This window comes from Microtus pennsylvanicus, chromosome 2 (genome assembly GCF_037038515.1).
Source record: "Microtus pennsylvanicus isolate mMicPen1 chromosome 2, mMicPen1.hap1, whole genome shotgun sequence".
NCBI classification, from domain to species: Eukaryota; Metazoa; Chordata; class Mammalia; order Rodentia; family Cricetidae; genus Microtus; species Microtus pennsylvanicus.
In genome coordinates, this window is record NC_134580.1 from 3,589,272 (window position 1) to 3,655,514 (window position 66,243).

At 53.6% G+C, this 66,243-nt stretch overlaps 9 protein-coding genes across 12 annotated transcripts in view; 2 read left to right on the forward strand and 7 right to left on the reverse strand.

The window, feature by feature from the left end:
- The window catches only part of Jrk (Jrk helix-turn-helix protein), a 7,059-nt gene extending 2,572 nt beyond the window's left edge, over nucleotides 1-4,487 (reverse strand). Inside the window, exons 1-2 of the mRNA XM_075959515.1 lie at nucleotides 4,249-4,487; nucleotides 1-2,841 (exon numbers count right to left, since the gene is read on the reverse strand). The exon at nucleotides 1-2,841 is cut by the window's left edge and continues 2,572 nt beyond it. Of these exons, the coding sequence (XP_075815630.1) occupies nucleotides 774-2,426 (1,653 nt within the window). The 5' untranslated portion in view covers nucleotides 2,427-2,841; nucleotides 4,249-4,487 and the 3' untranslated portion in view covers nucleotides 1-773. The remainder of the gene's footprint in view (nucleotides 2,842-4,248) is intronic.
- A 5,802-nt stretch (nucleotides 4,488-10,289) lies between these two features.
- On the forward strand, nucleotides 10,290-12,661 carry Psca (prostate stem cell antigen). The gene is made up of 3 exons (XM_075963484.1): nucleotides 10,290-10,463; nucleotides 11,614-11,721; nucleotides 12,058-12,661. The coding sequence occupies exons 1-3, from the start codon at nucleotides 10,412-10,414 to the stop codon at nucleotides 12,270-12,272; spliced, it is 375 nt and encodes a 124-aa protein (XP_075819599.1). The 5' UTR covers nucleotides 10,290-10,411; the 3' UTR covers nucleotides 12,273-12,661.
- Nucleotides 12,662-16,611: 3,950 nt separating this feature from the next.
- Them6 (thioesterase superfamily member 6) lies at nucleotides 16,612-19,743 on the forward strand. Its single transcript, XM_075959516.1, has 2 exons — nucleotides 16,612-17,234; nucleotides 18,838-19,743. The coding sequence occupies exons 1-2, from the start codon at nucleotides 16,722-16,724 to the stop codon at nucleotides 18,949-18,951; spliced, it is 627 nt and encodes a 208-aa protein (XP_075815631.1). The 5' UTR covers nucleotides 16,612-16,721; the 3' UTR covers nucleotides 18,952-19,743.
- A 2,377-nt stretch (nucleotides 19,744-22,120) lies between these two features.
- Nucleotides 22,121-23,219, reverse strand: Slurp1 (secreted LY6/PLAUR domain containing 1). Its single transcript, XM_075963485.1, has 3 exons — nucleotides 23,162-23,219; nucleotides 22,697-22,816; nucleotides 22,121-22,275 (listed from the first exon to the last, which is right to left on the reverse strand). The coding sequence occupies exons 1-3, from the start codon at nucleotides 23,217-23,219 to the stop codon at nucleotides 22,121-22,123; spliced, it is 333 nt and encodes a 110-aa protein (XP_075819600.1).
- Nucleotides 23,220-28,974: 5,755 nt separating this feature from the next.
- On the reverse strand, nucleotides 28,975-31,002 carry Lypd2 (LY6/PLAUR domain containing 2). Its single transcript, XM_075963486.1, has 3 exons — nucleotides 30,945-31,002; nucleotides 29,610-29,729; nucleotides 28,975-29,180 (listed from the first exon to the last, which is right to left on the reverse strand). Exons 1-3 carry the CDS (start codon nucleotides 31,000-31,002, stop codon nucleotides 28,975-28,977), a joined length of 384 nt encoding a protein of 127 aa, XP_075819601.1.
- A 7,354-nt stretch (nucleotides 31,003-38,356) lies between these two features.
- On the reverse strand, nucleotides 38,357-42,366 carry Slurp2 (secreted LY6/PLAUR domain containing 2). Its single transcript, XM_075959519.1, has 3 exons — nucleotides 42,315-42,366; nucleotides 38,943-39,047; nucleotides 38,357-38,670 (listed from the first exon to the last, which is right to left on the reverse strand). The coding sequence occupies exons 1-3, from the start codon at nucleotides 42,364-42,366 to the stop codon at nucleotides 38,534-38,536; spliced, it is 294 nt and encodes a 97-aa protein (XP_075815634.1). The 3' UTR covers nucleotides 38,357-38,533.
- A 1,189-nt stretch (nucleotides 42,367-43,555) lies between these two features.
- Nucleotides 43,556-48,854, reverse strand: Lynx1 (Ly6/neurotoxin 1). Of its 4 annotated transcripts, XR_012909543.1 has the most exons (6): nucleotides 48,578-48,716; nucleotides 48,193-48,271; nucleotides 47,525-47,713; nucleotides 47,224-47,325; nucleotides 45,330-47,106; nucleotides 43,556-45,244 (listed from the first exon to the last, which is right to left on the reverse strand). XR_012909543.1 is itself a non-coding variant. In XM_075959517.1 (5 exons), the coding sequence occupies exons 3-5, from the start codon at nucleotides 47,574-47,576 to the stop codon at nucleotides 46,910-46,912; spliced, it is 351 nt and encodes a 116-aa protein (XP_075815632.1). In that variant the 5' UTR covers nucleotides 47,577-47,713; nucleotides 48,193-48,271; nucleotides 48,578-48,716; the 3' UTR covers nucleotides 43,556-46,909. The 4 variants fall into 4 exon arrangements, 2 of the variants coding, with proteins under 2 accessions (XP_075815632.1, XP_075815633.1); XR_012909544.1 differs by lacking the exon at nucleotides 48,193-48,271 and having other exon boundaries at nucleotides 48,578-48,854; XM_075959517.1 differs by having other exon boundaries at nucleotides 43,556-47,106.
- A 6,299-nt stretch (nucleotides 48,855-55,153) lies between these two features.
- Nucleotides 55,154-56,650, reverse strand: Ly6d (lymphocyte antigen 6 family member D). The gene is made up of 3 exons (XM_075963487.1): nucleotides 56,590-56,650; nucleotides 55,872-55,970; nucleotides 55,154-55,687 (listed from the first exon to the last, which is right to left on the reverse strand). The coding sequence occupies exons 1-3, from the start codon at nucleotides 56,648-56,650 to the stop codon at nucleotides 55,455-55,457; spliced, it is 393 nt and encodes a 130-aa protein (XP_075819602.1). The 3' UTR covers nucleotides 55,154-55,454.
- Nucleotides 56,651-64,867: 8,217 nt separating this feature from the next.
- LOC142845241 (secreted Ly-6/uPAR domain-containing protein 2-like) overlaps nucleotides 64,868-66,243 on the reverse strand; it is a 7,053-nt gene continuing 5,677 nt past the window's right edge. The window contains exons 3-4 of the mRNA XM_075963982.1: nucleotides 65,279-65,486; nucleotides 64,868-64,889 (exon numbers count right to left, since the gene is read on the reverse strand). Of these exons, the coding sequence (XP_075820097.1) occupies nucleotides 64,868-64,889; nucleotides 65,279-65,486 (230 nt within the window). The remainder of the gene's footprint in view (nucleotides 64,890-65,278; nucleotides 65,487-66,243) is intronic.

A 66,243-nucleotide genomic window follows, 5' to 3' on the forward strand; every position in this document is an offset into this window, starting at 1 on the left:
AGCCACAGCTAGAGCTGTCTGCAACAGCCATCCTCAGTGTTTGAACAGACACAAAAACACAAACCAACGTTCCCCAAGGCCCTGGCTCTCATAGGTTCCTCAAAGGTCTCTTGATGAGTGCTGCTCTGTGACTTCATGCAAGCTGTTCACATAAAAGGCTATTACTTCCAAGCTTGGGGGAGCATGGACTTCTGGACATACGTTGGCCTCTGAGCGATGCTAAAACTAGTATGCAGTGTCTCCATGGAACCTGGCCCTAGAGAAAAGCCTGCTGCTGACAGGGACACTAGAGTCTCACCACTGAGTTTGTCTGTCCATGGCTGAGGTGGGTTCAGACTAAGAGGGTGGCATGGTGCCGATGCTACTAGTGGGGGACGTGAGCACTGAGGTTAGGAGCTGAGCCAGTGCCCTCAGGACTGGGCTTGGGGTCCACCAGTTGGACCTCAAGTGAGCCTCCTGAGGGCTGGAGGGACACCCCTCAAGGCACTTCAACCTGATAACGTGGCTCAGTCTTCCAACACCAGAGGCAGATCTGGCCCGTTTGACCCAGCTGCAGCTAGAGGCTCCCAAGTGCCGAGGGAGAGGGCACATGTCTCCTGCCATTCAAATGACACCCATCTGTGTTAAGAGCTACATTAAAACCACTAGCCGGAACATACGGAACCCTCTGTGTAAACAAGGAGCCATGCTCTCGGCTGAGTATGCTCTCTGACTAGCAGGCTGAGAGTTACAGAGCGGAGCTGCTGGGGGCCAGCAGGGGCAGCCAAGGTTCTTCAGTTGTCACCTGCTGTGGATGAGCAGGGCAAGGAAGAGCGGGCTGTGGCTACACACACACCAGGGTGCTCCTGAAGGGCTTCAAGCTTGATCACAGCCCTGAGTGCCACACGCGGCTGCCTCAGCTGCTGCTGTCTCCTGAACACTGTGTGCAGTGCCTGCAGCTGCCCCAGCTCCTGCACGGTGAAACACGGCTGCTGCTCCGCAAAGCGCACAAGCGCCTCAAATGAGGCAGCTGCCTGCTCCCAGGCTGCCTCGTCATCCTCAACAGCGTCCTTCTCTGCCTGCCCAGTGGCCTGGGACGGGGCCTCACCCATGTCCCTCCCCGCCACCCTCTGCTCTTCAGCCCTGCTGTTCTGAAGCCTGGGGCCAGAACAGGAGGGCCCATCTTTGACGAGCTCAAGGATGTGTGCGAACGCCTTATTGTGAGGCTTGATGCTGCAGCACTCGGCATCCTCCTCAGAGGAGGAACCGTCAGTGAACGTGACCGTGGGCCACAGCTTCCTCCAGGCCCGCCGGAAGACCTGGCTAGGCACAGCATTCCAGGCACAGGCCACATTGACTATGGCATCGTTCATGCTGTGGCGGGTGGGGAAGCCCTGTAAGGCCACAGGAGGGTTAATAAAGAGCCTCATGAAGGCTCGGCGAATGCCCTGCTCTGTGGGCTGCAGTAAGGAGGTCACACTGGCAGGCAGGAAGATAGTGAAGACATTCTCCGACACGAGCTCGGACTCCTGTGGGTGGGCCCGTGAATGATCCAGCAAGAGAATTGCCTTGCTGTCTTCAGGCAAGCCTATGGTTCTGAAGTGCTCTCTCACTGAGGGGACAAAAATATGATGGAACCAGTCTGAGAAAATCTCCTTGTCTACCCAGGCATTACCCTGGGCCTTGTAAGCAATAGGCAGGTGCTGGATGCCTCTAAAGGCTCTGGGGCCACCACCCTTCCCAATGGCCAAGGGCTTGATTCTGTGGGAGCCTGTGGCATTGGCACACATTAAGACAGTCAGTCTGTCCTTGCCCTGTTTGAAGCGGGGCACAGTACCATCGTCCGGGGTGGAATTCGGCAAGCACTGCCAGACAAGACCGGTTTCATCGGCGCTGTACACCTGCTCAGGGGACAGCCCGTGCTCAGCTGTGAGGCTCCTGAAAAAGCCACAGAACTGCTCAGCAGCTTGGTGGTCGGCCACCTGCTTCTCACTAGAAGCATCTAACTTTTTAATGCCGTGCCTGGCCTTGAAGCGCCAAAGCCACCCTCCGGAGAACACACAGGGCTCTGTCAGCCGCATCTGCTTATAGAAGTCCTTGGCCTTCTCGATGAGCATGGGGCCTGACACGGGGATGCCCTCAGCCCGCTTTACCAGGAACCACTCGTAAAGCACTCGGTCCAGGTGCTCCAGCTTAGGGGTGTGCAGCGTACGCCGCTGCTCCAGCGCCTGGCGAGAGTCCGAGCTGGCAAAGAACCTGAGTAGCTGGGCCTTGTGGGCTTTGATGTCATACAGAGTGGACATGCCCACGTTATACTCCTGCATCAGGGCCTTCCTGCTCTCACCGCGCTCCAGCCGGGTGCAGATGTCAATCTTCTCCTTCAGGGTCAGCACCACTCGCTTCCGCTTCTCTCCCTTGCCCTTGGTTGCAGCCTGGTTGGAGGCCATGAGGAGGTAGTCCAGGCTGGGCTGGGCCTGTCCTTCCCTACCTATCTTTCTCTCTAGCCCTTGGGCCACAGTCTCTTCCTCCTCTTGTCTGCCTTTGCACAGGACTGATCCTAGGGTCAAGCCAGGTTCATTCTTGGCTTTGCTTGCTACCTACAGCAGTGACATGCTTCAGTTTCCTTCTAGTGAGGCTCCAGCACACTTAGGCCTCACGTTCTAGTATTGTAGTAGGCTACTGTTCTCTTCAGGAGAGGTGACAGGGTTGAGTTACCCTGAACAGCTGGGCGTGGCTGGAGCCTTGGGCCTTCACACAGATGGCAAGAGGTGGCAGTTTTTCCCTTTCAAAGTGTCCAGGTTTCTGAGCTGGGAACACTTCTCACCAGGATTGACAACGCTGTCTTACCATACACTTCAGGAACTGGAAAGCAGAGAAGAAAGAAAAAATGTTACCAAGAATACTCATGATGGGCTTAGTCACTTGAAAGTGTCACTTGGAACATCAGTGCCATCCATTCGGCGTGGGGTTTGCTGTCCAGTCTGTTAACTAGCCCTTCCTTGCAGATCTTAGAGCAAACAGCACCAGCAACCTTCATAAATGTCCAGAAAAGGTAAGAGTCACAATGCATCCCTAAGGCTTTGGCCTCCTTGAACCCCACCCACCCTTATCTGGGCGGCTCCTCCCAATCAAGCATTTGATGAACCAGAAGGCTACAGGGTTACTTCCGTGAGCAACACAAAAGCACACCCAAGGCCACAATGCAAGAGACACAAGACATTTATTTAAACGTGCAAGAGTTCCAAAAACCACATGGGGAATGTCGGCTTGTCACCAACCAGCTGTGTAACCCTGTTTCCTCCCTCAAGTCAGCCTCTTGGTCTGCAGATCTTGGTGCTGGTCCCCGAGGGCCGCCCATTCTAGTCATAGTGAGGGTGGTGCACACACCACTGGCACATATGACAACTGTTGTGTGCAGCTCCCTGTGGAACAGAAGGAAATCAAGGCCACAGTCTACTAGTGGGGGTGGGTATTCAGTAACAAACCCAGGGAGCTGAGGAATTCGGCAGCAACCTGAGGGGCAGACAACCTTTCAGGAGGAGCCTCAGCTCCTGATGGTGCTTGCCCTGCACTGGTGCAGAGTGGTTAAGTGGCTGAATCCATCCGCTTCAGAAATGAAATTTTGCCAAGCTGAGTGTGGTGGTTCAAACCTGTCATTCGAGCACTTGAGAGGCTGAGGCAGAACTGCTGTGAGTAGAGGGCCAGGCTGGGCTACCCAGTAAGTTCTAGAAGGGAGGAAGGGAAAAGAGGGACAGAGAGGAAAATTTGAATGTTGTACTACTCTTAGAACTCCCGAAACGTGGCTGCAGAAATCCGGGAAGCTCCCAACCTTGGGACTTCAAAGGGAGCACTGACAACACAGGGCCACTTGAACAGAGGATTAACGGATTACTTTCTTGGGGCGGGAGTGTAAGCTCTTAAGAGGAGAGGCAAATATTTTCGAGTAAGTCGTGAGGCATCATAACCGGTGTTAAGAAACAACCTGACATCGGGCTGCAGCCCGGACGACACTGAGAGAAAAACTCAAAAGATGGGCAAGAGAGGAGGGGAGGAATGACCGGCTTGCCCGGTCTTCGTGCCGGTGGAGCGCCTGGAAGCTGAGGGGACCCGATCCCGGGGGAGGACCCCTGAGAAGGGATCCGCCAGTCCCGAGCGCGACTCCTCCGGGCGGAGAAACAACGGCGCGCGTCCGGCTCCGGGGCGGGAGCGTAGGTCCGGCCTCCAGTCAGTTCGTGGTGGCGGCGACAGACCCAGCCCAGCCCCACTCACCTGTGGACCCCGAACCGCCACTACCGGCCGGAAATGCCAGCCACGCAGCTCTCCACTGGTCCGCTCCTCGCGGCCTTCCCCGAGCCACTTCCGGGGACGCTCTAGACCACCGGGAGGCTTCTATCTCAGTGGTGTCTAGCTCGCTACACCGAGGATGAGCAAGGGAGCAACCCCGGCCCGGCAGCTACCCCGCCCGTAGAACGACGAAGGGCAGAGTGAGCCGCGCGTTCATGAGGAGCGGAAGCTCGGGCTGAGCGTCCGGTCCTGGGAGCCCTGACCTGGCGAGCACAGACTGGAGGCTAAGTCCAGCGCCACCTTTGTGATGGGAGGTTCCCAAGGCCCTCCCGTAGCCAGTATCCCCTTTCATTCCTTTTTTGTTTTGTTGTTTTTTAAATGCATTTTTATTGATATTTATTGAGCTCTACATTTTTCTCTGCGCCCCTCCCTGCCTCTTCCCTCCCCTCCCCCCTTCAATCCTCCCCCAGGTCCCCATGCTCCCAATTCACTCAGGAGATCTTATAATTTTCCACTTTCTACTTCCCACGTGGATTACATCTATGTAAGTCTCTCTTAGTGACCGTATTGTTGTCTAAATTCTCTGGGATTGTGGTTTGTTGGCTGGCCTTATTTGCTTTATGTTTAAAAACCACCTATGAGTGAGTACATGTGATAATTGTCTTTCTGTGTCTGGGTTACCTCACTCAAAATGTTTTCTAGCCCATCCATTCCTGCAAAATTCAAGCTGTCGTTATTTTTTTTCTTCTGTGTAGTACTCCATTGTGTAAATGTACCACATTTTCCTTTCCATTCCTTTTTAACAAGAGTTCAAAAAATGCCCATTTAGATGATCTTGATGAGGAGATTTGAAACGTGGTGTAGGCTTTGGGAGACCTTGAGATGAGATGAACCATTTTGCATGTGAATCATATCTGAACCTTTGGAGACTGGAAATGTGTTGTGATAAGCTCTGTGATGGTCCATGAGGAGCCCAATACCTAATCCCCCCAATCTGTGAACATACATGCCTGCAACTGAGCAGTTGTGACTAAGTAAGAGTCGTTGAAGCAGATAGTTCGTTCTGATTGTCGGGTGAGCCTCATATAAGCACAATGTTCGTTGCTAAAGGATCAAATGGGAGAAGACCCTGCGATGCAGGCGGTGGAGTGGCAACAGAGGCTGGGCCCTAGGTTTTGAAGATGGAGGAAGGTTACCAACAAAGAAGTGCCAGTGGCTTACGGGAGTTCCAAAAGGCCAGGAAACATGCTCTCTTGGAATACAACTCTGGTGGCACCCTGATCTCAGTACCCTGACCTGCAGACGCATATGAAAACGGAATTGTGTTATTTCAGGCCTCCAGACTGGGGTATTTGTGCTGTAGAAAGACAGATTATGGAAACTTGCTTCTCCTTGATTCACACCCTTGCCTGAGTACCCAGGACCCTCTGCCTGCCCTTCCCCACCCTCTTTTGTTGAATCCTTTGTTCTCTCCAGATTCACACCCTCTAGGGATCTCCAGTGTTAGAGTTCTAATACCACGGAAGGATAGGCGGCTCCCAAATCCATGTCTTCTTCCAGAATCTCTTCCCTGATGTCCAGACTTCCGCCTTTTGCCCAGCACCTGGACATGGCTGTCCACATGTACCTCGAATGCAGTGCTTCTGAAGTGGAGATCAGGAGCCTCCTGAACAGCCTGTCTTTCTGCTCCCCCCACCCCCAGTGTTTCCCAGCAGTTCCATTTTCCCATTCTCTAAGGGTCACTCTGAACTCTCCCTCACATTCAGGGGGTCAGTTTTGATTAGCCCTGTCTCCAGAATCCATCCTTTGGATTTCCCCTCTCCCTCCCTCTGCCTGACCTCTAGTCTGTGCCCTGGCCATCTATGGCCTCCTCCTTGGTCCTGTTGTTCTGCCCCCTTCCCTCACTGTCATCTGTTGCTCCTGCACTGGGAGCAGTCCTGAAACCCTGGCTTGGAACAGCCACTGACTTGCAGCACATGACTCTGGGTCATGAATTGCACGATAGAGTTAAATGTGTGTGGAACACAGGAGGAAACTGGGTCTCAGAAGATTCTGGGCATACAGTATGGCTGGAACCCAGGGCCCTAAGAAGCTTTTCTGACAGTTTTTCTGGACTCCCCTGGATTGGCTGGCTCTCTCCCTGTATTTGGCTCTCTGCTGCCACCTTGTGGACCCGAGACCACACACTTCTCTAGTGGTAGGGCTTGGTGTGGAAGTGGGGCTTGGCACAGGACTCCAGGACCCTCTCAGGAACTGAGTTCACTCTCGCCGGTGGGGAAGGGGTCAGAAAGAGAAGAAGACTGGTATCCCCTTGGGCATGGCACTAGGATGTCCCCTCTACTCCTTCCCACTAATTCACACAATTAAGCCCTTGAGATGACACCTGTTCCACGGCAGCCTCCTCACCAGCCAGACTTGCCCTCCCAACTTATCCAAAATGGCCTTGGAAAGGGTCAGTCTTGGCAGATCGCTTATCATGGTCTAGCTTACCTTGGCCATCTCCCAAATCCCTCGATCATCCATGAAAGACTGTTCCCGCCTCCTGCAAGCCTTTGCCTGGAGGAGGCCTGGACTGCAGTGGTGCCCGTTACTCAGGTGGAGAAATCACCGACCTCCCCTTCCCCCTTACAAGGTTTCTCAGGCCTCCCTGTCTCACTGACTTGTCTCCAAGGAGGAGTGGGCATGTGAAGAAAAACTGGGAAAGACAGACACATTTCTAAGAGACTTAAAGCAGAAGGCTAGCTGGTGACAGTTGGGAGCCTGTTTGGGGGACGTTGCAGACAGAGCCATGAGTAGTACTGAGGAAAAATCACCTCTGGGTAAGCAGGGACCACGGAGATTAAAGCTAGGACGTGTCTCAGGACGCATCAGGGCCTGCAGAGTTTCAGGCCTCCAGCCCACTGTTTGGGGATTACTCTAGGACAGTACCCCCGATATTCATTTTTGCACCTGTGCTCACTCTCACAACAAACAGTCCTGTACATTTGACCTCTACCCACACTCTTTCACATGGCATGAGTTCCCATACCACCTCATCAACATATCAGACACAGAGCTTGCAAGAAATGATGTTGGCTTCCAGGACTCAACATGATGACCTTAGTGGGAGAGGACATGCAGCTTCCTGGAGGCCTGGCTGCCCATGTCATACTCTTGACCTGAGGGGCTGTTTCCAAAGGCCTGTAGTGACATAAACCGAAGCCAGGTACGGTTTTACATTCCACATGCTGACTAAGAAGCTATCTACGTGCTAGATTACCATTCCACCCAACTGTGATTTGTGTGCAAGCAGGAAACCCTGGGATAGCTCCCTAAGAAGAGGCAGGGGTATGACGGAAAGGCATAGCTTTGAGAATCTACACCCAAAGAACAGAGGCTTCTTTGCTATGTGAACAGGCAGGCTCTCCAGGAAGTATGGGGGGCTGTGGTGGGGAGAGGAGGGAAAGAGAACAAGAAAAACTAGAGACTCGGGCAGTGGAGTTGGCTAAGGATGAGTCACACCAAGGTCACACCCAGACCACATTCACTCCTGGAGTGACTTGGAGGGGGTATGCCCTTTGTGATAAGTCTTTTCAGGAAGTGTTTCACCAGAGAATCCATGCCTACCTCAGGCTACAAGGGTGCCTTCAGGGCATGCTTTAAGCATGAAGGGCAAGGATCAGGGGTTAACCAGTAGCTAAATTCAGAAACAATTGTGTAACTGAGATCAGCCCTCCTCATGTAACCATAATCAGGTTCAGTGTATGAGCAGTGTCAGGGCTCAGTGTGTGTGTAGAGTCAACTACTCAGTCTGTGGCTAGAGTAACGGCACACAGGGTGACCAGGGTCCAGGCTCAGTGTGTGGGGTAAGGTCAAGGATCAGCTTGCGACCAGAATCAGGTTCATGGTGTGAGCAGGAGCAGAGCTCACTGTGCCCAAGATTAGGAAGAGTGACCAGGATCAGGGCTCAGTGTGTATCAAGGATCAGAGTGTAACCAGGGTCAGGGACAGAGCTCAGAGTGTGGTCGTGATCAGGCTCATATATGGATATAGCCAGGACTCAGGGTGTGGCCATATTGTCCTGTTTGACTAAGGTCACCATAATGAGCTCAGTGTTGGGCTGCAATCAGAGTTAAGCCTGTGGTGAGAGGTGGGGCTGTAGGAAAATCATAGTCACAGTGGTCAGTGTTGGAGATGAGGTGAGACCACCAGGCTACCCTTTACCAGAGCTCCCTCTCTGGACACCACTCGGGGCCCAGTGGTTCTGCAAGGTTCTGGGTGTTGCGCAGATCTTGGCCTGTGTCCACTATATCCGTCCAGTGCCCCTGGACTTAGCCAACCAGTACTGCCTTCAGGCATTGATATGCAGGCAAGGAGGCTTGCCTTTAGAGTATTCACGCTATATCAAGCATGATCGACAAACATTTACACACCTGTAAATATTTGGGGAATGACTGTTCCAGTTGGTGCTGGGTGCCCGTGCCTCCAGTGCCAAGACAGATAAGCAAGGTCTCTCCAGGGGCAGCCATCCCGATGGGTGGGAGCAGGGAGACAGCCATACAGGGACACAAACAAGCTGTGGGCACTTACAGCACTCCCTGGACTGGGAGGCCTGTGGCAGGAGGGGATGTTCCAAGAGGAAGTTCTAGGTGGGCAGAGAACAGGAAAGCATCTGGGGGAGGGTACCCTCACCCTGTGTGACCTTGAGCAGGGTCTTGCCTCTTTCTGAGACACAGGCTCTTTAGTACCAAAGGAGTTTCCAGAGAAAAGAGGCCAGCCCAGGAGTGCTAGAGAGTCGGGCAGGGGAGATCACAGAGGGCCTGGGGTTGCAAGTAGAGCCCATGGGCCAATCTGTGGTTGCTGCCTGATCCTGGCATTGCTGGGGCATGGTGTGGTTCCTTGAGGCTAGAGGGAGAATACTTAACACCTTAAATGCCAGGCTGTTCTCAAGGAACGTTTAGGGTGAAGGAGTAGTCGGAGATCTATCAGCAGGAGCAAGAGAACACCAGAGACACTGTCCCTGGCCGTGGGCAAATGAATGGTGGCCTTGGTGGGTAGCATTTCTATGCACTGGCATCTGACCAGAACAGCAGTGTGCCCAGCAAGGCTACCAGGACAGCCTGGCAGAAGGATGGCGAATGTAGGTGAGTCTTAGATCGAGACAAGCATAGAGACTGTGGATCACCCCAAAGCCAATAGCAGTAGGAAGCAATGGACCTGGACCCCTGGATCTAAAGGAAACTGATCAGAGAGCTGGCTGGGGAAGACTGACCCACAAGATCTGTGGCCTCTACAAAGCGAGCTGGCCTCTACAACCCAGCAGGGAGCTGCACAGGGAGAGACGGCCTGACCTCTGTCCCTCCCTGCTTTGTAAGCTGGATGTCTTCCAGACCACAGAGCAATTGCGTGCAAGGTGGGTCTGGGGACAACAGAACATATCAAGTGGTGGCCCGGAAGCTGTGTTTCCTGACTCTCTTGTAGCTAAAGTTCCAAGTTGGGGGATAAACAAGGTCCTGAAGATAGATACCTTAGTCCAGGGCCTGGCACACGCCAACGCTCTAGGACATGCTCTTATAGCTGTCCAAACTCCTCACTGGCTCTTAGGTCACCTACCCAAGAAAGGCAAGCCCAGAAGAGCCCCTATTCAGTGACACCTTCTAGCAGCCAGTCGTCATAGTGAACTGCTATTATGTCTGTTGCCCTTCCACTCAGGCCTGTTTTCTCAGGGGTGCATGGACCCCAAGAAGGCAAGACAGCTTTGGTGCTGAGCCTTGGGGTCCCACGGATGCACCTTTGTCCTTGGCCAAATGACTCGGGGGAGTAGAGAACCTCAAGAAAGGAATGTTCCAGAACTGGCCTCATTCCCCAAGAAGGGCAGGCTCGGTGTGGGTGTCTTAGGACTTCCAGCCCTTGTCCTGTGGGTGGCTGAGAAAGGGCTTCTAGCAGAAACAGCGGCCCCACCCTGGATAGGCTGTGCCCTCCAACACCAGAAAGAACGACAAAGGCAGTGGGAGGGGTGGTGTGTGAGATCACATTGGAATGGGCAGGTCCCTAGGCTTTCACTGGCTCCAGAGAGCTTGTCACTGTTGACTTGAGCTGCAGAGCCTCCCTTACCAACTGCAGCCATATAAAGCCTTTGGAGGCAAACTCCCAGCTGCCCACCGCAACCATGAAGGCTCTCCTTTTTGTCCTGTTGGCCACCTACTTGGCCCTGCAGCCAGGTAAGCTATGGGCAGTCACGGGGCAGGGCTAGGAAAGGAGTGAAGAAGAACCGTTGGAGGGGCTGATGGATGACGAGATGGGAAGAGGAGAGAGAAGAGCAGGGTGGCCAGAGCAGCTTTGCTGTGTGGTCTCTCACTCTTGTCCCATGAGAGGCAGCTGTGAGGAACAGAAGGGCTCCCAGAAAGGCCACCAAGGGACAGATGTACAGGACTAGGAGTCCTTAGTCAGGAGGGCCCAGGGGCCAAAAGTCTCAAGCTGGGAAGTGCCACAGAGGCAAGGGAGGGAAGAATGGAGAAGGAAAAGGTACTTAAGATATCTTAAGAGGGGGATTCAAGAGTCCATCCTTGGCTACTTTTGCCTCCAGTATGAGAGCCCACTTGGGTGGGCAGCCTGTGATGGTCTAGCATGCTGGGCCCTCGCATCAAGTGACCCCAGGAAGGTCACTATACTCTCAAAGCCTCAGCTTCCTTTTCCAGGAAGGAAAAAAAAACTGTTCTTAAGGCCACTGGAGACCTAAGCAGGATGAAGTTTGTAGCCACTCAAGTCAGGTATTCAGCACCTGTTCCTACAGGTGTGACTCAAACCCCAGCTTTGCCATTTTTCGAAGAGAAAAGACAACCAACACACCCTGACATTGGTGTCATTTGCCCCAGACACAGACCAGGATAGGTCAGGGGCCCTACCATCGCTGCATAGCATTGCAGAGGTCTGAGGAGAGGCTGAGAGGCAAGTTGGGCTTAGGGAACAAAGACAGGTGGACCTTAGTGGCTAGTAGCAGGAGGGCGTTAAGGAAGTGTCTCTCTGCACCTGCCTCTAGCCTAGTGCCCCGTGGGGCTTTTTCCAGGTGTGACCAGTCACTGGCGCCTTTCCCCCCCTCTCAGGAATTTCAGGCATTTGATAAAGCTTTAAATTCCCGAATAGCAGCCACAGCACAGACTGTGGGCTTTGGGTGACCAAGGGGAGGTAGGCTGGCAGAGCCCTCTGTGAAGGGTGTCAGAAGTCTTTGGGCTTTTGCCTCTTCAGGTTAGCCGTCTGGAGGGGACCGATCTGTGCCTCTCCGTTCTGTGTGGGGACGGGAGTCTCTGGTAAGGCTCTCTAGAGGGGCGGCTAGCCGGCCTCTGAGCCTCAAGCCTCCTGCTTCACCCACAGGTGCCGCCCTGCAGTGCTATTCCTGCACTGCGCAGGTGAGCAACACTGACTGCCTGAACGTGCAGAACTGCAGCCAGAGCGAGAACAGCTGCTGGACATCACGCGTCCGTGAGTCCCTCGCTACCCAACATGGTTCTCACTGCCTGCCACCCTGCTTGCCGTCTTTTTCAGCCTCCTTCCCCTCTCCGGCTAAGCAACAAAGAACCTAGACCTTGGGCTTTGCCACAGTTCTTCCTCTGTCCATCTGCCCACCTGCCCATGTATCTGCACACCCCTGCTCAGCTCATCTCCCCCTCCCTCCCCTCCCCCTCCTCCTCCCCACGATCGCTCATTCAGTAAACATTGCTGGTGCTTGGTGGAGTGGGTCTAGAGCTGTAGCATGCTCAGGAAGGGGCCCTCAGACAGGGGCAGGGAGGTGAATATCACGGCACTGTGTCTTCCCAGGGGCCATCGGACTTGTGACAGTTATCAGTAAGGGCTGCAGCTCAAACTGTATGGACGACACGGAGAACTACTACGTGGGCAAGAAGAACATCACGTGCTGCTACTCCGACCTGTGCAACGTCAGTGGGGCCCACGCCCTGAAGCCAGCTGCCACCACCCTGGGGCTGCTCACTGTGCTCTGCGGCCTGTGGCTGTGGGGCTCCAGCCATCTATAGGCTCTCAGTGGGGCCCCCCACTACAGCCTCTACTAGACAGGGATACCCCGCCACCACTCCTAACATCCACACAGGGCTGGCCTTCGCCCTGCCCCCCCTGGAGCTCCCTCGTCTCTGTGGCTTCGGCTTCTACAGCTGTCACCTTGCCCACCCCTCCCCGCCCCCACCAGCACCACGTCCCACCAGTTCTGCTCGGGTACTTCTGCTGCAGGACTCCCTCACCGCCCCACTCTCCGGGAGCTGAGCCAATCTTTACAGCAGCACTTGGGAAGGGCCCGGTGAAGCCTGAAATGAGCTAGATGGGGCAGAAAAGAAGCTGGGAGGTGGGTGTGAGGGACTGGGAGTCCAGTGGGGGGGGGGGACCTGCCCCAGAACACAGTAGACCTGTAATAAATACCTGTCGGGTTTAAGTCTGAGAGAGCTTCTGTCCTTAAGCAGCCTATGATGAGCCTGGCTTCCATCTGGGTAATGTCTATCAAGGGTCATGACCATATCACCGACTTTAGGGGTTAGAGGCCTGGTCTTGGTAGGAACAAATATGTGGTGGCACCCGGCAGGAGGTAGGACTGCATATGTCAGGACACTAGCCCTTGCTGTACAGACTCCAGCACATAGTCAGGCTTCTCAGAGCCCTGTGTGTTCCTCTATTACCCTCCCAGTGGAAGGAAGCCCTGAGTTTTCATGGATAAGTGGAACCCCTAGGAAGGAGAGCTCCCTCTAGCCTCAGCAAATCTACTATGCCAAACTTTGTTCTAGTCGGGCATGGTGGCCCCCACTTTAATCTCAGAGCTCGAGATACAGAGGCAGGCAAATCTCTGTGCCTCTGAGGCCAGCTCAGTCTACATAGCAAGCAGTTCTAGGCCAGCCAGGGCTACATAGCAAGATCCTGTCTCCAAACAAACAAACAAACAAACACACCTTTGTTCTTAGAGTTGCATGCTTCTGGCACGTAGGAAATACAAGCACAAGAGTCTCGGAGCAGGCAGCCAGTTGCCCCCACCCCACACCACGCAGGAGTGTGTCCAGCCCACACTCCCGAGTTCCTTCTGCTGAGTCTGTGTCCATGCCATTAAAAGCTTGGGGTGGGGGCTGTCTACAGGAGGACATGCCCATTCCTCCCACTCCTGGGGAAACCCTTCTGAAGGAAGCCTGTCTTATTCCTGGGAATTGCCTGGACCCTGGGTGGGGATCTGCATGGGGAACCTGTTTCTACAGCTTATCCCCGCCCCCCCCCCCCCCCCCCCCCCCGTGCCACCGAGCCAGTGTTGAGATAACATGAGAAAGTCAAGGAAGTATCTGTCACTCAGCACCTCCCTCCACCTAGCGCCCAGCGGGGCTTTTTCCAGGTGTGACCAGTCACTGAGGCCTCACATCCCTCTCTCAGGGATCATGGGCATTTAACAAAGCTTTAAATTCCTGAACAGTGAGTAATAGCACAGACTGTGGGCTTTGGGTACCCACACAGGGGACATAGAAGATCAGTGAAGGGCTCAGATGTGTACTGAGGTGGGTGTCGGAACTTGAGTTTCAGCGTTCAGTGGTTGTAGTGGGAGCCCAGGGGCCAGTGGGACAGGGGTTGTGCTGAGGGTGAGCCTGGCCAGGGCTTCGAAGCTGATGCCCTCAGCTTCTGGTTATGACCTCAAGTAGGAGACATTCCTCTCACCCTGAGAAACGATGAGCATCCAGGGCTGATCCAGGCTCTGTGAGGTCCTGTGTTTTCAGGAGGACACTGAAGAACTGGAGGTCTTTCAGCAGGATCTCACATCTACTAGGAACGTGGTGCAGGACCTGGGGCCAACAGCTACCACAGGGGGTGGTACGCAGGGTGGTACTTCTGGCAGCATTTTCTTGGGAGCCAACCTTCTGGTTGAGGCTTGCTGTCTTCCCTGGAGGCAGTGGAGGACAATGCGCAGATTGCAGGACCCGGCACAGCTCTATCCACTCAGCAGTTATGGGGCGTCTGCTTGGTCCTGAAGGCTGTTCCTAGCACACCACATCTGGCTGTTACATAGGCTTGGCTGGATTCTCCTCAGCACATCTGGATACCCTAAAACCAACCCATGGCATGGAGCCTGCTGGTCGGCAGACCCATAAATAAGAGAAATAGGGAAGTATTTGTTCCCTGCATACAGAGCTGGGAGAACAAAGGGCAGAGGCGCCAGAGCTGGCTCATGCAGAATGACCATCCTCGCTGGGTAGACTCAGCCCACCAGGGACCACACATCAGCTGCCCCTTAGCCTAGTCTTTTTCTCCCTGTGGTTGGTGGCCACAAGGTTCTGTAGGCCAAGAGTGCCCAGGGGCAGAGAGACAATGGGCCTTCATACCCTACCCTGGAGACTTCTTTGCAATGAAATATTAGAGTTAGGGCAAGGGAAGCAAAAGGCAGAAGGTGCCCTGAGGAATAGAGGGCACCCCTGGGTGCCAAGACCAAACCAATGACCTGGCATGGGACTCTAACTCCCTCATAGTTGCCACCAGTGTGGCACCACTCACCTAGCAGGGCCCAGTCGGGGAAAGATTGGGTGGGACCAGAGTTTCGCAGGGGCGAGGTGTAGGGCAAAGTTATCCTGCTTCCCCCGCCCCCCCCAGCCCTGCTGCCTAGTGCCTGGTATTTCCCCCTGGCGCCAAAATGGATTGCCAATCTGTCTCTGGAGGTGACGCCGGGCTCTAGGGCAAACAGGAATCTTTGAAGAGCCAAAAATCCCTAAGAGAAAGTTCTGTACCCAGCACCCTTATTTGCCTAGTGCTGGCAGAGAAAGGGGCATATTGAGCAACCCTGTAGACACCAAGGTCTGTTAGGGTGAACAGGCCCTCCTCCAGTGTTCAGCCGTGAGATAGACATGCATCACTTATACGTGAAACTACAGCGAGGCGTGCTCAGATCCCTTCGAGAGGACCCTGGCAATGTGGTCTAGGCTAGGGTAGGGGAGAGAAAATGGAAGCAGAGCAAACAGAGGCTCAAAACCTAGCAAGGTGACAGGAGCAGAGGAGGCCCCGAAGATGGGTGCTCATTCACCTTTTTCCCTGTGGCAGAGGCCTGGCTAACCGGGGCGGGTCTCTTTCCTGGAGGCATGAGACATGATGGACAGAGTACAGAAGCCCGTGCTCTGAGCGATGGACTCAAAGAGCATTGCTTAGTCTCTTCCTCCTTAGAGTCTGTCCCTGCCCCAGCCAGAGTGCAGACCAGGACAAGGTAAGTATTTCAAGCGGAAGTAACGTGTGGGAAAGGATCGTCTTCCGGTGGTTTGGAGCTACCCTGATTGGCAGTGAGTTCCTTGCCTCTTGGAGTATCCAAGAAGACCTTAGGCACCCACTGTGCCATAGCTCCTGGAAGAAAAACTGGAAAAGAATTCTGCTCTGGACGGAGACCACAGCAGACCCACGCAGCCCAGTCTGAGACAGTCGGAGTAACGCTGCCCAGCAGATCTGGCACTCCACCAGTCCACCCATCCTTGGGCTCCCTGTAGTCATTTGCACACAGGATTATCAAAGTCCAGGAGAGCGGGCCGGACCTCAAAATCTTACCCTACTCTGACAAACCATACCTGGCACCTTTAGCTTAGTACATCATGCCAGTCCTTTCCAGGCCCCTACTTCTCTATCTTGGATGTTATTTGCATTAAAAGGGGTAAAGAGGAGGCTGGAGAGATGGCTCAGAGGTTAAGAGCATTGCCTGCTCTTCCAAAGGTCCTGAGTTCAATTCCCAGCAACCACATGGTGGCTCACAGCCATCTGTAATGGGGTTTGGATAAATAAGTAAATATTTTTTTAAAGGGGGTAAAAGGGAATTATTGGGGGGTGCACTTAGGATGATCAAGATTTTTGGTGGACACGGCCCGAGTGCTGGGGGACAAACAGTGTGGCTGCAGACTTGGACTGAAAGGCACTCAAGAGATGGGGTCTAATTCTCTCTAAACCAGAGAGAATGCCCCAGGGGCCTTGCGGAAGGGGGATGCCTGGACAGGCTTGTGGGTCACGAGCAGCCTCGTAGAAGCAGCATCTTTAGCGATGCCTTGTCCGTTTGCCTTACAAAGTTCCTCAGCTGCTCCGGGGAAGTTCTGGAAATTTTTGGCTATGCTCATCTGAGCGACTGGATCGCGGGAGGGAGAGCAGGCTTCCCTGTAGTTCCTGCACCTGCAGCTCCGAGCGTGGCGGCGAGGTGGCGCTGTACTGCTCCGCGCGTCCAGCTGCGCCCCGCCCCGGGAAAACCGAAAGCGGCTCTGGCGGAGGACGCGGAACACACCACCAAGAGCGCGCGCCGGGTGGATATGACCGAGCGTGCGCGCGACTCGAGCCGGCGGCGCTGATGCCTCCGGAGCGCCTCCCCCTCCAACCGCTGGAAGAGGTGGTGCGCTCCAAGCGGTTCCCGGAGCTCCCAAGCTCCCGGGCAGGCCCACTGCAGGCACCTGGTTACAGGGGTTCCTGGGTACCAGGTGCCCACTGCCAAGATGCTGGGGCTGCTGGTGGCATTCTTAGCCCTGGCGCTTGCCTTCTTCGCACTGCTGGACGGCTGGTACCTGGTGCGCGTGCCGTGTGCGGTTTTGCGCGCACGCCTGCTCCAGCCGCGCGTCCGCGACTTGCTGGCCGAGCAGCGGTATGCCGGCCGGGTACTGCCGTCGGATCTGGACCTGCTCCTGCACATGAACAATGCGCGCTACCTGCGCGAAGCCGACGTGGCTCGCGCCGCGCACCTGACCCGCTGCGGTGTGCTGGGGGCGCTGCGCGACCTGGGCGGGCACACGGTGCTGGCCGCCTCGTGCGCGCGCTATCGTCGCTCGCTGCGCCTGTTTGAGCCATTCGAGGTGCGCACTCGCCTGCTAGGCTGGGACGACCGCGCCTTCTACCTGGAGGCGCGCTTTGTCAGCCTTCGCGACAGCTTCTTGTGCGCCTTGCTGCGCTCCCGGCAGCACGTGCTGGGCACCACGCCGGATCGCGTAGTACAGCACTTGTGCAAGCGCAGGGTGAGCAGCCCCACCCCGATGCCCCAGCCCTGTGCAACTCCCAGTCCCCTCCCACGAGGAAGACCTCTTTGAAGTTCTGGGACTGGTCTTGTATAGGAACACTTTTGCACTTTTCCTCTGGGTCCACGCTGGTGCCCCTCTTGGAGTGCTCACCATCTATGAATTAAGACTTTACAGTCAGGTGTAGCCAGTTTTGAACCTGCCCCCCACCCCAGGGTTTCTCCTCCCTTCCTCTCTTCCAGAACTGAGATGCCCAGCCCACGTTTCTTGGAGTCTGAGTTCTAGTTCTGTGTTATCTAGAGTGCTGAGTCACCCTCTCTAGTCTCTGACAGGTGCCTCTTTTTGAGCATGGGATAAAATTATGGTCAGTTAGAGGCAGTTGCTTGGAATTCCAGTGGACCTGAGACCCTCTTTTATACAACTTGCAGCTGAGTAGCCTGGGTTTGGTTTGACCTCAGGAGACCACAAGCCTTGTGTCTTTCCAAGGTTTGATGGGGGAGAGTCCTATACCTCCTGGGACCCAAAGCCCTTCCCCAGGGCACAGTCCTCCAGCATGGTGGCAAGAGCCAGCTCCTTCAGTATGGCAACTGTGACCCTGGAGACAACCAGGGTAGTGATGGTTGCCAAGGCAGGCTCCTGAAAGGTGCCAGGGCATGCCCCACCCTATTGTACCCTCTCTGGCCTTACTATATCTGCCGGGGAACACTCAGAGAGATGGTGGGCAGTTTGCCCAGTCTGTTCAGTGACTGCTGGTAGACAAGGCTCCCTGGCTTCCTCCTGTCTTTGTTGAGTCATGAACTCCTGGGGGGTTGGTACTGGTTGGTACAATGCATGCGAGGGGTGAGGGGACTGGAGGTGCAGTCACAGTAAGCAGTGACAGTGTGGAGGAGGCACAACCAATGCAGGCAGGCATCCCAGCTCAGCTGGAGGCCTGGGGTTGCCTGGGAGTTTCCCTGGTTACAGGACTGTATCTTGAGTCGGGTTGGGTCCCAGGGAGAGGCAGATGTGGTTCAAGACAGGCTGAGGCTAAGGTTGGGCTAGTCTGCGGGCCACAGGCTAGGAAGGGGTAGCCCCGACTATAGATCCAGAGCAGATTTTACCCAGGGTGTGGGCCAGCAGTTCCCACCTGCTGTGTGGCACTTACCATGAGAGGTAGGAACCTCTGCTCAGCTTCTCCCCTCAGCCCTCAGCACCCAACTGCAAGGACTCACGGGAAGCAGCCTTGTCTGTGCCTACCTATGCCCTGCCCCTCATCCTGCTTTTCCCCCAGGTAGCTAGTAGCTCGTCAACCAGCCAGCTTCACAGGCTTCTGCCTGGCTCTGGAGACAAGCCTCAAGCATGGCCCTGCTGATGAGGCCTGGCCAAAGAGCATGGGATAGAAAGAACTAGGAAGGAGAAAATAGGTTAGAGGAAATTTGGGAGGTACTGGGCAGGTATCATAACGGGGCGTGGTTCCTGCAGGGTCACAGGCTGGAACATGAAATAATCAGAGGTCCAGAGGCAGGAGGGCAGCAGCCTGATTGGCTGTCCCCCTGTTGTGCCTCTCTCTCAACACACAGTAGCAGTTGGCTCTCTGGAGACTAGGCTTTCTGTCCCCCTCCAGGTGGAGCCCCCTGAGCTGCCAGAAGACTTGAAGCACTGGATCGCCTACAATGAGACCAGCAGCCAGCTGCTCCGTGCTGAGAGTGGCCTCAGCGACACCAAAAAAGACCAGTGACTGCCACACCTGCACCCTCCCTGCCCTGCCTGTCAGCCAGTCCATTCCATAGAATGGGCTGCCTGGGTTGCACTCCTAGCCGGAGTGGCCTTGGACAAGCCTGGCTCCTTTTACCCGCTTGACTCAACTCCTCTGTGCTTACCTCCTCTTGGGCAGCTGTTGGGGTGGACATTGTTGTCCTGGCCCAGATCTGCCTCCTGGGTCCCTATAGCCTGACTGTTCTAGTGTGCCCAGATGAGCAGGCTCCTGGAGCAGAAGGGCCAGCACAGAGCCCAAAGTCAGGGATGCTTGTAATCAGGCAGGCCAGGGTAGTCCAGGGTGTGGCTGGGGCCTGCAGCTTACTCAGGGACAGTGGACCCTCTGGAGGGTCACCTTATAGCAGGGAAGATAGGCCAGGACCAGCCCAAGGGCCCCTTAGAACTCAGAAGGGCAAGTGGAAGCAGATTCTTGGCTATGATTCTGATGATACCCACAACTCTAAGAGGATGTATCCTGTCTAGCCAGGTCACCGGGGCCAGGAGCCCTGGTGTATGTGAGGGGTCCCATGACTATGCTGAGTACCTGCCCTGTCAGCTCAGGGGAGGGGGCAGCTGCTTGGAGCTAGGCACTGCCTCCTTGCTACCTCTCTGGGAACCATACCTGGAGCCAGAGCCAAGAGCTTCAGTGATGCCAGGACCCTCACCCGCACCCCCTACCCACCCCCATGCTACTATGCTTGCCTTAGTGCTATCAAGGGGAAGCTGCAATCTGTTTTATTTAAAGAAAGCACAAGATTAAAATGTTTAAAAGGCATGTATAGTGTGTGGGGGGTTCTTATTTCTGCAGCCTTGCCACCCCTCCCTCTTCTGGAGGAACACAGGTGGCATAGGGTGCCTCTGAACATCGGGCTGAGCCTGACGAGTCAAGGGATTGAGGCCAAGAGTGAGCAGGCTGGAACCCCAGCTGGCCTTCCTACCCCGAGCCCCTCCTTGTCTAGCCCCTGCCTGTGAATATTGCAGCCCCAGTTACGTGTACCCGGCCCAACTTTTCTGGAGTCCTAGGAAGTCAGGGGGAAAGTAGGGTGCAGGCCGCACTGCGTTCTTCATGCCTTTTGTGGGTAGGGTGAGTAGGATCCTCAGGACTTAGAGCAGTATTTTATGGGGACGGGGTAGGGGAGGTCTTTGCTCTACCCTGCACAGTCCGGAGGCCTGAGGGCCTGGAAAGGAGTGGGTTAATTTTAAATGGGCACTCAGTGGTAGGGAGGGGTGGAGAGGTTGTGTCAGTAATCTGCAGCTGGGAAGACCTGTCCTGCACCTCTGCCTTCTACACTTCCCACCCTGAGCCCTGAGCCTGCCCTGAACCCGCAGGCACGTGGGTGGCTACGCATCACCTTGATTTCAGGGGCTTTGAAGAAGGCTTTTGCCCTTAGTGGCGTTAGAGGGCAGGAGATGCGCAGAGAAGAAAGGGCCAAGTGTAATCTAGAGGTAGGGATCCTTGGGTGAATTATGGCTGGGTTGTAGCAGTTATCTTGAGTGCCGCCAGACAGGCCCACGGGGACTTCAGGTGGGAAGTGCTCCAGTAGGAGCAAGGTGGGGTTCGTGTGTCTCTGTCTCCAGGGCTGGAGGGGGCACATAGCCTGGATGTGGGGTTCCCTGCTTAATGACCTAGATGTGTAGTCTTGCATCCGGGTGTATTCATAGTTGGGTAGCTTCAAGGTCAACCATGAGGCAAGGACTTTTGCAGGTCTCTGTTGTCATTGGGGACCAGGTAAATGAACCGAGCTTGTGGCTCAGCGAGCTGGCACCTCAGGTGCTAAGCCACAGCTTTCCTGCCTCCCCATGGACTCAGAACCAGAATTAGGCTTGACTAGGTTCTCTCATTCCCACCTCTGCATCTGTGAAGAGGGCTGAGGCAGTACCCCAGTTACTCCACTAGGGGGTAACATCTGCCCAGTCACCACAGTGCGCGGATATCCCTGGCTTCTCGCCTCCAAATCAAGAGCTCAAGAGGTTTTCTGAGATTAAGCTGTGGCTCAGGGGAATTGCCCCACGGGGGCACTGCAGGTATGGAGTTGGCCATAGAAATGGTGTTAGCTGGTGATTCAGCGGGGCAGGTTGGCAGCAGAGAATGTTAGTTCTTTTCTGCCCTTGCAGTCTGTTGGACTGCCTGCTACCTTCTTCCTGGCAGTCCTGGTTGCCGATGGGACTCCAGGGCCATGGCTACCAAGCTGGGAGAATCTAGGGAGTACTCAGCGATGCAGCGTTAGTACCTGAGTCATCCAGGCCCCACAGCTGCCACATGCCTCACAGATGGCAGAACACGGTGGAAGGGACAGCCAGAGGCTACACTGGTGAGGGGAAGCAGCGCCACAAGACCAGAGCTCTTGGGTGCTAGGGAGTGTGAGCTCTTGGCTGGAGAGTCAGTCCCTGGGTGTGCAGTGTCCCCTCCATCCTCTGCCTTTAGGAGCAGTCCTAGCCACTGCCCCTGGGGGTGCTCTGGATCCAGCCTGGCATTGAAGTCTGGAGATGAGTAAACATTGATTCTCCCTTGATTCCCTAGCTGTGTCAAGGACGTCATATAATGGGTAGGCCATTATAAGGGTGTGCGTGTATGTGTGTGTGGCAGATTTGTGGAGATGGGCACCCCCAAGAAGACTAGGGTAGAGAGGCTGCTTGGCATATGCCTATCTCCCTCTGTGTCCTGTCGTGTTCCTGGCAGATTTGGACAGATCACAAATTCCTGGAAGCAATGAAATACAAACGTCAAGTTTCCTTCCTGGGACAGGATGACATCCAGGGTGCAGGGAGAGCTGAGGAACCTGCCCTGGACTGAGATGGGCTTAGTGTGCAGAAAGGGTGACCCAGGAGGCCCTTCTCCCCCTAGGTCTGTGTCTCTTCATCCGAGATATGAAAAAAAAAAGTCCTGCATGAGAATGAAAGTCAGGGGCCCGGAACATTTCAAAATACAGCCTGTCTTCCCTGCAGGCCAACTCTTTGGATTCCGAGTGCCCAGCAAAGACAGACGCCCCTTTATCCTCGGCTTATTTTATTTTCCACAATTTTGGGGGACAGAGTGAGCGACCTGAGGCCCCGTGAGCTCTGCTCACAGAGCCGTGCAGGCAGAGATGACTGCAGTAGCACCAGGCCCTGCCAGGAGAACAGATACAAGAGGAACAAGGCTGCCTGTGTGGCTAGAGGCCTGGCACCAAGCCTGCCTCCCCTGAATTGCAGAGGTCACGGAAGCAGCAGAAGACAGGGTGAGCAACCCCGATGCCATCAGGGTCGGTGGCCAGGCAGGAACTGGAGCAGGAGCGGGTCACCATAGGAGTGTGGTTGAAGGGGAACTCTGCAGGATGGGCAGACACCAGCGCATGAAGCCACCACAGCTTCCGTCTCACTCTGTGAACCCTTCCGTATCGTCCTGCCTTCTCAAACCCCTCCTGCAACCCGCATCCCAGATCTGCTCAACCCCCAGCTGTGGCATATTAGCAGCAGCCTCTGTGGAGCATATACACTCCTGTGTGGGGCTCTAGCCCAAGGCGCAGTAGCAAACCCCGTCAGAGCCATCCCCACTCCCCTTATCCCCATGCTACTGTCTCAGTGCGGGTACGTAAGGGGCTGTCCCTCTAAGTACACGCATGCACGCGCACACACACACACATCATTCTACCCCTCTGCCTCCTAGGTGGATGAGAGAAGCATGGTGGGGAGGTAAACCTGACCCCAGGTGGACCCCCCCACCAATCCTTGCCTGAACCCAGCCTTACCCCCGTCCACTGTCTCCAGTATGGTCTTACAGGCTGTGTCTTCCAGCTTGCACTGAGCAATATTCTTGCAGGAGTTAATGGCTGTGGGCTGCTCACAGGTGTAGCACTTGAAGGCTTCACCTGTCAAGGGTTGGGGGCGGGCACAGTCTCACCACCTAGCTCCAGGAGCCCATATTGGAGCCAGGTAGATGTGGATGAATGTGACCTCCTGAGATTCTTCAAGGCCCAGATGACTGACAGACTCAAACACCGCGTCACCATCTAAGTCTGTCTCCCTCCCTGGAGAACAGGCCATGGCCATGACTCCTGTCCAAGGGCAAAGTTGAGATCTAACACCCAGGAGGCTCATGAAGGGTCCAGAGGATGCCTTGGCCATAAAGCCTCCCAGCAGCACCTCTCTCATTAGGAGATGGGGGTAAACTGAGGCCCACAGCCTCCATGCTAGCCGCACTCCCAGCCACTCACCAGAGCCCACGCTCCAGGCTACCAAGAGCAGCAGCCTCATGGCCCAGTGAAAGGCCATTCTTCAGTGCTCGGGAGCTGGGAACCCTGGCCGGCCTCGTGTTTGAGGATTTATACTCAGCCTCCGGCTTCGGCTCCTGGGTGTTGTCAGGGCCGGCGTGACTCAATAGGGCGGCACAGGGCTAGGGATGTGGGTGGTGGATGGGAGCCATCATCACTTACCACCCTGGGGTGGGGTGCCTCTATGGACTTCTTGGGAGCCCCTGTCTGGGAGCCCTGGCCCTACTTCTGCTGCACTCGACACCCTGCCCTGTGGTCCTGGGCTTGGCTCAATTGGCCCTCTGATGAGCCTCTTGCCTCAACTATGTCTGAGTGAACCCAATAGGCCAGATAGCCCCAGTCCTGAGGACCCCTGTGCAAGGCTGCCTCAGGTCTGCCTGATCCAGAAAGCCTCACAGGAGCTGTATCCCCATCTACCTAGTTGGTACTCAAGACTGATCTGCTGTGTGCCCACAAAGTAGTGGCTGAGCCAGTATGGAAAGCAGGGAGTGGCTGGTGAGGTCTGAGTGGATATGAGGCATTAGACTAACCACAACGGCCAGACCCCTGGCCATTAATGAATAACTTTGACCAAGCTTGAGCTTCTTGCCTTCAGTCCTGGCAACAGGACTCCTCCTCCTCCCCTCCCCCTTCCCGAACTGACATCCTCTCCCCACTTTGTATATCTTTTCCTGTGCTGGGCCTGTCACATCATGGGCACACTGACTCATGCCATCTAGGCCTTCATCCTCCATATCCCTCCCCAGTTGAGGTCTCTGCCTTTTCTCTGTTCTCCAAGGTTCTAATGTATGCCCATGCGGGTGGATAGGAGGTAGGCTGATGAAGGAAGGAAAAGATGGTGGAAAGACGGGTAGATTGGTGGGTGGGTGGATGGGTGGAGGATGGGTGATGGATGGACAAGTAGATGGATGAATGCACGATGAATGGATGACTAACTGCATGGATGGATGGACGGATGGTTGGATGGACAGACGGATGGATGGATGGACGGATGGGTGGATAAGTGGGTGGGTGAGTGGATGGACAGACGAATGGATGGATGGATGGATGGATGGATGGGTGTGGGGGGTGGGGGTGGATGGACGGATAGGTGGATGGACAGACGGATGGATGGACGGATGGATGGATGGACAGACGGATGGATGGACGGATGGGTGGATAAGTGGGTGGGTGAGTGGATGGACAGATGGATGGATGGATGGATGGATGGGGGTGGGGGGTGGGGGTGGATGGACGGATAGGTGGATGGACAGATGGATGGATGGACGGATGGATGGATGGACAGACGGATGGATGGACGGATGGGTGGATAAGTGGGTGGGTGAGTGGATGGACAGACGAATGGATGGATGGATGGATGGATGGATGGATGGATGGGTGTGGGGGGGTGGATGGATGGATAGGTGGATGGGTGGGTAGATGGGTGGATGGGTAGATGGGTGCATGAATGGATAATACTTATCCTAAAATAGGGGATGGGTGACTGCATAGGTAGGCTGACAGCCTACATGTGTGTCTCTGTCAGGGGCTGGTGAGTGGGCCAACTGTTACAGACTGTCACAGCAGAGTTGGAACCTGACCTTTTGACAGAATGGGAAATTGAGAAGGAGCTCTGGGCCAGGCTCCTTGAGATTTTCTTTTGGCCTTTCAGGTCTTTCTATGTGTAGCCTTGGGGTGACCCCCTTGTCCTTCCAGACCTTTGTTCCCCCTTGGTTTTCCTGGGTTGCTAGGGAAGAAGTGACCTGGCACTGTAGGGTGAGGCTGTCATACAAGGTTTGCATGAAAGTAAAGAGAAGGTGTGGCTTGCGGAGGGAAGGACTGTAGTTCCTACCAGTTAAATAGTGGGGCTGCTCATCCCTGGGGCTCTGTCCACAAACCACACCTAGAGGCTGGGAGAAGAGCCAGGGAATGTCTGGTTCTGAAGCCTGGGAGACTGAGCCTAGAGCTGGCCTGTTGGGTGACCCAGGCCTGCTCACCAGGCACCCACTCTGGTCTCCCCCTCTTTCATCTGTAAACTGGGCAGATGAGCATCTGCTCTAGCGTGCTTAGCAAAAGTGGGTCTTTATGGCCCTATAAGGCCCCTTGTACCACAGTGCAGGTGAATGCTGAGCCCAGGGCTGGGGAGACAGCTGATAAGCAGTGCAGGCTTGTGTACTGAGGACAGGACATACTGCCATGATGCTGACCCAAGGCTGCCTGAAGGGCTTGCTTGTCGTGGCTTTGGAAAGGAGGGCTGACATCACAGGTCAGTGATGGCAGGGAAGTTGCTGGGTGGAACAGCAAGCAGGAGGGGGCACATAGCATTTTTGTGGGTGACCATGCTTCTCCTCTAGCCCCACTCCCCCAGTGGTAGGGTTGGAAAGGCAGCATTGTGTCTGGGTTGACACTGCTGGGCAGGGCAGAATTTATGTCTTTGTTTCATAGCTTCTTTGCGTGAGTCCACACCCTCACCACTGGTCCCGGGTGTAGAACCTGGAGACCAGGTTTGAGCCCAGAACAATAATGTGTAACTTAGAAGGCTGGCTCACCCTTCCCAGCCTGGGACAGAGCTTCTCCATGGATCTGAATGCTACAGATGCTGTGATGTGGCCCTGGGCCAGTCATTTCTTTGAGCCATTCTAATCTTTAAATTGGAATGATGACGGTCCTAGCCCCTGGGGTTGCTGGGATGCTGAAATGAGGGAATGTGTGTAAAACCTGCCTAAGCCAAGCAGGACTGCCTGCAGAAACCAACAGAGGCTCTGACAAGATTCCCCCAAATTATCTCTCTTGCACCTACCCTGACAGGGACCCCTAGGTCCCTCTCCAGGTCTTTCCAGGCACTGAGTCAATCCCCAGCTTTTATGCAAGCTGAAACCATGGCCTGTGCCTGTTCTCTCCAATTCAGCTGGACACTGTCTAGTCCTAGCTGTCTGCCAGATCACCCTGTCTGTTTTTGGGAGTCTGGCTCCTCCTCCTTGGCCATACCCTCTGCCTTCCACGGAAAGGTGCTGGCTAAAATGCAAATCACACCACTTGCTACTCTTCTTAGAAACGTCTGGATTTCTGCTGCCTTCAGGACAGAGTGCTCCACCCCTTGGTACGTGATGCTTGCCCTTCCTGCCTCTTGCTGGAGTATGGGCGTTGCATGTGGAGGAACATTTTTCCATTGCTCTAAGTCCCTTCTCACTCCCAACCCAGACCTGTTGAGAGCATTTGCTGGAGGAGGAAAGGAGGGATGGAAAGAGGATGAATGGATAGATGTATAATAGAATAGATGGATGGTATGAGAAGATAGATGGATGAGTGGAAGATGAATAAAATGGTAGGTAGATAGATGGAATGGTGGGTGGATGGGTAAATGAATGGATAATTAAAAAGACAGGATGGATGGGTAAATGGATGGGTGGATGGTGGACAGATGGTAGGTAAGATGGATGGGATGGACAAGTGGATGAATAGATTAAAGAATGGGTAGCCACCAGGTACAGTGGTACTTAGAAAATGGAGGCAGGAGACTCAAGAGTTCAAGGTCATCTTAAGCTCCAAAATGAGTTTGAAACCATTCTGGCTTGCATGAAACTTTGTTTCAAAAAATGGATTTAGAGATGAAATGATGATTAGGTGAAGGCTGGAGAATGGATGGGTGTATGGATGAGAAGATGATGGAGAGATGATAGGAGAGATGGGTGGAAGGATTTGTTGTGGTTAAGTGTATGGATAGGTGGGTATATAAGATGATGAGTGAATGTACGAAATAAAGGATGAATACACAGATGGGATCATGGTTGAATGAGAAACTATAAGATGTATGGAAATCAATTAATAATAGAACAAATGGATGGGAGAATGGATGGATGGGGTGATAGAGGGACGAAAGGATGGATGGATGAGTGGTGGGGTTTGTGGACAGTTGAAGTCCGAGGTGTGTTATTTCTTCCAAGGAGATCTAGGATAGTGCCATCTATATCCCTGCCTAGACTTGAACTGGCCTCTCCCCAAGGTACATATGGTTTTTCTTGTAGCCTTTTGCAGAACTCAGTTGTCACAGGCCTGGAAACCCCAGGGATGAAGAGCTCACCTCCTTTCAGGACCACCCCTACTCCCCGAAAGCCCTCTGCCTCTGATCATGTTGCTGGGGAACTTAAGTGTGGCTCCCTGCTCAGGGCAAGAGCAAGGCTGGGGATGTAAAGAGGTGGTCTGTTTCCTTCTGATTTTAAGGCCAGAGGGATGGTGTTGTGGCATGTGCTGGAGCTATCAGGCTCCAGGAAAGGGTTGGAACTTACCGTACTACTAGCCCTAGGCTGGTGTGGGCCACTGGACACCCAAATCACTTTTCCCTTCTCTGCCTAGAGCTGAATCTTCTTCCAGCTAAAGTCAGAGGCCATCAGGCCAAACTCTGCCATATCTGCTTCCTATCGGCGGTTAAACTTCCTGGATTTCCACAGTGGTCAGCCCTTGGCCAGGATGGGGACCTGCTGAAGCCCCTCACTTCTGACCAGTGAAGTAGAGAGGGGACCGACTGACAGACTTGGATTTAGCTGGTCCAAAGACAGGGACAAGTCTCTGGAAGAGAGACTCACAGTTAATGAGGTTGAGGTCAAAGAACATTATGGGTTCCACATGACCTATACCTACCTGGGCAAAAGTGGTCAACTGAACCACTTTCAGGGCAATACCCTGGGTGCTGTCCTGGGTCAGAGTTAAAACTGACCCTAGTTTTAGAAAGATCCCTGGTTATAAACAGGGACTTAATCTGTGGTCATAGACTGAGCCTTGCTTTCTGGCTATAAACTGAGCCCTGCTCTCTGGTCATAGCCACGATCTCTCATCACAGATGGGCTGTGTCCTCAGTCTCTGCGGTGGTCTGTGGGGTGCCTGTACATTTGTGAAGGCTCATGGTAAGCAAGAAAAGTCAGACGAGAAAGTGTCATGTGATGACAGGATCATGTCCCTCACCCCCCGTTGACAATGTCAGAATCACCCAGATGTGTTGCTAGCAAAATAATTGTAGATTTTCGTTATTCACAGTCTAGAAGTCTCTACCCCTCTTTTTCTTTCAGAGGCCTCCAGTCAAAAAGCCATGATGCTTGGGATTGGTTGTACCCCAAGACTTATGGTGGGTCTCACTAGACTGTCAGAGCCCTGACCCTGGGAACTGGCCCAGGACTGAAGAGCTCCCCATGAGACAAGGGTGGGGACCCCCCAAGTCACAAGAGCAGAGAGCCTCTTCTCCAGGTACGGAGTATCTTCATGGCACTTGGTCAGGGGACCCTAGTCTGGGACCAGAGCTACCCTTGGAGGTTATGACCAAGAGGAAGATCCTTGGGTCTGGGGTCAAAGATTGGGGCAATGGTTAGCTGAGGCCTAGAGCAGGGAAGGTAAGGGAGGAGATGCCTGTGAGGGGCAACAGAGCCATCTGCAGGTCAGGGAGGAGAGAGGGGGGCTCCAGCGGGAGAAGAGGAGTCTTGCCAGTGAGCTTCTCTATCCCAGCCTCTGCCCACTTGTCAAGCTCCCCTCAGGCCCTAAGACCTAGAATATAGCAATCACCTGATCTGCACGGGTGCTCCAAGCCTGGTGACTGTCTTTGATTATGATTTTAAACTTTAGGATACAGGAGAGAATAACAGGGATGGAGATGGAGTCAGACGTAGGAAGGCAGGTCGGTACCCAGAAAGGAGACTCAAGAGGCTGATGTGATTGGCCATTGTACTTCTTCAAGGCATCAGGGAACGGGGCTGTCAGGGATAAGAGGGTAGAGCCAGATGGCCATGGTTTTACAGAAGGAGTTCCAGGAGAAAGGTAAGTACCAGGGCAAGGACCAGGCCACCAGGACTGTACAGGGTGGGTGCTCCATCCACGTTGCATAGATCGGAATTGCAGCAGGACACTGGCCGGGTTAGGCCAATGCCATCCACGTCTGAGGGTTCACACTTGCTGGCACAGGACTTGGTCACCGTGGAGTCCCCCAAGAAAGGGAACACTGTAGGATGCAGAAAGCGTCAACCAGACTAGTCAGTCCTGTACTGCCTCCATGCCCCAAGCCCAGTGGCCACCTGCTCTAGGCTCACCCACCCTACTGGCCTAGATTCCCCTTTCACCAGGACCATTGAGTGCCTGGGACATACAAAGGGCACCTGTGGCAGCTTGCATTGGTCTGTAGGGTGATTTCTATGTAACACAGAATGTAAAACCCAAGCCGCAAGACAGCCAGCCCTTCCCACGGGCTTCCAACCAACAGCAAGTGCCTCCCATCACAAGGGGAGAAGGGAAAAGAGGGAGGCCTGACGGCTGGGACAGAAAGTCTTCTAGTGGAAATGGTGGAATGGTGAGATCCCAGCTGGCCAAGATGGCTGGTCTGGAGGGACTGTAGCGCTGGACCCCAGTTCTGTCTCATCCGGAACCTACTGACCAATCTCCCGGGAGTAGAGCGTGGTCTTGCACATGTTTTCGTTGATGTGGCAGGCGGTGATGGTGACACAGTTGGACGCACTCACAGGATCCGGACAGGTATAGCACTTCAAGGCCATAGCTGAGAGAGAGGCGACAGGAGGACAGTGAACAGGCCTCGCTATTCCAAAACTCCAGAAACTGCCTGCGGGTAATGCCCAGCTCTGCCACGGAGGCTTAGTATAAGGAGACCAGGGCACTAGCCAGGGGCCAACTGCCTGCTAACCAAGCTCAGGGATGATACCATGACCATTGAACTAGGGTCTTACAGAAAACACTTACAGAATGTGCCTCGGAACAGTGGGCTCAGTTTGGAGCCAGAATGAGGACAGCTACTTTGGAATGATCATACACACACACACACACACACACACACACACACACACACACCCCACAGCCACAGGCCAGTTTTATGCAGACATTGTTAAGGCAGCTGCCATTCCACTTTCTTATCACTAACTATCCTGCTAAAGGGCCGCCTGTCCTGGGCTCGGGCAAGCAGATCCTTGGAGCACTGTGTGGAAGCTGCACCTAGAAGCTCACAGGTGCCAGCTTGGCAAAGGTGCCCCCCAGACTGGGGGGGTGCAGGTCTAGAGCCTGGATGGAAGGTACCACACATTGTTTGCCAACATCCTAACCCCAATCCCGGGGGCCCCAGTATGCTTGACTGTCTCCAACTGGTCCAAGCAATTCAGATTCGTAGGGAAGTTATCTCCCCTCTCCCCCAGTGACCTGGTAGGGCTTCTGCCTCTGGCCAATTCAATCTCTGGAGATGCGGGACCACCTGGCTTTAATCCACACCACGGAGCACCTAACTAGTTGAGTGCCAGCATTCTATAGACATCTTGTGTTCTCTTAAACCCTGAGTCCAGTGGTCACTCCATCTCTGGATATTTCTGGGTCCGCTTTCCCCCTCTACATCTCTGTTGTACCCAGACTCCCAGACAATCTGTCCCAGTGTTCCAGGCCTTCCCTCTCCTCCACTCATGGTCACCTCCTCTCTGGATATTTCTGGATCCACTTTCCCCCTCTACATGACCAGAGTGCCTGACAGTCTGCCCCAATGTCCCAGATTTCCTCTGTCCTCCGTCTCAAAGACTTTCCCTAGAAAACATGCTAATATCCTGTGGCTCCCAGATGGTACCTCGGACTTTGCCACTGGCTTCTGCCCACCTGATCTGTCCAGCTCTGCCTTCTTCTTCTCTAACACCCACCCCATTAGGTACCCTCTCTGAGGACGGTCCCAGGAAGCACAAAACCTGCCACCCCATGCTCCCCCATGCTCCACCGTGCTCACCAAGCTCCCCGCAGGTGGCCAATACCAGTACCAACAGCACCATCCAGGTCCCCTTCATAGTCCCAGTGCCCAGTGCTCACTGAGGCCTGCCAGGTGGGGTTGCTCAAAGGCCTATAGTGGTGGTCTGACCGGTTGGCAAACCAGATTAGAAGGGGATCAGATTTCTGCAGGGCCTGCCCTGCCTCCTCACCAACACCCCATTCTGCAGGGCACTCCTTACACTCCTTCCTCACCCCCCCCCCCCCCGCTGCCCCAAGACCGTTCTTTCAGCTCCACCACCCAAAGTAGTCATTCTATCCCTCCCTGGCCCTAGGGCTGCTTTCCTCTCCCATAGGGTGCCCTTTCCCACCACCCCTGGAGACTCCTACCCAAGGGAATCATCCAGATTCCTCCTTCTGGGACAGGTTAGGGGGCTCCAGTCTGCACAGAATGGGGCAGTGGGGTTTGGGCTCTCCTGCCCACTTCCTGCTATCTTAAAGACCCTTTACCTTGTGGCCAGCTACTGTCTGCAGAGCAGAGCAATGGCCTGGATGCCCTCCTTTCCGAGATGAACAGAGCCTTCCCGGATCCTCTGAAGTAGTCAGAAGGTGGGGGTGCTGCATTGCCACTGACAACAAATCTAGAGTTTGCTCAAAGGCCTAAGGAACAAAGACAGAACTTGCTTGATCACCAGGAAGGTTTATGAGAGAAGGGTGAGATGGGGAGGCCCAGGATTGCTTTAGGGGCCACTATTCCATGTTGTCTGGAAGGCCATCCACTCTGTGCACCTTGATCTCACATGGCCCATGGGCTGATCTAAGGCAGGACTTCCATGGGCCCATATACGTCCCTCTAGCTCCCTCCACTGAGGGTCGAGGGGTTGGGGCAGTGGTTCTCAACCTGGGGCTAACCACCCCTTTGGCAAACCTCTCTCCAAAAATGCTTACATTATGAGTTGTGATAATAGCAAATTTACAGAATGAAGTAGCAATGAAAATAATTTTATGGTTGGGGGTCACCACAACATGAGGAACTGTATTAAAGGGTCACAGCATTAGGAAGGCTAAGAACCACTGGGTTGGAGGAAAGGAAGTCCTCTCTCTCTCTCTCTCTCTCTCTCTCTCTCTCTCTCTCTCTCTCTCTCTCCCTTCCCCCCTCTCTCTGTGTCTGTGTGTCTGTGTGTCTATGTGGTGTCCTTGCCACAGACAGGAAGCTGTGACAGGGATCCCCATGACCTGGCAGCTACCAGCTCTCTGATTCTCCACAAACATCACCTTAGAGGACCTCATCGCAGTTGAAAGTGTAGGGGTGGGGGCACAGCGGCTAGATTCTTTGCTAGTGGTTGAGACCACACTGTTGCTGGGCCTCCTGGGAGGCTTTTTGTGGGGTGCCCAAACCTCACTTCTGTCCTGGTTCTGCTCGTGCTGCCTCACAGCCACGGGTGTCTGTTCTTGCTTCTGCCCTGCCCTTCCAGTTGAAGGGATCTCTGTGAGTCTCCATCGTGGCCCATTTATGGTCCCAAGGATTTCTGCTAAGGAGCGCCACTGGGGTCTGGCTTCACTCTGCCTGGGAGATCCCCATTTACCAAGGCACCAGACAACCACGGTGCTTTCCCTGCCTAGCATGAGTCAGAGACTCAGCCTCCCGACTGTATTTTTCCTCATGACAGTTCTGGAGGGACAGAGTGCTAATTAATTTTACTGTGGCTAAAAAAACTAGGCTCCGAGAAGCTAATTGGCTAAGACCAGGTCACCTAGCAAGACAGACAGCATCCCAAGCCTATCTGACTTTGCAAATCATTCACCACGCATGGTCATACCACAGAGCAGTGGGCACGGATGTGCAGAAGTTAACTGGATTAGAGAGTCCACTCTACACCCATGTGTCCTTAGACTGAACCCAGTTCCTCCAGCACACCCAGCTCAGCTCAAGCTCCTACCTGCCTCAGGCCCAGGGGCCCCACCTCTGCCTTAACCCCTAGAATATACCTGTCCCCTAGGCGTCTCTGCCCTTAGAGTTTCCACCCACTGTGCTGTGAGAGCCAGGCTATACCTGGGAAGTTTCCACCATGGGGAGGGAAGAATGTAGCCCAGCCAGGGTCTGGGCTGTCTCTGTCTGGAAGGCCTCTGTTCTGGGAGAGCCACACCCTTCCCTTCTCAATTCCAGGAACCTTTGGATAAAAGCTTAATGCGTGACTAGAATCAAGGCTCAGAACGTAACCTGATCAAGACTCAGAGTATAAAGGGATCAGGGCTCAGAGCCTGTGACCAGGGTCAGGGCTCAACGCTAGAACAAGATCAGTTCTCTGAGTGTACAGGGGTAAGGCATGGTGATTAGGATCAGGAGTTAGTATATAACCAGGATCAGGTCAGAGTATGACTGGGGCCAGGCCTTACATGTGTCTGGACTTTGAGCTCTAAGGGAAACTGTGGAGGACCTCTGCAGCACTGCCACTACGCTAGGACATTGTGGGGCTCTCCTGGGGCTATTGACATTGAGGAGTCATGCCTGAGCTGTGAGTCAGTCAGATCTCACCTTTCTGTCCCTCTCACACTGCACAGCCTACTAGTTTTCTGGGCAAACCCAGACTCTGCGGTGGCAACTCTCTCCAGACCTTGTCTGGACCACCTCCCTCCAGATGCAGCATTAAGAAAATGCACTGGTGTGGTGGATGGGAAGAAACTTGAGCAGGGACACTGAGGGCACCCATTCGTGCCTCTGTCTCTCAATGGAGAGCAGCAGCAGAGACCTGGCTCTGGAAGTCTGGGAAAGGGAGCCCTGGTTACTACCCCGAGCCCAGGACAAGCAATGGAGGGAGGTTGGAAGATGCTCTCTTGAGTCATAAAGCCCTGCCTCTGCCTTCCCTGTCCTCACTCAATGCCGTAGCTCTTCCTTTATCCTCTCACACATCTCCCAGAGGACATCTATAAACCCCGTAAGCACCTCTGCTCTGTGGATCACGAGATAGTCACAGTTTCGTCCTGAAAGTGGGGCAGTAGACGTCTCAGTACCTACCCTTTCCACCCACCAGCCAGACGTCAGAGGAATGTCTCTAGAAGGACAGAGTTTGGTCTCAGGGGAGCTGGAACCACATGTCCACAGGCTCACTGTCCCTGGAAACATAACCACCTTAGTCCTCACTACTGTAGATCAACCTTTCCAGGAGGCGTCCAGGAAGGGAAACTTGGCGGTAGCCCTTCCCAAAGGGCCTAGGAGGTCCTCAGAAGAATCAATTAAAGAGATCACCAGATTCTGACATCTGGCCTCAGACTCCCAAACTGCACTTCAGCCTGCTAGCCAGCCCCTCTCCTGAAAGTCTGCCTCGAAGTCTCTGATTTTGCAAATCCATCACCGTGCGTGGCCATGGCTACCCAGCAGTGGGCACAGATGCGCTGAAGTTAGCTGGATTAGACAAGAGACACAGGCATCTACAGACGCAGCATCCGGCAAACTCCAGGCTTAGAGTCTACCAATGTCCTTCCAAGGAGCAGCACCGGAGGCCCCTCCCCCCAGGCCTCACCCACTGCTTCTCTCTCTTGGTCACAGCCTTGATAATAAGGTGACAGCTCTCTCCTGTCACTCCACCTCAGCATTTTTCTTTGCTTGGCCTCTCTGTGTGTCCTCTGATCACTTCCTGTGGCACTGCCCTGTGGCACACGTGGAGGGTGGTGTGCTTCTTGGCATGTGAGGCAAATATTTCCTTCTCGGTCTTCTGCCTTTCAATTCTGCCTAACAGCCTCCTCTCCCAAGTCTCCTCACGTAACCCAGCTGGCCTGAACCTTTAGTCCCAGTCTTTCAAGTACTAGGAAGCTTCCATGAGTATTATTTTACAGATTCTTATATAATAATTTATGACTCCCAATTTAGATTTTGCATCTTGTTTATCTTCTTTTTTTGTTTTATTTTTGCTTGTTTGTTTTTGTTTTTCGAGACAGGGTTTTTTTTGGGGGGGGGTAGTCCTGGCTGTCCTGGAACTCTGTAGACAAAGCTGGCCTCGAACTCACAGAGATCCACCTGCCTCTGCCTCCTGAGTTAGGAATTAAAAATGTGTGCCACCACTGCCTATCTTTTTCTTTTTAATTTTCAGTGGCTTTCTTGACTGTATCTCATATACCTGGCAACTCAGACATTTCGAATTATATCAGTTGCTGAGTGTGCTGCTGCCCACCTGTAATCTCTGCATTTGGGTGGCTGATAAGTGATTGCCATGGGTTCAAGGCCAGCCTGGGATACATAGTGACATCCCACTACTGAGCTCAATAGCTTTGGCATAGCCACAGATATCCGCAAACACCACTAGTTGTGATGACATGCTCCATTATCTCAGAAAGGAAGCCCATGCTCTTAGCTATCGAACCATCCCTCCATTCCTGCAACATTGTGAAAGTACCCTTGGTCTTCAGCCAAGTTTCTTGACACGCAGCTCCTTAAAACTCTTGGAAACCCTGTAGCAATTAGAGTGTCTTTTAAAAGTTGATGAATGACAAGTGGAGGGATGCCCCTTGTTAGTTCCAGGATGGGGCTGGCCACCTAAGAGACACCTGCACAATTAGAGGGTGGGGACTTTTATCCCCACCCAAGTCTCCTCTGGAGTCAGGAGAGGAACTGAAAGGTAAACCGATCACCTTAGCTAATGATGTAATCAATGATGCCCACATGATGAAACCTCCATAAAACCAAAGGGACAGGACTCTCAGCCTCTGGGTTGCTTAACACAGGAGAATCTGGGCCTCTGAGGAAGATAATGAGAAAGTACTCATGCCTGGAGACGCAGGGAGGCTCTGACATTCCTTAGTGAAACCCGAGAATTCAGGCAACACTTTTACACACTCTTTAAATCAAGGACATGACCAAAAATGCCAAAATTACTGTATGGAGAGACACAGAGGGTGAAGGGTGTGAGATGGGCATAGCCTGGGGGCAGAGCTTCGACCTGTAGGATCTGATGTGGGCTATGCGTAGTTGGTATCTGAGTTGTATTGGAGAATGGTCAACTGAAGCCCACTGCAGGATTGATGGCTGGAAAAAAAATCCCAGGATGAGAACTTTTTTGTAAAACCCCATAATCCTAGGCACGAGCAGGAAGTTGTGAAGGGAGTGGCCCTGTCCTGTCTGAGCCCTGCCAAAGGTTCCTTGCTCAGCACGCACCCTGTTCTTTGCAGGCCTAGCACAAGACACCCTGACTTCTGTAACTGCAGCAATTCAGACAAAGGTACCTTGGACATCACAGCAGAGTCACTGCTGACCAGAGTGATCAAGCCCCTGCCCACATTTTCTTTATTTTATTTTATTTTATTTTATTTTTGGTTTCTCGAGACAGGGTTTCTCTGGTTTTGGAGCCTGTCCTGGAACTAGCTCTTGTAGACCAGGCTGGTCTCGAACTCACAGAGATCCGCCTGCCTCTGCCTCCCAAGTGCTGGGATTAAAGGCGTGCGCCACCACCGCCTGGCTCCCTGCCCACATTTTCAAGGCCAACAGACGCTGCCCAAGCAGCTTAGGCACACTTCTCCCGCTCTCCTTCCTCTCTGCCACAGCCTCTGTTGCTATGTCATGTGTTCCCACCCTAGTACTCAGAGAACCTTTCTGATATCTAGGGTGACCAAAGAAATGTACAAGCATCTTGGTGATCAGAGATGCTTAATGGTGCAGCAGAAGGAAATGCTTTGGAAGTCTCCTCCTGCCCTGTACACCTGCCTCCATCTGTTTCCAGTCTGCCTTAAATCCCGCCATCTCATGCAGAGTCCTGGAGAATGCAGTGTTCAGCAGTGTTTTCAAAGGCCAGCTCTGCAAGAGTGCGGGTCAGTGCCTCACTCCTATAGGCTGCTGACAAGGATTGTGTGGCCTGAGGGATGTCACATTGTATACATGCATCCACAGTGATGGGTATGTGGGTTTCCACCCTGTGGTTGCTGGGCGTGAACAGCTCTGCTCTGAGCAATTATGGGCCAGTTTCCAGGGACATGTTTCTACTTCTGTGTGTAAGTCCAGGGGCACCCCTTCCGGGTCATAACCAGAAACCGGGTTTAATCGTTCAATTAATCATTTGTAAGCCCAGAGTCATGTTTGAGGCCTAGCAATTAAAGAATTTCTTTTCAACCATGCAGGATGCTGAGCCAGCCTGGGCTCTACATTGAGTTCAGTTCCCCAAACGAACAAGGTCTTTATTTTCACTTTGAAGTCTCTGATTTGACTGAAGTGTTTTTTGCACTGGTGAGAGAGGTCTGGACGCATCTCTACTTGGCTTTGCATCTGGATACCAATGTGCAGCTAGCCGTCCTTCCCACACTGCCCTGAGCAGCACCGTTGCTCATTTGGGCACTGAGAGCATGAGCTTCCTTTTTTCTGGGTTTTGGCTGATGCTGAGGCCCCAGCTTTCTGTCAGCTACTCTTTGCTTGGCCATTGTCCTCATGGGTGTTGCCCCTTTTACAAGGGTTTATTTTCTTAAAAACTTTGCCAAGCTGAGAACAAGCATGTCGAGGTCAGGGCCTGCCTCTGTGTTACCTGCCAGGTACCAACTGTGACTTCCCTCTGTGGTCCCGAAACTAAGAGGCTGAAACTTATCTCCAGACGTGGCTGGGAGCCGGTGGGTAAATATTTACCGAGTAACTTCCACAGATTCTGGATGTCTAACTGCTGTGTCCAGACTAAGGTGAGTGAGTGGTTATACTGTCTGGGTGGCTCTCTCCAAACCCAGGGCCACACAGGGTCTGATAGATGGGCAGCCTTTTGGGAGACACAGGCAAGGTGAACCAGGCAAGGACGTGGTAGGAAAGACAGAACAGGACAAGGTACCAGAGACATAAGGCCAAGAAGGTAGCTGGGTTCCCCGAGAGCTACTGACTATAGAGGTGGATGATCCCCAAAGGGCTGTGGTGAGTAAATACCTCTCCTCTTCTGCAGAGACCTCCTTCTCCACCCGCTCAACTGTGGGTCTGTAGGAGGCTTCTGGAGTCTCATTCAGAGTAAAGGTGCTCAATGGGTCTGGGTCAGAGATCCTTCCAGTCTTTAAGCCCAGGTCAGGGTACTCCTCAAGTGTCCCAAACTCCAGATCGAGGGTACTCTCACTTCCAAGTTGGAGTGTTCCTCAGCCCCCAGCCCCTTTTCTGGGCCCCAGACTCACGTTGCTGGGCTTCTGAAGTGCCTACAGCCTCAGCTCTTCCTCACAGCCTGCTCAAGAGCAGTACCGCCATCTGCAGCCCCTGTGCCTTTCAGACCCCGTGTCTGCCTAGACATAGGTAGGCTTTTGGTAGAAGAGAGGTCAGTGGGGGTTGCAGCAGACAGCCTGGGCCCAGGAGGCCGTGACTGATAAGAGACGGGACAGGGTTAAGAGACTGCCTGAATCCGGTGCCTGGAACACTGCTTCCATTGGACAACTTACACCGTGTGTTCCAGCTGCTTTTATTGAAAGATTTGTTGACACTGAGGGTGGCCCACAGTGGATCAGGGCCTTAAGTTTGTACCACAGTGGATTTACGCAGGATTTCACTCAGAACTTCCTAAGGAAGTCTGAGTTGGGGTGGGGGGGGCTTTGGGCTGGCCAGGCTGGAATGATCCCCAAGGACCAGGCCTGGGCATGGTTCCGTGGGGCCAGCTGGCAGTGAGAGTGTGGTCAGTCCCTGTTGCAGAGATTTGATTGGCAGCAAACGATGGATACGTGAGGACCCAAGCCCAAGCTGGCAACATCAGGGCAGCCGCTGTAGCACATCTTCGTCACCAGAGGCAAGTCTGTGAAGCTGATGGGAGCTCCTAAGGGATGAGAGAGACCGTGGTGCTTTCTGAATCCCTGAGATGCCCAAACCTCTACCACATTCGCCATTGTGCTGAGTGTCACCCCCTGGGCACCAATAGCCCCTGCCAGGCCCCTGCCCACCCCCTGCCCCAGTCAGGGACTGCCAGACATCTTTCCACTCTGTTTCATGTCAGTTGACCACCACATTGACTTTGGGCTCTGCCTGCCCAGTGAGCCAGCTCTCTGTTCAAGAAGGGAGTGTCCAGCCCACCCCTCCCACCACACTCACGGGTGCCAATGATGACGCAGTGGGTGGAGCTCCTTGGGCATCTGGACGGGTGGGAACATCCTCCAAACCCCTTGCAGATGTGACACTGCATGCCCTGTGTTGTAGCTATAGGCAGACAGAGACAGGGGCAGCCAGTGAGCAACTCCCGCAGAGGATGACACCCGCTCTTGTACCCAACACTCTGCTTCCATCCTCCACCAGCCCCAGGGCTCTGTAGCCCAGCTTCCCAGCCCTCATCTGTGGTGCAAAGCCCCTCTGGAAGGAGGGAGAAGTGAAACCCTGGTGCTCAGCCTATTACTGTGAGAGATACAAGTGACCATGTTGGAACCAGCTGGCCTGTGTCCCTCTGCTCAGGACACCAAGGGCTGGATGGAGCAGAGGTGAGAGCTCCTAGGGGAGAGGAATGCAGGTCCAGGCTCCTGAAGACCGGGGTGGGGGAGGAATGGGGATCTGAGACTGAGACTTTAACCACACTCCCCTCCAGGGACCTGAGAAAGGTCATTTATACCTCTTGGTATAAATGTTCCATGGGTGGTGTTGGTGGGGCCTTTACCACGCATGGCCAGGCAGAAGGAAGGTGGGAGTCCACGGAGCTCTGTTTGCCACCCTGACAAATGGTGCATCACTATTCTTGCATCCAGCCCAGGGGTTGCCCATCAGGAAAGTGGCCTACCACACTCTCTCATGCTTCCTTTGGAGTTCCTCATCTGTCTCCCTGCCCTTTCCCTCTGCATCTTTCTGGTGCTTCCTTAAGCTCCCTTCTCTGGATTCCCTAACCCCACACCCAGCCCTGGGTACCCTCCAGCACCGTGCTGCTGCAGGTTTCCCTGGGCGAGTCCAGAGCTGACGCTGAGCGGGGAAGTTCCTGGTCCTTGCCCCCTCCTACCTGGGCCACCGAGTAGCCAGGGAGAGTAGAGATCCCCCTGGGACTCCTACAGCCACATTTCTACCAGACCTCACAGGGAAGTATGCCGGTCAGTTCTGGCCGGTCTCAAAGGCCAGTCCGTCATCCTATACACCATGGAGCAGGTGACAGACAGGAAGTCCATACCATAGCAAGGTCCCCACCACCTGCCTTGACTGTTCACCACCCCTGCAGAGCAAGCTGAGACCTTGCCAGGGACACAAAAGGTAGCAACAAAAGCCCCCAAGCCTGCTACGGCCCCATGGATCTTAAAGACACTGAACAGACTGTTCACCAGATAGGGAGGGACTTAGACAGCAGCTGACTGGGACACCAAAGGAACAGGCAAAGCGCTGGGGAGAATTGGACTGGTACTGCCTCTTGTTCTTCTTCCTCTCCATGTCTCCTAACTTTGTCCAGGCTCATCTTTCCATCATCCATGTAGCACAAGCTAGCTCAGAGGCCATGCCAGGGAACCTCCTTTGATGTACATGCTGGCCTTGTTATTTTCATGATTAACACTATCTCCACACTCTTATTCACTGGGGTTCTGGAGAGGAATGGGGATCCCTTCCCATTCCCAGTGTCCCCAAGTATCCATCACGCTGCATCCTCCTGCACTGATGAGTCCCAGGAGTAAGTGAATGAATCAATGATTTCTAGGAGTTGGGGCAAGAGCTGGGTCATTAAGAGAAAGAATAACTGCCCCTCTTGGGTTGTGTGTGTGTGTGTGTGTGTGTGTGTGTGTGTGTGTGTGTGTGTGCTTGTCAAGGAGGCCAGGCAGGTTTAGCTCTCAGAAAGAAATTGGTTCTTGGATGCAGTGATAGGTCATGGGGACAGACCCCGGGATGGTACTTGCTTAGGGAGAAAAAGGACTAGCTGGGCAGTGGTGGTGTACACCTTCAATCCCAGCACCCGGGAGGCAGAGGCAAATGAATTTCTGTGAGTTCGAGGCCAGTCTTGTCTACAGAGTGAGTTCCAGGACAGGTTCTAAAGCTACACAGAGAAATATGGTCTCGAAAGAAAGAAAGAAAGAAAGAAAGAAAGAAAGAAAGAAAGAAAGAAAGAAAGAAAGAAAGAAAAGAAAGGGGAGAAAGAGAGGGCTTTGGAGAAGAGGATGCGAGGGGATGGGGTGAGCCTTGGGGGAGCAGACTCCACCATGTTCAGTCCCGCTGCAATGTTGCCCGTCCAGTTGACTCCTTCCCATCCTATTTGTTCACTCTGAGACAAGCTTAGGATGTAGCTCACCCTTCTCTGGCTGCTTCAAGCCCTGGGGAGACGGCATTGCCCCTGGATGACAGAGCAGGTGCCAGAAAAGATGTAGGACGTGGAGTATGCTGAGAGAGGCACATGGAGCCTGGCTCTCTCCAACTTCCAACTGTCCAGCCTTGAGAATTTTGTCTTGAGTGGGCAGGTATGATTTCCATAGAGGAAGGGGCAGGGAGGTCCCAGTGTAGAAAGTGGTCTCAGGCTCACAGACGCTCCTGAGATTTTCAGGTTAAGACAGAGAGGGTGACTGGCCCATGGCTGAGCATGCCCTCCGAAACCTTAGCCCTGATAGTGACAAAAACCTCTCAACTCTGAGCTCAGGACTATCAGAGATCTGGTCTCTCCTGAAGGGTTTGAGGGAACATTTGGGGGTCAGAGAATCCCCGTGAATCCCGGTCTAAGAAGGGTGAAGTACAGCCAGCGGTGTACACATAGATCTCCCACCCCATCTCAGGTGAACCCCAGGTCCTGGAGTGTTCCCACCCATGGGTGGAAACTGAGGTTTTTCTAGGTGAGGCCTCTGGGAGCTGGGGCTGGCGAGTTTAGAACATAAGTTGCTGCTGGACAACAGGGCCAACTGTTTCTTTGTTCAGGCATTGGTTGTGGTTGGATACAGGAACCAATTAGGCTCTCCTAATTGATGTCAAGACCAGGCATAGACAGTGATATTTGGAGGTGTCCCTGGGAGGCCATCAGCAAGCACTAGGGGTCAAAGCCTCTATTACTGACAAATGAAACTAGGTTATAGAAGTCTGATGGGACTGAAGTTAAGAGGATGAAGTTGCCCAAGGAAGGTGGAAGAGAGAATCTAAGCAAGGAGGTTGGGGGGGGGGGTGCATCAGGAGAGAGTGGCTGCAGACCTGTTGGAGCTCTAGGACTGGAGGAGGGAAAAGTGGCAGAGGTGTGCCATGCCTGTGTGGGTGCAGCGGTGCTGCTATGGAACTGGAGAGGCCTGGGGTGGCTTTCAAACTGAGCGGTGAGCTGAGGACTGCAGAGGGGTGCTGAGTCCAGAGAAAAGGGCTTAGGAATCTGGGAATGCCAGTGGCAGAGGACAGAGGCTGGCGGGCAGGGAGGCTCTTGGTGTCCAGCATAGGGAGAGGAAAGACGAAAGGGGTAACCCCAAGGGTGAGTGGTGGCCCAGGATGGAAGGACAGGAATAAGTCAGTGCAGTAGAGAAAGTGGCCACACCCCCAACTCACCTAGTTCCAGGCTCAAGACCACGGCCAGAAGGAACCAGAAGAGAAGCCTCATGTTCTCCGTGTTAAGGACTAGATTTACTCCTTGGCCACCCCTTATACCTGCTTGTGGATCCTGCTCCACCCTTGGCTCCCATAGCTGCTGGTTCCCAGCCCTGAGTCACTGCTACCTGGCTCAGATGGGAGCTGGCAGAGATTGCTGCTGTGTGACCTCAGGGAGCCTGGTACAATTTCGCAAGCCTTCTTCCCTCCTCTGTGGAGCAGGGATGTCCCAACCATCAGGCCCAAGGCTCTCGATAGAGGCCTTGTGCAGGCTGGACGTTCAGTGCAGGTCCACCTCACCCTGGAGCTGCTCAGAGGGCATGGCATAAGAGTAGCCCTCCCTTCCCCTCACAGGTGTGAATGGAACCAGGGCCAGGTGAAACTACGATGCCTCAGCCATGGTGGTAGGGATTTTGAGTTTCCTCATCAGCTAAATCAGGATTCGGTCCTGTCCTGTCCTGTCCTGTCCCTTCCAGGACTAAGAAACTCAGGAGAAGTATGGCTATACACATGGTCCTGGGCACAAGGGGTGAGTGTTACCTATCAAGGGATGGTACTGGCATGGCACCAAGGAAACTAAGTCCTGTGGTTTATGCCCAGTGGCAAGCAGGAGGGGGGAGCAAAGACTTTGGTGTTAAAAAGGTTCCAGGTTGGGGTAAGAGACACAAGTGACAGATAGCAGGGCAGGGGTCATCCTGCTATAGACAGGGGTATAGTCGCTTAGGACAGGCAGGAGATCCCATGTGTCTGCTCTGGCTGTCCAGGTGGCTTTATTTACTTCTGTGCTTTATGGGGCACCCAAACCTGGGGGTTGGACAGGATACTGAGAGGGGGGCTGGTGGAGTCAGACTCTCTTCCTGAGAGCTAGGTAGCAAGGAAGTGGGATCAGAAAGCAAAAATCCAGAAGGCAGAAGTAGCATGTGTATATGTGTGTCCTGTCTTTTCCTATGCAGTTCCTCAGTCTACCCCTGGGCTTGTTGGTCCATCAATGGGAACTGGCGGGTCTGCCTCTTTTCACAGAATGGAGATGACTTTCAGCAAGCTCTTGGAATCCCGTGAATACCACTCTTGCCTTGGTTGGGTCTGATATGAGGCCAGGAGCCAGGGACCTTCTGGGCCAGGAGGTCTACCTGACCAAGCCAGTCTGGGTGGGTGAGGTCTGACCTCAGAGAGAAGACAGATAGGAGAGCAAGGCAGACGCGTGTCCTTCATTTGTTTATTCATTCAGCGGGGGACATTGACACGGACCACTCGGAAGTTTAGGTACATGGGGCTTGCTAGGGGAAGGGGCCTAAAAGTGGATTTCATGACCTTGCTGGGTGAGAGCTTAGGGTTGGCAGAGACACAACCCAGGGAAGTGCCAGGAAGCATGTATCCATGCATCCTTTGGAGTGGCCTCTATGCAGGCCCCAGGCTTGGCACTGGTCCCCAAGAGTCAGCTGAGTGGCTGCTGTCACTGTCATTTCACCAGTGAGATGCCTGGAGTATGAGCCTGTGCTTGAGGAACCCAGGGCAGGCAGTGCGGCCCGATGCCATGGTACTTGCTGGAAAGTAACCACGCTCTGAAGCAAGGGGCCGCCCTACTCCCGGAAATCATTCTGGAGTTTCAGATGATGAAGATGGAGGCGGTCCTGATCCCCTTCCCCTTATCTGCTTTGGGGAAGCCAACACAGACACAGTGGCAGAGCATAACCCTCACCGCAGCGTCTCTCTGATGGGCTAGACTGGACACCTCAGTCTGTTCTTCGGCATGCTTTAGCTTCATGTGTTGGCCCGGCTTCAGCAAACCCCACAGAGGTACATAGGCTCTGTGACATCACCCTTCTACCCAGCAGCCTCTCTCCAGTGAATGCAATGCTTCCAGAACGCAATGCTTAGAGAATCACCGCCAGCCTTCCTGGACACCATCCATGTTGAGGGGCTACTGCTTACCCTAGTGTGAGCACACCCACTGCCTTGAGCCCTATCCCTGACAAAGGCAGAGTCAGCTTGTACGGCTGATGTGACTTTGTTCTTCTGTCTGCCACTCCATCCTGTGTTCCTCTCTCTGTATCCACACACAGGGCTGGGCACCCCTGGCCTACCCCCCCCCCCCCCCAGCCCCTCGAACTTCCAGTTCTGATGTTCCCTTCTAAGGCCTCAGTTTTGTAAACGTTTACGACGTTGCATTCTGGGAGTCTCTGGTTTATGAAGCCACCGTCATCCTGACAGCATGCAGCCTCAAAGACCCCCAGCTGTTGAAAGAGTTCCCATAGTGGAATAGGTTGGTACTAGGCAGATGAGGAGGCCAGGTGGCCTGGGAAAATTAAGTGCTTCACTCCTCTGTGCCTCAGTTTCTTTACCTGTCAAAGGGGAGCAGTAGTGAACCCCCAAACACACACATTTTGCATAACTGCTGTGTCATGTGCAGAGCCACCTGCAATATCACACCACCCCAGACAGGATTCAGGACAGACCATCTGGCGCTGTTCCCCTAACCTGCACCTCCCACTGGCAGACTTGGCCCTGTGTTAATTGAGCACCTTCTGGGCTCTGTGCTAAGCACCAAGGACAGGCTAGGTAGGTATACTTCCTGTAGGGGTGGGTGGCAGTGTGGACACTGTGGGGCCTGTCTAGATGCTGTTATGAGGCAGGTGAAAGAAACTGCCCCCCAAACCCTGCCACACTCTCAGCAATAGGTAATCAAGGACCTGTTCCACATCAACCCTTGTGGTGGAAGGGAGGACCTGGTCTTGGGCCTCCTCCCAGTTCTAGCCCAGGATGCCACCTTGACTGGGGACAATGAACTTGCACAAGCCGGGTAATGTTTCCCAGGCCTCACCCACTGAGTTAGGGGCCCGCCTCCTTACCAAGGGCCCTGTGGCTTCCATAGGTCAGCTGCTGCTCTCTCTCTCTCTCTCTCTCTCTCTCTCTCTCTCTCTCTCTCTCTCTCTCTGTGTGTGTGTGTGTGTGTGTGTGTGTGTTTTCTATGAAAGCTCAGGAGGGGGCAGCACTGGCTTCCTCCCAGCATCCTGCCTGGACCTCAGGGGACACCACAGCCAGTGCTGCCTTCTGGGTTTTGCAGCCACTGTGTTCATGTGCGTGTGCACTCCTCCCTCTGCTCTCCCATGAGACTCACATTCTTTCCGGGTAGTCAATGCCTCCTCATTTCTGGGCCATTTCCCACCCCATACACCTCTGTAATAAAGCTGCACAGTTCCTATTCCCGAGGATGCGGGTAGGCCCATCAGCAGGATTTTGTCTCCCATCCCCCACTGGCCTGTCCCCAGAGGAGGAAACTGAGGCAGAAAACCACATCACTTTCAGCAGCGGAGCTCAGGTCTGCCTAAGAACAGGGAGGAGGTCCCCAGGATGGGCCTCGGTGTCCTGATCCTACAGCTGGTGGTGTGAGAAAAAGCATTCAGGATGTGTGACCAGTAGGATGTGGGGATCAGTAAGACTCTCCTGGCCAGACATGGACAAGGACCAGCATCCTGACCTCTGGGCTGGGCCAGCTTCAGGGGTCTCCTCAGTGGCACATGAGTTGGGGTACTAGTCAGAGAAGAGGGTAAGGCTCCCTGGGTCAACTACACTGGCATAAAAGACAGATCAGTGTCTCCTAAATCAGGGTTGGGTTCTTCGGGATCTTGATACCCAGAAGTCTTCAGCTGACTTCACAGACAGTCACCTGGTACTTGGGCTGGCTCCCTGTGCATTTGCCTCCGCATAATTTACCGAGAGCTCAGAGGATGCAGAAGCTGCCTACAGGACCTGGGAAGCCAGCTGAAGTCTGCTTTGCTGTCCCGGTTGCCCCACCAGCTGGCTCTGACCTGCCTTTGTTCCCTTCCTGCCATGCTCAGAATAGCTCTGACCTGTAGACAGGCCAGACAAAATATAGCATGGGCAGCCTGCCCCCATGTCCCTGCCAGCCCTCAAGGCCCAGCAGTCTGTGTGAGGTCGCAGGGCCTGCTGAGCTGCTGAGGCTGGAGGGATCTTAGTGGCCTGTGGAAATGAAGCCACAGCTAGCTACCCTCAGTCCAGAGCTGCCCTGACACCAAGTCTGGCAGAATTCCTAAGAGAGCTGGAAATGACAAAAGCCTTCTTCACATGGCTTCCACCCCACACTTGCCCTGGACAGCATCTGAACTCAGCAGGAGACAGCTCCACCGAGTCTTTCTTTGCTTCTGGACAGTTCATGATCTTTTGTCCCCCTCTAGCAGGCCTATCCTCTACTGGGTAGACTGAGGCAGGGTCCTGATGCTATGAAGGTGGAATTTGGCCACTAATTCCTTCAAATCAGTGTGACTGACACCCCACCCCCACCCCAGCAAACAGCACTCTCCCAGATGCCTCTGATCCTGGGCAGAGAGATTTAGATCCACATATCAGCCTTCTGAAAATGAAAGATTATGGCCTCGGGGTGAGGTATCTGGATGCCATCAGTCCTTTTGTAGGTAGCCATGGGCTCTCGTTGCGGCTGAAGGAAGAGGGTTGGGTGGAGCGAGGGGGTGAGAGGGGACGATTTGTGTCTTTTAAGAGCTTTGCGTTTCAGTGGGTCTGCCTAGAGGAACAGAGCTTCACAGCAAGCTCCAGAAGGTGGCCAGGAGTACCGGGACCAGGGCCAAGGTCACTGGGGTAGGAAAGCCAGCTCCATTGCAGAGGTAGTACTGGCAACAGGAGGTGGCAGATGCATGCTTGGAGTAGCCATCGTACACGGTCTCAAAGCAGCTGGGTACGCACGACTTCCTCACTTTCATCCGGTACGGGGTGAAGTCTACAGGGGACAGGACACAAGGTTGCAGTGAGAGAATCAGGACCTTGGATGGCTCAGTCTCAGCTTGTAGGAGCACCAGGGCAGCTGGGGGCCTCCCTCCCTATGCTCCAGACTCACAAGTACGAGTGGTCATGCAGTAGGTGGCCATGGCCGGGCAGCGCATGGGTTTGAAGCAGTTGTCTCCGTTGTAGGCACACACGTGACACTCCAGAGCCTGGGCTGTGGGCCATGACAGGGTTCAGAAAACAGGAAGACATCCCTTTCCTGCCAAGCCAGACCCCAGCTGTCTCCACCAACCTCCCACTCCCACTAGGGCACCAGGTGAGGACAGTCAAAAGGCAGGAGAACTCTGGCCAGGCCGCCGACTTCCCACCTGCCTGTCCCACAACCGGGTCCCTCGAGCTTCCGTCCACCTTACCCACAGGCAGGCCCACTAGAACCACCAGGAGCACCGTGAGCAGGGATGTCATGATGGAGATGTGAGGACAGCGTGGGACTGAACAGCTGGTCCTGGATCCAACCCAGGCCTGGGAAGAAGCAGGGCAGGGAGGCACAGGGCAGGCTCTTGCCCAGCTTGAGTTCTTGGTCTCCTAGGGATAAAGCAACCCTGCAGGGACAATGACAGAGACCTGTAATCACAGCTGGTCTGGGGCAGGCAGAGCCTCCCAGCTCAGTGGGTGTTATTGATTTCCATTTACCTGGAGATGGGAGGAGGGAGCAGGATGTGGGGCATTCCAATAGAAGACCAAAAGCAAGCAAAAGGTGAGGGTGCGGGGAGCTAAAAAGGGGGGGGGGAGGAACTGGGCTCCTTGAATGTGGAACCCAAAGAGGATTTCACCTAAGGGAGATTTTTTTTGGGGGGGGGGAGTAATGGAAACTTGGCAAGCAGTCTCTTCCTGGCAGAGCCCAGAGTGCAGGATTCCAGAGGACTGGAATCCAGGTTTGGTCTCTTCTTGGAGTAGAGGTCCCTCTTGCATTTGCTTCCCTGCGTGGAGTCCCCCCCCCCCCCCCCCCAGGAAAGTGAGACTCTGCTGTGAGAATCCTCCACCAAAGCAGAAGGGGCCATGATGAGTGCTCAGCTCCTACCTAAAGCCTCTTCAGATGCAGGCCAGACGACGATGCTTGCCCAAGACAGAGTTCCATAGGGTGAGTCTGGTGTTTGGGACTGTTGGGGTAATGTGGACCAATATTCTCCTCCCTGCCTACGCGCGATCTGATCCCTGCTGGGGGCACTAAAATACACTCCCCGGAAGACAACCCTTCATGACCCATTTCCCTGGTGCCAGTCCAGGATTCTGAAGTCCTGAATCAGGCCAGGCCTGAGGCTCGGGTGCCTTCTGCCCCCTCTCGGGGAGCTCCGCCCGAAAGACTGCAGCAGTGTTGCTTGGGGAGGGTTCCCAGCACGGGCTGGGTGCGGGTGACCTCGCCCTTGCCCTTCACCACCACAATCCCTGTCACCATGGGAACTCACCCGTGGCCGCTCCCAGGTCCCTCCCGAGGTCTGACCGTGAATCTGGGCACACTTCGCGCAGCGTTTGCACCGCATCTCAAACCGGGTAGGCTCGGCAGCCGCAACCGACCCGCAGTGCCAGCTCATTACTGGCCCCGCCCCACTCCGCCCCTAGGACACACGCTCCGCCCCCGAGGCCGTCCAAACCCCAAGCTAACTGGTGTAGGCTCAGTCGTGAGTTCTCTGGTTAGGGCTCTAGTGAGCACAGTCTGAGCAGCCCCTGGGAATCAGAATGCTCCCACTGGCACAGATTCACAAGGACACAGTAGCGATCCTAAGGTAAGTGTACACTTCTTGGAATTCTCCTCAGGTTTCATCGAAGCTCTTTCCACTCCAACTGCCCTGCTCCCACAGACCAAACTGCTGTCTCTGGGAAGAGGTACCACCCGGACAGAGACCTCACCGCACCTCTGTCCTTACGTGGGATCCACTAGCAACACTTGCGAGCAAGTCTGAGATGTATCCCATGGCTCACAGGCTGCTCTCGCCATCAAAAGTCCACCACTGAATACGATCTTTATGTGGCTAAAACTCGTTTTATTTTTGTTCTGTTTCAAGCAGCCAAAATGTAATAGGTTTTCACAAACCCTACTTCCTCCCGCTGGCCCCCGTTTTGAGAGGAAGGCAATAAAGAAAACCTGCAGCGACAGGCGGAGTACACATGTCACTCTGCTAGTAGATTCCCACGCATGCGCAGCCGCAGGCCTTACAGCTGAGTGGCTACAAACAAGTGGCTTTAACCCCAGCCTTCCGGAGGCAGAGGCAGGAGAATTTCAGTTTGAGGTCAGCCTGGTTTACAAAGTCAGTTCCAGGACTGCTGGGGCTGTTATACAGTGAAACTGTCTCCAAAATCAAACAATCAATCAAATACCCCCCCCCCCATTAAAACAAAAACAAAAAGCTGAGACAAACAACCAATATACTCTAGTCCCCAGGAAAACACACCTGTTTTCCCAAACCTTCATCAATAAAAGACCACGTGGCGGCTGAATGAGAATGGCCCCCATAGACTCTTCTGTTTTAATATTTGGCCCCCCCCATTGGTGGAAATGTTTGGGGAGGGCTAGAAGGTGTGCTCTTGTTGGAGGAGATGTGCCACTTGGGGGAAACTTTGCAGTTTCAAAAGACTCACACCCACCATTCCCAATTAGCTCTCTCTGCCTCATGCTTGGAGATCAAGGTGGAGCTGTTCCTGCTGCCTTTGCTCCATCACTCACGGACTCTAACCTTCTGAAACTGTAAGACAAATTAAACACTTTCTTTTGCAAGCTGCCTTGGTCATGGTGTTTTGTTGCAACAATGAAACAATAACCAAGACAGTCCATATTCTGAGCCATCCAATAAATCTCAATACAAACACGTGCAAGGATTGAAACCAAACAGTACTTTTCTCGGATGGCAATGCACTTGGAAATCTGTAGCATGGTGGGGCTAGCCAGATTCAGTGAGTAACAGCCCTTACTATGCAAGCTTGGCACGCAAGTTTGATTCCTGGAACCCACTGTGGAGAGAGAGAGACCAACTCATGAAAGTTGTCCTTTGATACTTCTGCTGTAGTGTGTGTGTGCTTGCACTACCCCCCCAATATAACAACAACAACAACAACAACAATAATAATGTTTAAAGTAATCAGCGAAATATTTAAAAATATACAGAGGCTGGGTAACAACACAATTTTAAATAACCCATAGGCAAAGGTGGCATCAACCAGGGAGTCAGACACTATTCCTGGCAGATGGTGAAGACACAGCACATAAAGGCAACTGATGCAGTTACAGCCGGTTCAGGAGGGAGATTCCACAGAAGTGCTGTTTTAGGAGGAAGAATTTTAGGAGGTCCCCAAAGAGGAACTGAATTTCCATCTTCAGAAACTAGAACAAAAGAGCAAATCAGACCTAAAGGAGGCAAAATACAGCAAAAACAGGAGCAGAGCAGGAGAGGCAGCTCAGCGGGTGAGTGCTCACCGTGCAAGCCCAAGCCCGAGGACCTGAGTTAGATCCTAGCATCCTGGAAAGTCAGGCTAAACACTGGGGATGCTGATCTGGGCTGGCACACTATTAGAGCAGAAGGCGCTGTCCGAAGAAATGCTACTCTGAGGAGATGCTTGGAGAGGCACAAACTTCAGTATTTAATGAAACAAAATGGGATCTGTTGCTCAGAAAATAAGTGCATAAAAGCTGGGCTAGGTGGTGTCTGCTTGAGATCACAGTGCTGGGAAGGTGAAGGCTGGAGGACACTGGGGTTCCCTGGCCAGCCAGTCTGGCCAAATCTGTGAGCTCCGCTTTCTGGTGAGAGATATTGTGTCAAAAAGTAAATAAAGAAAAGACAGGAAAAGAAAAATAAGATAGAGAGTGATGGGAAGACACTCACCATCATCGTCTGGTCTGCATATGCACACACAAATACACACAAAAACACACACACACAAGCACACATGCACACATAAACACACACATGCGCATACAAACACACATGTCCACACATAAACACACACAAATACACATGTCTACACACAAACATCGACACACACACACCTCACAAAACACACATGCATACAAACATACATGTACACAAACACACACACAAACACACATACATACACAAACATACACACATACAAACACAGTCCACACACAAACATACATGTCTATACACAAACACACATGCACACAAACACACTTATGCATACATGCATACATAATAAAAGCCAAAAAGGGAAGATATCAATGAAATAGAAAAATCAAAACGGTAAGAGAATTGATCAGTTCTATGAGAATACCCAGGAGGGGCACCATATCAGCCCCTTTTGGTCCATGGCCAGACCAGAGAAAACTTGTCAGAAGCCGGACCCAGGTGACTGACTAGTGGAATGGGCAATAGGCAGCCCTACGTCCTCTGTAAGAAATGGGCAACGAGGCTATGGGCACACTCTTTGGGACGGCGAGGACAATAGATGTTCTGGGTAGGCTGGCCCTCTCAGAAGACATGATCAGCTGTTTTTTGAAGTTCCCTAACCACTCTTCGGAAGTTGTGCTTGGTTGCATGGTATCTTAGTTAGGGTTTCTATTGCTGTGATGAGACACCATGACCACAGCAATCCTTATAAAGGAAAACATTTAATTGGATGACGTACAGTTTCAGAGATTTAGTCTATTATCATCATGGCAGAACATGGCAGTGCAGGCAGACATGGAGCTGGAGAAGGAGCTGAAGAATGGAGAAGGACTTACATCTTGATCCAAAGGCAACAGGAAGTGCACTGAGACACTGGGTGTGTTTTGAGCATATATGAGCTCTCAAAGCCTACCTCCACAGTGACGCACCTCCTCCAACAAGGCTGTATCTACTCCAACAAAGCCACACTTCCTAATAGTGCCACTCACTATGAGCTTATGGGGGCAATTCCATTTCAACTACCACACATGGTGTGTCTTTGGCTAAAGCAAAGGGAATAGTGTCTCTCCCTGTCCTAGGTAGGTCAGGGATAGGCCCAGAGCATTTCATGGGGTTGTTGTTTTGCGTGTCTGATAGTGTGCAGAGTTGTCAGATTCTGCTGCTCCTGGGCACCGTCTACCGCTGCCTCCAGCTAGGTCACCACTGGGGCCCCTCTAACCCCTGCTATTGTCTTTGTCACTACCTTACCGCATTGTTGTGCAGGTCTTGGGACTGGACTTCTGCAGGAGGAACCCCAGGAATGAGGGGCAGTTCTGCTGTCTTACTACCGGCCCCTGGAAGTCTGTCCACACACACAGCTGGAGAGGACTCCCATCTTTGCATACCCTGCCATGGGCTGTGACCAGGTGAGTCCTGGTCAGTGGGGGGTGAAGCTGTGTTAGGTCTAGGAGTAACAGAGAAGCTGTCCAGAAGAGTGATACAGGGGCAGCCCGGGAGCTGGGTCTGAGATGCCTATAGACTGCCGGTTAGAAGGCAGCTGGGCTCGGAGACTCAGCTGTTGTCAGCTTTTCTGTGGCATCTTGCCAGTCTCCAATGCTGCTGTGTCCCACGGGAAGCCTGAAGTTCCTGATATGTGCAGGCTGCCCACTTCCCAGGATTTTCCCGGAGCCTGTACACATTTCACTCCGCTCTTAGACGGTGGGTTTTGTAGCCTCTTCCCCCAAATAGAAACATGGAGGACGGAGGCTTTGTTGAGATGTACAGGAAGTTCACAAGGCTCAAGAAGTAAATAAAACTTCTTAGTCTCAGGAACTCCCTGAAAGCTCAGTAAGATTCATCAGCCCCCCGCCGACCCCCGCCAAGCTTCTACAGGCTGGAGATAGGAGACTTTCTCACCTGTAAGTGTACCCTGAGGATGCAGCTCTTAGGAGCTGTCACCCAGGTTGGGATGTGCGTTTTAGCTGTGACCGCATTTGAGTCACCCACGCTGTTTTGAGGCACCCTTCAGACACCCTCCTGTACGCAGCCAACTCGCTGTAAACTCGCTGGACTTGGGTGCAATTGTTGTTTGGCTACCAGTGCAATGTCTGGGGTTCGTGTCTCACTGTCTCATCAGGAAAGGACATGCAACAGCTGTCCTTCACTTGTCAACTGTGGGAAGCCATCACAGACCCGGTTGGTGAGACCATCTCTTTCTATCCCTGGGACTTCCTGATTTCTCCGGTGGGGTCGCATCCCTTCCTGACTCCAGGCAGGGCTTTGTCCCTTCCCCTTCCTCAAGGTACCTCCAAGGATGTCAGGGGTCTCCACCAATAGCGTTTCTATACCTGGCCTGATGGGGAGTCCTTAGTCACTTCCCTGCTCCCAGACTATTTCCACACTTGGAAACGGCTAGGGTTTCGGGTTAAATTCTCCTAACCGCCTTCTCTGTCTGACTCCCACATACAGCTGGCTTTCTATGCCCAAGGCACTTCGGGACAACTGTAGAGAGGAGGCAGGAAGTGTTGCAGATGGAACAGGAATAGCCTGAGCAAAGAATTCCCTCTCGACAGGTGTCTTCCGCTGCCTGACTTACTGGCCACTAGGAGGCGCGCCAGGCCTGCCTGACTTACTGGCCACTAGGAGGCGCGCCGGCACCAGGTTTGGCGCTCAGCTCCAGGAAATGCGGCCCTAGGGAACAGCATCCTACCCAGCAGGTATCACCCGTGGTTCCAGGAAAGCTTCCTGATTTCTGGGGTTGGAGGATGTTCCTCTTTGCCTTTCCCTCCACCTCTCTTCCTCACGGTGGATGAATGTCCTGCAATGTCTGGTAGACAGGGTCGTGGCTCTCCAGCAAACCTGCCTCCATTACAAGCGGCGGTGACTGGATGTGGGAGTCTGTGTAAAAAACCCAGGCTCAGCAGGTCCAGCACCTTGTTCCAAGTGGGGAACCCAGAAGTAGCAGGGCTCAACCCAGACCAACAAGCACCTTCCCAGATGTTGAGGCTTGGTTTAGGGAGCCTGCGTTGTTGTGCCCAAGTTGACAACCCTAAAGAGATCACTGGAATCCAGTCAAGTCCAGAATGCAAAAGCAAGGTTTATTTCTTTTGCCAGCGAGCTGGGAGCTGTCCACTACATGCGACTCAGAGCAGTAGGAAGAGCTCCCACTCCTCATTTGGGGTTGACATATAGAGACAAAAGCTGCAAGCCAGGTTTACTCAGAGTCAAGGGGGTTGATTTTGCTGAGTGCCAGAAATAGTTGGTTTTTCCGGTTAACTCCTATGATGCAGTAAAGAGCTTAAAGCATGTGTCTTAACCAGCTCCTAACCAAGCAAAGCTTTTTAAAAATTTCCATGGCTTTACAGCGTCACACTCCCCCTCTCACAACCCTCTCTAGGAAGCAGGGTGGTGAGGATGCTTTAAGACTCAGGGTGTAGGTGCATGATGGGAAGAGGGACCCTCACCATCCCTCTGCCATCTGCAAAGGGCAGGGTTTGCCACACTGGCCTGCCAGGGTGATAACCTGTATCCCCCCACTCCCCATGTGGGCTTGCAGGGTAGTGGTTGCAGTGGAATGGGCTAGTCTGCTTGTGTGGATATCTGCTAAATACCTCTCCCTCATTCAACCTCAGCCTCACCACACTCAGGAATTGCCCAAATCCAAGTAGCATACAGGAGCCTAGGCAGCAGCAGAAACCCATTGCATGGGATGGGAAATCAGGCAATGAGCTTTCTTAAGGTCCCTAGGGCTGTGCTCTGCTTAGGCCCCTCCTAGATGGCCTCTCTTAGCTTATACTGAGTCACACCTCCCGCTCCAGCATAAACATCCGGATAGGTTGCAATAGAGCAGCACTCCTAAGGAATGAGGTCATCCTGGTAGCTAGGCTCACCTTGGACCCTGGCTGTGTGCAGTGCCCTCACAACTCGAAGACTGGGGTCTCTTTACAGCCTTGGGGAAGTAGAATCTCCGAGTTGGGGTCTGGGCACAGTGTCCTTCCTCCCTACATGGGACTTGGGGAGAGTCTGCCCCTTCCAGGATGGAGGTGTCTTTCAGATCAGGTCCTAGGCGCTACTCCATGCTGCCGAGGCTTGTCCAGGGAGCCATGTGCAAGAGGCTCCACTGTCACTTACCACTCCACACAGCCACAGTGTTTTTTAGGTCATTTATTTCCATGTAGAAGTTCAAGTAGAAAAATAAATGGCATGAGTACAAAATCAGAGGGGATGGTGTTATGTCTGTCCCCCATCTCCCATGCTGGGGAGCAGGGCAAATCTTCCTGTTCTGGGGCAGGCACTGTGTTAGGTCATCAGCTCTTGGTGCCCTCCAGGACCCAGCCTCCACCCAGCCTTTAAGGGCAGTCCCCAGCCTTAGCATCTGGCTCCTCCATCATGGCCAAGGAGGAAGCAAGGCATGAGAACCCTGGGAAGCAGAAAAGGAGGGACAGGGAAAATGCCAAGCGGCACGTTACAGGCTGAGAGCCATAAGAACGAGGAGGCCCAGGCTCATTGCCAGGCCCAGGGTGGCACTGCTAAACGGGGCACGTACAGATGCAGCGCTGTACAGCTTCCCGTTGCACAGGTCGCCCTGGCAGCAATGTACGGCCCAGGAACCGCTGCTGATCTGGCCCTGCTGGCTGTGGTTGGAAACGCACGAGTCTGCACATTCTTTCTTCACCAGGTTCCCAGACAGAGTGTTCACTGCACACAGGAGGGGAAAGGGCGTCAGGCCTGGCTTACCACGCACCCTGGCTCCCACAGAACATCCTCCGCTAAACACCGCCGTCATCAGCGTGACTGACCCATTCCCAGTGTCAAGCCTGCTGCTCATTCCCAGTATCAAGGGCTGCTCTCTTGGCCCTGAGAGCTCTGGACCACGACTCACCTGTGGTGGCAGTTTTACAAAACTGGGAGCTGGCTGGGCAGGTCTGAGGCTTCATACAGTTGGTGCTGCTGCTGCACACATAACATTGGAGCGCCCAGGCTGGAGGGTGAAAGGTCAGAGAGTCAAGTAAAGGCCTTTGCTATGACGGAGCCTTCTGTCATTTTTCACCCCAACTCCTGCCCTAGAACCCACAAAGCTCACGTCTTGTGTTTAGCTCAGAGGGTGTCTGGATATCCCTTGGAGCCCTAGAGAGGGTGTTCTATCCTATGCCGCCTCTGGGAAGAGGTGAAGAAGCAGAGTGGGTGCAAAGTGGAGGGTGCCCTTCTCTGAGGACCTTGGGATGTTCCTGGTCTTTGCTAAGGATGCATCTGTCCCCATCCCAATTCCTGAAGAGCCTGGAGGAAGAGGGACTTGGCCGCCCCAGGACTGGCCAGGACAGCTGTGAGGTGGGGATGGTGGTAGGGGAAACCTCTTGAACAATTCCAGCCCTCCTTCCTCTCAAAGCACACCCAGTTCTAAGGGTTGGTGCTAAAATTCCCTGATTCTGAAAGATTATATTTTTATGATTCCATTGAGTTAAGGTATTAAAGTCATTTGTTTTAAAGAGATAAGCATCCCTTAATGTCAGTGTTCTCTAAGCCTAAATTCTAGTTTGTAGTATTTGATGACCTCCTGTCGGTCACCCAACCCTTCCCAGTCCCTAAGTCCAGTCTCTTACCTGGGCTAGTGGCCACAGCCAAGGCAAGGAGGAGTAGCAGAGCCGTCTTCATCCTAAGCATCATCTGGAAGCAGTGGGGGCTCTTTCTCTCCCTAGACCTTATAGATGGGGCAGGAGCTGTGGGAGGAGTTTAGGGCATGTCAGATAGCAGCATGCAAATCAGAGTTCACCCCACCCTTTCTGGCCCATGCCCAGCACAGCAGCTCAGAACAGGCCTGGCTCCTGCAACTTGGAGGGACTGAGGTTCCTAGCCCTCACATCGGGGAGCCTCCTTGAGCAGGGTTGGCTATAGGCTGTCTGGTTCCTGCTCCAGTCACCAGATGTTGTTGGGTCTCCATCTCTCCCAGTGTTGTCTCCCAGTTTCCTTATTGATTACCTGCCTCTTCCTGGGTCACGTGGTTGTGGACTTTCCACTTCTGTCTGTTATTCTTGCTACCTACCATTGGGTAGTTCCTCCAGCTAAGGTACTGGTTATCTGGATACCCACAGGTTAGAAGGCCCAGAGGTTATGTTCCTCTCTGCTCTGAGCTCAGTGCTGGCCTGACCCAGTGGGACCTTGGAGAAAGGAACCCCAAGGAAGCAAATAGTCCTTGATGAAGATGTGAAGGCGATTTGGGGCAGGGAGAGGGAAGCAGGGGGGGTGTCTGTGTGTGTACCAGGTATGGCCAGGTTAGGGCTATGAAGACCCTAGACCTTGGAAGCTTGGCCATCCCAGGAAACTGGGTAGGGACAGGATAGGACAGGATCAACTGAGGAGCAGCAAGCTGTGGGGGCATCTCATTGCTGCAGAGATAGTTTTCCTCCACTTCTCTCTTCCTCTGCTTGGGGCTCAGGTCCTATTCCCATCAAGTCCCCAACTGCTTCCCTCATACAATGGTAATAAGAACACCGCCCACTGTGTAACTATTGCTCTGCCTCTCGGCCTTGCTCCCCTGTGGCTGAGAGCTCCCCAGGGCCCTAGGCAGGTGCTGATAATGGTCCCCATCATGCTCTCCGAGCCCCACTTTTGCTCTCTTGGCATGCATAGGAGACATTTTTGGCCCCGTGATTCTAGTTCTTAGCAGAAAGGTAACTGTCTTCTAACTGCTAGTTCTGTCTACTCATCTGGAGGTAGTGTGAGTGGGTCCTATAGAGTACTCCTGCCCCTGTCCTGGGGGTCCAGGCTATCAGCAATGGGGTAGGCACAGACAGAGGTCAGGCCTGGGCCTGTCCTGCCTGGGCCTGTCCCGCCTGTATCCATGCAAAACAGATGGACAAGCACCAACAAGGATGGGCAGGTCAGGGCCTGCTTCAGGGAGGGTTGGTCTGAGCCAAGGCTGAGGTTCTTAGAGCCCTAAAGACTTTAGATCAGGCAGATCTGGACTCAAGAGCCTTGGGCCCCACTCTCTGCTTTTCCCTGGGCTAGCTCGCTCCTGAGCTGAATCAAGTAGGATAAAGCTAGGACCGAACGAAGTGCCCTGGGGACTTCCATGTGGTTCTTCTCAAAAGGATTTTTGGACTTGACAGTGTTGTGTTGACCTAATTAATCTTTGTCAATAAAAAAGTCAGGAGTCAAATATTGGGGTAAGAACCTGAAAGATCAGAGAACAGGGAGCAGCTGCCAGTTGCTTCCTACCTCTCTCCTGCCTATGTCCAGAAGGGCCAAGATCCTTTCTCAGCTTTGCCTCACCACTTCCTGCCTCTTCTCTGTCTACAGTTCTCCAAACCTCAATGGTTAATTTGGTCTGCTAGTGGCTGGCCCCGCTCTCTGACTCCAAGCAAGCTTTATTTGTCAGAACACATTCAAAACATCATACACGGCAGGGTGTGGAATCTGGGAGGGCCTTGGGTAGGAGCCCCTGAAGAAGGCGCTTCTCTATCCCACGCTGTCCTCTGTTTTGCTTAGGGCAGCAGGAATGTCACAGGAAAGGCCCACACAGCTCTGGGGCCTCCCTGAATACATCAGACTCAGGGAGAATGGGTGGGTGGAGGGAAGGGAGTGTGATTTCAAGCCCTGAGAACAGAACTTAGGTCTCCATGACAGGGTGGTGACGGTGGAGTTGGCAGGTGGAGAAAGATGACTCATTTGGGAAAGGCATGGAAACCGCTGGGAAAAACAGGTTGAGAACTTCTTACGGGCTTGATGGAATTGTGGGGTCTGGGAATGAAGGGCAGAACAGAAGTGGGGGTCTGGGCCTGAGACTGAGAACAGAGAATGCTAGGCTTCACACTCACACCCAGGGTAGGAGGAGGCATCTGCCTGCTGGCATGCCCCCAGGGACCTCAGGCTTCGTGATGGCCATAGATCTTGGAGCTGGAGGCCGTAGGTGAGGTCCATGGTGGGGTCTATGGTGAGGTCCACCGTGGGAAAGGCCTTTGTCCTTGGCAGGATTGCTAGGAAGATGCGTTTTACCTATTCCCATCTGGGTCCCAAGCAGGAGTGTAAAACAGCCACACACTGAATTTACCCTCACGAGAGAGTGTGATTCTGGTGACAGGACTTCTTGGGGATCCTGGGGGGGCAGTCAGCAAGGGTCCTGTTGGAGGTGGCCAGGCTAGGCTTAGAGGCAATTCAAAATGGAGTGGGCTCAGGAGCTATTGTGTCCCTTCCATCTGCCTTTTGCACCTCTTCGTATGCCAATAGCCACTGCTCAGAGAGCACGGGCCCTCCCAGTCCTTGTTCGTAGCTCCTGGGACTGTGCTTGGGACATGACCTCTACCTTTGAGAGGCTGGCAGAAGAATACTGCCCAGAAAGTGGAATGAAGGGGACACAGGGCGGAGAATGTTAGCACTCTCTGGCCTGCCCACTCCCTGACCTCAGCAGGCTGGCCAGGAAGCTGAGGGACAAGCCTGGACCTCTGTCTGGAGCAGAGGTCTCGCTGCTCATGTCCCTCCCCTTGCATTCATGTCTGTGATACAGAGATCGTGAGAGTGTGAGCCACCCAGAACGAAGGCATATGGGTGAGCACAGACCCAGTGTGATACCACAGCCCTGGGCCCTTTTCTGGCCTGAAAGGGCACTCTGTAGACAGGTAGGATCCCTTGGTTGAAAGTGTCCAAACACCTTGAGGTATAAGGTCAGGCACACCCCAGTTCCCCCAAAGCCTCCCTGTACTTCTAAGCATTTCACTCACTACTGTACCCCAGCCACTACTGGGATAAGGGACACTGAGGGAGGGGAGAGACAGGGCCTGTGCCACAGACTGGCAGGAAAGAGGGACACAGATAAGCACTGCATGAGTGTGACAGCTAGGGAGGCTGCTGGGCACTGGGGCACTATAGGACGACTCACCTAGGTAGATCTGTGTAAGGTGGGACTTGAGGGTAGGCGACAATCAGTTGGTGGAGAAGACACCAGGCAAGGCCAGCAGAGCCTCGGCTTCCCATGCCACACCCTGGTTCTGTCTCCTTTTCTGCAAGGCCAGGTAAATGTTCTGTGAGTCAGGCAATGGAGAGAGGGTTGTTTTCCTGGGGCCTGTTCTGTCTGTAATCACACAGGTTGAGCCTCAGATGACACAGAATGGGTAGAACCTTGCTCAGCATCACTCAGGAAGAGGAGCCATAGCTGGGCCTGGCCTCTGGGGCTGGGGCTCTTCCTCCACACCCCTTTCTTCTAGCACATGGAGCCTCAAATATAGACATGGGCATTGCTCATCTGCTGTCTGGCACCTGGCATAGCCCTGCGACACCTTAAATTATTTTCTGGGACCCTGGCTATCAGCAGCAATTCTCTAAAAGCACCTTCTCCCGTCATCCATCTCTCAAGCATCCACTCATGACCCATTCATGTATCTATGTACTCATTCACTCACCCACACATTTGTCCATCACCTGTTTATTATCTATCCACTCACCATACGCCATTCTATCATCTGTCTACCCTGTCCGTCCATCCATCCATCATCCATCCATCCATCCTATCGTCCGCCTATCCACATATGCATCCATTCTATACACAGCCACTTATTCTCCCATCTTATCATCCATCGATCCATCCATCCACTCATTCATCCACCCGTCTTTTACCAACCTATCAAACTATCCATTTATCCACTCTTCCATCCACTTATCCTTCTATGTATCTACTTGTCCATCAGTCCACTTACCTATTCACCCATCCATCCATTCACTCATCCACCTATTTTCTACATACCCATCTGTCCATCCATCCATCTATACACACATACATATTACATACATGCATACATACATCCTACAAATACGACTTGCAGAGCACCAGCCATGCATACAAAGGCAGAGCTTTGATGTGATTTTCAGGACACTGAATTTTGAGACATCAAGTATGAACAAGGCCCATGAAGACATATAGATCAGGGCAGCCAGCGAAGTGATGGAGGCTATGCTAGACTGCGTGGTCCAGGAAGATACAGTGGGCCAGATTTTGTTAACAGTGGGGGAGAGATGTGATGAGTTCAGCTGTAGATTAAGGGAGTTACTCATAACTCCAGGATGGGTGTTTACACTGAGTGCTTGCCAGTTTCTCACCTGCACTCCCAACCTCAGGGTGAGCTCTTGATGATCCCTGGGACACTCCCAGAGCCTTTGAGTGAGTTCCTACCCCCCCACAAACCCCTCCTCTATGACTCAGTGTAGACTTACTCTCAGCGGAGTCCCACAAGGACCTTGGAAGTGAGGTCTCCACCTGTCCCAGGAAAGGGCTACTTGATCTGCAACATCTGTGCCCTCCAGACCTTGTCCCTAGCCTGTGATCTCCACTGATGTGTTCTGCTATTGGGAGACTAGAAGCTACCCTGAGAAGAGAAAGCTGACATCGCCAAGGGTGGGCGTTTCAGTTGGCAAGGCTGAGGGTGGCAGCTCAGGGGCCTGTGACACACAGGTAACTTGGGGGAATGGCAGAGGACTTGGGGAGAGAATCTCCAGTCTTCCCCTAGAGGGAAAGGGATGCCTCACCACACTGCTGACCTATTGACCTGTCTGCCATCAGTGCTACCCTTGGAGCAGATGGCTGTCCTCAGGCAGCATGACTGGGGTAGAAGGCTAGCCTCCACTCCTTCATCCTCAGGTGGTGGAGGCTGGATCAGGAGGCTCAACCAGGTGCCCTTAAGGACTCTACTTCAGTGCCGGATCCAGGGCAAGGGATGTGCTGTGTGGGGGGAGTTTGCATGGTGCTGTAGCCTTCTCAGGGTGTGGGGACAGCCCCTGGGCAGGGAGGGGAGTCCTAAGCTGCCCTGCCAGGGAGCTGCACCAGTACAATCTTAATTGCTTAAGAGATTAAGAGGCGTGTTGTCTGTACCCACAGTTACCTAACAGCGAGGAAAGGCTAGGTCCTTGGGGTGCAGAGAGGCCAGTGCCCAGAGTGGAGGATGCATCATGCAAGGTCAGATGGCCAGCTAGACAGATGCAAAGGACGCAGACAGCACTGCCTTCATTCCAGAACTCTCCATTAGATGTCACAATGAATTTAACCCCAGAGCTGGCTTTCCATTTCTGGCTCTACTACAAGCCCTGGGGAGCTCTAACTGCTTCTTCCCCACCCCAGCCTCTGTTGCGTTGGAGAGCCAACGCTTCCACAGTGCCAACAGGGACACTCCCTGTGTGCGTCAATCCTCTATCTACTCCATCTCCAGACCCTGAAACTCCTACCCGACTGTCATTACCTTCCCTCCAAGCCCATGTCTCCCAAGTTGGAGGGCTGTGGCTACATCCTCAGCTCCATCTTTCCCTCACTTCTTTCCTAGAGCCAAGGCCCTGGCCCTAGGCATTGCTGGATGGAGTCCCTCTCCTGCTGACCTAGTGTTCCCAGGTCAGTCTCCCTTACCCTGCCCATGAATACCACCTGGGCTTCTCACCCCACTTTCCACTGACCCTTTCCAGGGGCTCCACCTCCTCTGCTCCTGCGGGCCCTTCAAGCCTTTTCCGAGCCTTGCACGTCACTGTGGACCAGGAACTCTGGTGCTTTCCCACAGCAGTCCGGATCACTCTGTCCCTGAAGGCCTGTTCCTCCCTCTGCTTTAGCAACTCCTGACATGGATTTGTAGTTCTGATGGCAGTCAGTTGCCATCTATTGCCACAGGGCAGGGATGAGTCTGCTGTCACTGAGGGATCCAAATGTAGCAGGGGGCCTGTTTTCACGAGGCTCCCCAAGTGTGCTGGCTCGAGACCCGTGGGCGCTCTGAGGAGTGGAGGGAGCTCAGGTTGCCTACACCGTCTACCTCCTTGGGAGTCATAAAGGTTGGTTGGGGAACTCCAGAAAGTTCTGTACACAACCACTTCCTCCTCTGAGACCAAGAAGGGTTCTTAGCTGGTAAGAACCTGTTCCCCTGCCCTGCCCAGCTTTGGAAAGCAGAACCCTGGGATGAGGCACTAACAGCCACACAGCAGGGACTGGCTGCCACGAAGGGTGAGACCCATCTAGTTAGACTGTGGGAAAGCTGGTCAAACAGGAGAGAGCCCCAGGTTTCTCGACAGCTGCCTCTTATAATTCCAGATCTCCAGACTCCATAGAAGTGTACTGGCCACGCAAGGAAGGCACACTGAGAGGTTCAGAGGATGAGGTGTGCTCTGATTCAGGGGGACCTTGCTCAGCATCCTCAGCTCACCCGGTGTATCATCCTTCCCCACCTTTCCTGTATTCCACAGCATCAGGTGTGTGATAAGGTGGGGGTCTCTCTCCACCGCCCTAGCTTGCTGTTCTTCACAACATTGCCCAGCACACACTTCTGACGTGGCCAGTCTTGGAGGGCACGTGAAGCAGGGAAGTTGAGTCTAAACACTAGGGGACTGTGACTCCATGGAGCTAGGTGTCTTCTGGGATGTGTAAAGACACACAGGGTGGCAGAGGGGCTCTGGAGGTAAGCGGGAGGTAACAAGCAGGGAATGGGTAGATGTGTCCTGGCTGGTGGCCTAGGGATGCAGCAGGCGAGGAAAGGGAGGCTGAGCTCTGTTTCTGAATTATGGATGCAGTGTGATCAGATGGGCCCTGGCCCTAGACATTGCTGGGTGGAGTCCCTCTCCTGCTGACCAAGTGCTCTTAGTGCCAAGGCCAGTCCCCCTTACTCTGCCCAGGAAGACCGCCTGGGCTGCTCACCTCACTTTCCACTGACCCTTTCCAGGGGCTCCACTTTCTCTGCTCTGCAGGCCCAGCAAGCCACTTCCAAGCCTTGAGTGTGCTATGTCGCTGTGGCTGCCCTGACCTTCTTACCATAATGAACTAGACCTTGAGCTGCGAACCAAATTAAACTCTTTCTCTGGCTTCTCTTGTCAGGGCAGTTTATTGCAGTGATGGGAGAAAACCAGCAGGGGGCGGGGAACAAAACTCTCCTGAGATGAAGGGCTCTGGCTTCACCCTTCAAGAAGAGCCCCTGGAGAGACGTGGTATTGGGTGGCCTCAGAGTTGTGATGATTGTCCATAGAATGAGGGTTTCCCGTGCCACCAACCAGGGGTATGGACTTGTGGGGTCCTGGGGTTACAGGGAAGGGTGTGAGCATCTTGCGACATCACAGCTCAGAAGGGCTCTCAGGGACCCCTGTGAGTCTTCCCCATTTGGGGTGTGGTAGAAGTCTGTTTCCTCTGTCTTGTCTGTCGAGATTCAGTATAGACACAAGAGGCAGAGTATAAAGCAGAGGCACCACACCTGTATCCAGGCTTCTGTGATAAGAATTCCACCTGGCCCTCTCCCAAGTGCCCCTGCCTGCCTCTGAGGCTGAGGCTGAGGCTGACCAAGGACCAGGAATCCCCCAGACCCAACATCTTGGACCGAGTGACTTCCATATTTACTTTCCTCTTAGGACAGCCTCAGGGAAAGGGTGGCAAGATGGCACTTCAGGGAGACAAAGCAATTTCCCCATGCTCACAGAGCATGGCCACCCATTCTAATGCCAGATACTAAGCCAAAGGTGATCAGCCTTGCCTGCCCCCTCCACACACAGTGGGAAATCAGGTACCTTTTAAAAGCTTGTGTTCAGATGGACAGGAACTAGGTGGGTCCCTGTGCTGAAGAACTTTTCTAACCAATGGAAACCCCAGAAGGCAGACTTTGATGGATCTGTGCAACTAGATGCATGGGTGTTTGTGTGGATGGATGGATGGATGGATGGATGGATGGATGGATGGATGGATGGATGGATGGATGGGTGGGTGGGTGGGTGGGTGGATGGATGGATGGGTGGATGGATGGATGGGTGAGTGAATGGGTGGGTGGACAGAGAGAATATTGGTGGCCATAGAGTACAAAGAGCTGGAAGGATCCAGTGCCCAAGCCTTTCAATCATGATACCATACCAGGGTCACTTCACACATAAAAGAGGCACAGGGGTTCAGATGGCCATGTCCAGGGTCCTGCCAGTCAAGGAGAGGGTAATACAAATGCCAAGCCTAATGTCTGTTGGATGCTTCTGAAATGAGGGTAGAGAGCACTGGGGGAGACCCACTGAGGATTGCTGGGTACTCTCGTGACTCAGCTAAGGATTGAGGTCTCATAGAAGTGGAGGGGGGTGGTCTTGGGAAGGTGCGCCCTTGTTCCCTGTTGGAGGATTCCCTGAGTCAGGAGGAGAGCTGGAACCTTTGGGGGCAGGTGCTGCTACTTCCTCTCTGTGTGAGAAGGGAAGACTGCGTGTGTCTTGGGGGAAATGGGAAGAGAGATTTACAGCTTGGTTGGGTGGGTGTGGGACGCTGCTGAGGCTGCAAACAGACCCTTGACGATAGGGAAAGGCCAGCCAGGCCCTCACCAGGCAGCTCGAAGCAGCGCCCACAGTAGGCTGGCAGAGGCACTGGCCCATAGGGCCCCAAGGCTGCTGGTCAGGCCTGAAGCAGCGCTACGGTTGCACTGGTTGCCCTCACAACAGAAGACAGACAAGGCACGGCCGTCGGAAGACACGGTGCTGTTGGGGCAGGTTGGCGCGCAGGACTTCATGACCAGGATGCCACCAGGGTTGGCTGTGGAAACAGGAGGAATGGTCATGGGTATTGTGGCCACAGACCCCACAGCTGTCACTACCCAGCCAGTTCTCAGGGGACAGGCAGCCTGGGGCCATGTGCTTTGAGGTAATTCCTGGGACTCTGAGTGTTTGAGGTGGCAGCTTGGGGGTGTCCCAGCGAATCTTGTGAATGGATGGCCTTCCTCAGTGACTGTGGGGAATGAGTCTTCTTTATGATGGACTGGATTTTGTGACATCTGAGGTCAGGGACTGATTTGAAGACTCCTCCCTCCCTCCTTCCCTCAGTCTCTGGGTCCCTCAGCTCCCTCTATTATCCCTTTCCTGAGAGATGTCTGGTTTACAATCCTCTCCTCTCTTTTCCCCACTCCTTTCTTCTCATTTCCTTCAGGACTTCAGATACCAGAAGACAGGCTTGGGCCCCACTTATCTCTCACACCTCTTGGGCCTGGGATAGACTAGACAAGGCTGAGTGACCATGGCTCCCTGGCCTGCACAGCATCCCCTAGGTTTCACAATCCTTGGGAGAATTAGAGGCAGGGCTTGTAATGGCCCCTGGGAGAGGAGAAGTTGACCTGAGTTGGGGGCGTCTCAGGAAGTACCACTGGGCAAGACTCATTCTCTGTCTGCATGCCCATAAGGGGGATGGGTTGCTTTGTGTTTACACACACATAGTGGGGACTGCCGGACTCTTGAGAACCCAAGGCCCTACGAAAAGTAAGTAGCTTCCCTCAGTTTGCACTGTTCAGAGGCTCTGT

Coding starts and splice junctions, on each gene's coding strand:
- Slurp1 (XM_075963485.1), bottom strand. CDS start 23,219: ATGGCCTTTCACTGGGCCATGAGGCTGCTGCTCTTGGTAGCCTGGAGC. Junction 22,817..23,161: donor AGCCTGGAGCGTGGGCTCTG/GTGAGTGGCTGG, acceptor AACCCTTGACAG/GTGAAGCCTTCAAGTGCTAC. Junction 22,276..22,696: donor ACTGGAGACAGTGGACGGGG/GTAAGGCTGGGT, acceptor CCCATCCTGCAG/AGTTCCCCTTCAACCACACT.
- Slurp2 (XM_075959519.1), bottom strand. CDS start 42,366: ATGAGGCTTCTCTTCTGGTTCCTTCTGGCCGTGGTCTTGAGCCTGGAA. Junction 39,048..42,314: donor GGTCTTGAGCCTGGAACTAG/GTGAGTTGGGGG, acceptor GTCTGCCTATAG/CTACAACACAGGGCATGCAG. Junction 38,671..38,942: donor CTGCGTCATCATTGGCACCC/GTGAGTGTGGTG, acceptor CTCATCCCTTAG/GAGCTCCCATCAGCTTCACA.
- Ly6d (XM_075963487.1), bottom strand. CDS start 56,650: ATGCTTAGGATGAAGACGGCTCTGCTACTCCTCCTTGCCTTGGCTGTG. Junction 55,971..56,589: donor GGCTGTGGCCACTAGCCCAG/GTAAGAGACTGG, acceptor TTCACCCTCCAG/CCTGGGCGCTCCAATGTTAT. Junction 55,688..55,871: donor TTGTAAAACTGCCACCACAG/GTGAGTCGTGGT, acceptor TCCTGTGTGCAG/TGAACACTCTGTCTGGGAAC.
- Psca (XM_075963484.1), top strand. CDS start 10,412: ATGAAGGCTCTCCTTTTTGTCCTGTTGGCCACCTACTTGGCCCTGCAG. Junction 10,464..11,613: donor CTACTTGGCCCTGCAGCCAG/GTAAGCTATGGG, acceptor CTTCACCCACAG/GTGCCGCCCTGCAGTGCTAT. Junction 11,722..12,057: donor CTGCTGGACATCACGCGTCC/GTGAGTCCCTCG, acceptor GTGTCTTCCCAG/GGGCCATCGGACTTGTGACA.
- Lypd2 (XM_075963486.1), bottom strand. CDS start 31,002: ATGAAGGGGACCTGGATGGTGCTGTTGGTACTGGTATTGGCCACCTGC. Junction 29,730..30,944: donor GGCCACCTGCGGGGAGCTTG/GTGAGCACGGTG, acceptor CCTCTCTCTCAG/CTATGGCCTTGAAGTGCTAT. Junction 29,181..29,609: donor GCTCTACTCCCGGGAGATTG/GTCAGTAGGTTC, acceptor TGCATCCTACAG/TGTTCCCTTTCTTGGGGGAC.
- Them6 (XM_075959516.1), top strand. CDS start 16,722: ATGCTGGGGCTGCTGGTGGCATTCTTAGCCCTGGCGCTTGCCTTCTTC. Junction 17,235..18,837: donor AGCACTTGTGCAAGCGCAGG/GTGAGCAGCCCC, acceptor GTCCCCCTCCAG/GTGGAGCCCCCTGAGCTGCC.
- Lynx1 (XM_075959517.1), bottom strand. CDS start 47,576: ATGACATCCCTGCTCACGGTGCTCCTGGTGGTTCTAGTGGGCCTGCCT. Junction 47,326..47,524: donor TCTAGTGGGCCTGCCTGTGG/GTAAGGTGGACG, acceptor CATGGCCCACAG/CCCAGGCTCTGGAGTGTCAC. Junction 47,107..47,223: donor CTGCATGACCACTCGTACTT/GTGAGTCTGGAG, acceptor TGTCCCCTGTAG/ACTTCACCCCGTACCGGATG.